The sequence below is a fragment of the Peromyscus californicus genome, unplaced genomic scaffold, assembly GCF_007827085.1.
Source record: "Peromyscus californicus insignis strain IS unplaced genomic scaffold, ASM782708v3 Scaffold_9__1_contigs__length_137607984, whole genome shotgun sequence".
NCBI classification, from domain to species: domain Eukaryota; kingdom Metazoa; phylum Chordata; class Mammalia; order Rodentia; family Cricetidae; genus Peromyscus; species Peromyscus californicus.
Window position 1 is genome coordinate 74,020,602 of NW_026294617.1, and position 60,948 is coordinate 74,081,549.

A 60,948-nucleotide genomic window follows, 5' to 3' on the forward strand; every position below is an offset into this window, starting at 1 on the left:
AACTTTGGTTCTCATGGTTGTGCAGCAAGTGCTCCTGACCGCTGAGCCATCTCTCTAGCCCCCTTTTTTTTTTGTTATTGAGACAGAATCTCATGGAGCCCAAGCAGGCCTCAAACTTACTATGTAGCTAAGAATGACTTTGAACTTCAGATCCTCTTGCCTCTATTTCCCAAGTGCTGGGATCACCGACATGTGCTACCATGCCAAGCTCACTTTATAATCTTAAGGACAAACTGTTTTTAACAAGTAATTTAAGTCTAACATTACTGCTTTAATTTTACGGCCAGGTAAATAGGTAAAAGATATGAAGTCAAGAGAGTCTGAGAGTGTGTATATGGCTATTAAAGAGGTCTCCTCATTTTATGTTAGGAGATAACAGACTATGTCGTGTCTAAGACCTCTCTTAATGACCAAAATTTCATTTCCGAAAGCTACAAATATGAAAAAAACACATTAATTTAGCAATTATTTCTTAAGCATCTTCTATGTAGCAGGCAGCATGGGAAAATGGGATGGACAACCAGATAAAATTTCTGCTATCATGGAGCTTATTATGGTGCTAGGTATTATTATTAAGCTAGGTATCAATCACAAAACCCATATAACTTTGTCAAATAAGTATCACTTGCCTGTAATCCCAGAACTCAGGAGGCAGAGGTGGGGGTGGTGGGGGACTATTGCAAATTTCAGCCAGCCAGGACCACACAGTGAAAACCGTGTTGGAAAACAGACCCCTTTAACCATGACCGGTGACTGAGAGGGAGGCGGTGCTGTGTGTAGGAGGGACATGGGACCTGCTCAGTAAGGCTGGGGACGATCTGCTTGATGAGGTAAACAAGTTTCAGGCAGAGGGAGGAATCCGTGCCAAGGCTGTGTGGCGGGAGGGGCCATCAGAATGTAAACGGACTGAAGGGTAGTGTAGCTAAGGTGCAGAGTGGCAGAGGGCCTCCAAAGTGACAGGAACTAGACCACGCCGGACTCTGCAGCCAACAAGGAAGGATTCTGTTTTTACCATCAGAACAATGAGAAGTCACCCAGGGATTTCAAGCCGGGCGACACAATCAGGTTTTCATTTGGGAAAGTACACACGATACAAGCATGATTAAAGGTTGGCAAACATGAACATGAGGCGAGAGGACATAAAGCCAGCCATGGTGGCAGACACGAGGCAGGAGAACTGCCACAAATTTGAAGCCAGCCTGGTTTTTAGCATGAGTTCCAGGTCAGCTAGGGCTCCACGGTGATCGCATTTCAAAACAAAAACAAAAAGAGAGAATTTTTAAAAATAAGACATAGAAATTTTTTTTTTTAACCAAAACCAAAACCTAGGGGGCCCGAGAGATGAGACAGCTCAATGGTTAGACATCTGCCACCAAGGCTGACAACCTGAGTCTGAGTTTGGGACTCACAGGGCCAGGAGAGAACTGACTCCTGCAAGTTGTTCTCTGACCCCCACATGCAGCCTGTGGCACAGGCCACCCTCCCCCACCCCCACTATATATTTTCAGTATAAAGAAGGCGAAGCCAGATTTGCAAGATGACGGACAGAAGCTGAGAAAGGGCTTATGAACGTTCAGTAACGTGAACAAATAAACAACAGGAATAAACACGCAGAGGAATGATAAAAAAAGGCCTCCTGGGCTCCAGTGCAGGACTAGACGTGAGCACAGGAACTTAAATATGTACAAAAGTCCTTTTCCTGCTAGGCCACTGGATTTAACTGTAGGAGTAAGACGGAGCCACTACAGCAATCACTGGACGACTTCTCTTTGCTTTTACGCTAAAGGCATATTCATTCCTAAGCACAGACGGGATTAAAATGATAAAGGTTCAAGATAAGGCAGAGCTGTATGAAAGAGGAACAGTGATGTTTAGTGCTAGGTATGAAGGTCAACCCAGCACTACAGTGACCCAGGTTCCCGGAGTTAGTGGCTTTGGGAATAGCTTTAATCCGAAAGATACCCTGAAGGAAAAACTGGCTGTCAGAGGGGTGACCCAAGGCACGGAAAGGAGAGGAAGGGAGGTCACAGCGCTGACAAAACAGGGTAATTATGATGCCACAAATGATGGCCACGCAAATTTATTTTGCCTTCTTAATGCTTTCAGATCAGTAATTCTGCATTTGCCTGTGGAGACGGCAGCTCAGTTTGTGTGGTACCTTTGTAGGTCGAAGAAAACAAATTGCTTTTAGGTGTTTCATGATCTCTCGATTTTGAGAATCAATTCGTTCGAAGAGGTATACTTCCTTCTGAAGAATCTCTGACTGTGTGTAGACCATACTCACTATACCAGTCTGTAAAGAAAAAGAATGAACTAAGATTACACTAGTCCTGACTAATAAAAACATGCATCAATAGCTTAGCCGTTTTTTTCTATTATCACTTGGCTAGGTAACTTAAATGTTAATACGCGGAATAATATTTGCTGAATATCCAAAACAGGTAGCGATGTGTGAAAGTAAAAAAAAACCTACTCTCTGAACATGAACAACTCAGAAACTTCTAAAGAGGGTTTTCTCCATTCATTTCAAGTTGTTTTTCTCCTTTAAGTTGTGGCCAACAAATAACCTGTCATTCCAGCTTGAGCCCCAACAACTAACTTTTAAAGACAGCGTTGACAGGGTCACCCTAAAGTCTTCCAAGTGTTCTTGGCAGACACTCTTTCAGGTTTAAGAAGTCTCTTGGCGCCGGTTAGAGCCGGTTAGACCGCACGCCCACTAGGAAAGCTTTATTCAACTTTTCCAGTGCCCGACAGAACCGACCATCGCCATGAATGAAATGCTAAGTCCTACCGTGGAACGGGACCAGCAATTCTAAGGGAGGGAGGGAGGGAGGGAGGGAGGGCTGCCTTCACAAACACTGAGCAAAAGCGAACTCACCGTCTCTTTATCCATGAGAAGCACCTTCATGCCGGGCCCGCTGTCCTCTATCATTTTGGAAATATACTGCTTCACTGCAAAAACCACGTTCATGGTGGCGAACTGACAGGTGCCCCACAGCCCTTCCCGCCCACTTCCCTGGCTGAATTAACCTCAGGCCTGCTGGCTGGGTCTCAGCTGCTTCCGGGCGGCCAAGTATTGGCTTCCGGGAGTCCGGGTAGCTCCGATCCTGGGAATTGTAGTTCCTCCGAGGAGTCGCGGAACCAGACTCGGCTGCTGCCTGCCGGCGCCATTCCCGACGCGCCTCGGAGGCGCGTGGAGAGGAAGGCAGTCTGACAGCTGTCTCGGCCACAGGAACCGTGGGACGTGGCTATGCTGTTTGCCGAGCAGCCTTTCTGGAGACCGGCGTGCATGTCATCGTGGCACTGGGCAGGCTGAGGCGGCGGGGTCGCAGGTTCGGGACCAGTCCGTACGGTAGCAAGTTTCCGGATAGCCCGGGCTGGTTTTTTTTTTTTTTTTTTTTTTTTTTTTTTTTTTTTTTTGGTTTTTCGAGACAGGGTTTCTCTGTGTAGCTTTGCGCCTTTTCCTGGAACTCACTTGGTAGCCCAGGCTGGCCTCGAACTCACAGAGATCCGCCTGGCTCTGCCTCCCGAGTGCTGGGATTAAAGGCGTGCGCCACCACCGCCCGGCCGGGGCTGGGTTTTAAAAGTATCCAAACAGACTTGAAGCTGCACCAGGGGACGGCATTTTGTATTTACTAGGCCGTGGACAAGATTCGTCTTCTCGCCTCCCAGTGGTCATTATTGAGGCAGTGACAGTGCCCCGAGTTAGAGCGGAGAGTGAGGCTGGAGTAGGTTTTCCGAAGAGAGAAGGGCGGCTGAAATTGATCACGTGTTTGTTGAATGAATGAACAAAGCGAACACCCTTTAGGGATGCTGGAGGTCTGTAGAGGCCTCAGATACCCCATGAGGGCGGGGAGCTTCCGCCCCCCACTCAGGACCGCCGGGACTGCGAGCCCACGGCGCCCGTGGCACGGGACATCGCTGGCTTGGAGGAGCGTCGAGTTTCCAGGGACCCTGAGATGGTCTGGGGGCAGTTATTCATTGAACCTGAGAACTAACCTGAGGATATTTAAAGGGAAACATTTTTATCTAAGAAGCAGTGAAAGATTAGCAATAAAATGATCTTATTTATTTACTTGTTTATTTATTATGTATACAGTGTTCTGCCTGCATGTACACCTGCAGGCCAGAAGAGGGCACCAGATCTCATTACAGATGGTTGTGAGCCACCCTGTGGTTGCTGGGAATTGAACTCGGGAACTGGGAAGAGAAGCCAGTGCTCTTAACCTCTGAGCCATCTATTTCTGCAGCATAGTAAAATGGATCTTAAAGAGTCAGCTTCCAAAGAGCTGCTGCAGATCACACAGGCCTGTCATTCTCAAAAGGGTGTTTTTTTGTTGCTCACCTTTAGGCTGGAGAATTGTAAAACCAAGAAGATAACTGCAACAAATCAGTGACTGTTAGTGCTTTAAACATTTCCACCAAAATACTGATGCATAAGAGAGGGAGACCCAGTAATCGAATGCAAGAGGCACAAAACAGAAGGAGGGACTGTTTAATTGAGGAAGGGAACCAGGGCGCTTTGGGAAGGGTGGGGTGAGAGATGGTGGGGCTGCAGGCAAGAAGCAGGGGACCGAAATAGAACTAGGTATACCTGGAGGTATATCTCTTTGAGTTCCAGACCAGCCTGGTCTACGGAGTGAGTTCCAGGACAACCAAGGCTACATAGAGAAAACTTGCCTGCAAAAACCAAAAAAAAACAAAATAAAACAAGCAAAAACAAAAACCCTGAGGTATAGCTGTAATAGTTATGAAAGTGCCATTATGAAACTCATCATTTATGCTAACTTAAAAATTAATTTAAAAAATCAACACGCTCGGCATCACTAAATATTAGTTCTTTTAACATATTGTAAGAAATACGCGGTTAGATAGAACAAAGGAAACTTAATCGGGTTATGCACATTATATGAAACTCCAAATCCTTTGAAGGACCAGAAGCCACCTCTAAAATTGTGAAAATGTGTTCCTTTAATTTCCAGCCAACAAATAAAGCTTCCTATTGAATATTTTACTATTTTTGAGACTTTTTTCTTCCTTTTTGTTTATTTTATTTTATTTTGGTTTTTCGAGACAAAGTTACTCTGTGTAGCCCTGGCTGTCCTGGAACTCACTTTGTAGACCAGGCTGGCTTTGATCTCTTGTATCTGCCTGCCTCTGCCTCCTGAGTGCTGGGATAAAAAGTGTGCACCACCACCACCCAGCTTTCTTCTTCCTTTTTGTTAAGATAAGGTTTTGTTATGTAACATAGGCTGACTTTGAACTTCGATTCTCCTGCCTCAGTCTCTCCTGTGCTGGAGTTATTGGTGTGCAACACGTGTTCAGATATGTTTAGAAAGAAGCTTTAAAGCTTTTTATTAAAACAAGACTGTTATATTAACTACACACAAATGAAATATAATGTTATATATAATTCTGTCTTATCAGTAAAAATATTTATATATTATAGAAAACATTGAAACAGCAAAGCAAATAAAATTTACCCACAAATCTAGCAAGTCTATCTGCAAAATCAGTCTCCTATGTCACTTGGATTGTTTTTCCTTACTGGACTGCGCTATAGGATGTCATAATTGTTTTCAACTTTCTACCTTTTTTTTTTTTTTTGGTTTTTTGAGGCAGGGTTTCTCTGTGTAGCTTTGAGCCTTTTCCTGGAACTCACTTGGTAGCCCAGGCTGGCCTCGAACTCACAGAGATCCGCCTGGCTCTGCCTCCCGAGTGCTGGGATCAAAGGCGTGCGCCACCACCGCCCGGCTTCAACTTTCTACCTTTTACAAAGAACAAGGAGTAGGAAAGTGATTATCTGTGAAATTAGTGCTTTTTCAGATTACAGCTAATTTGTAAGAGACGAGTTGACAGAATCCTTTTAGTTGTTTATGATCAGAGAGTTATGACTTTTTGAAGGAGAGGGGAAAATACCTACCTTGACAAAGTTGACTAATTCCATTCCCCATAAAATTCCATGGAGGCCAATGGCAGTGTTACTTTATACACTGAATGAAAACAAATGTAGCCATAAGCATTTTGAAGAAATTGTTACCTCTATAATGGGTGCTGTGATGGCCCTGACATTTAAGAGTGTCCTTCTTCCCTGAAGAAAACCACTGGAGTTATTTTAAATGTCTCTATAGTAAGGACTTCTGTATCCCTGTATTTCTAAAAATAAGACTGAAATGCTTTGTGACTCATCCAGGATAATCCCAGACTGATGTTACAGGCAAGAGAAAGCATATTTGGAAGGCAATATGAAGTGCCTTACTTTTTTTTTTATTGTGTAAGTAAACTTAACAATAAAGACATTACATTTAAAAATAAAATCATGACATTCTTCATATATGAGTGATTAAGTGAACTATAAAAATTTCAGAAATAGTTACTTGAGAAGTTTACTTTTGTGCCAGGCATAGTGGTGTATGCTTTTAGTCCCAGCCCTTGGAAGGCAGAGCAGGCAGTTCTGAGTTCAAAGCCAGCCTAGTCTACATAGTGAGTTCCAGGACAGCTGGACTGTTTTTTTTTTTTTGGGGGGGGGAGGAGTTTATTTATTTTCACTGGGTTCCAGAAACTGTTGCTTTAAGGATATAAAACAGGAAGTTAAAATGTGCTACTTATGTCTGCACATTTAATTTAGACTTGTGCATATGTGCATATGTTATATAAATAGTGATAATTATCAAAATAATTTCATGTACTTTAGCTGCTCCCCAAATGTGTACTATGTGGAAGTTTAAGAGCCTTTTTTTTTTTTTGGTTTTTCGAGACAGGGTTTCTCTGTGTAGCTTTGCGCCTTTCCTGGAACTCGCTTTGGAGACCAGGCTGGCCTCGAACTCACAGAGATCCGCCTGGCTCTGCCTCCCGAGTGCTGGGATTAAAGGCGTGCGCCACCACCGCCCGGCAAGAGCCTATTTTATGTTTAGCTAAACTCATGACTATTTTTTCCTCTTCAAGAACTCAAGGCTTCATTATAAAATAAAGGCCGGGAGGTAGTGGCACGCACCTTTATTCCCAGTACTCTGGAGGCACAGGCAGGTGGGTCTCTGTTCGAAGGTAGTCTGGCCTACAGAGAGAGTTCTAGGACAGCCAGGGCTATACAGAGAACCCTGCTTTGAAAAGCCAAAAACCAAACAAACAAAAAACAAAAAATCCTCACAAAGGATATGTAGGTTAGTTTCATATAATTACAATAACAATATGAAAGTTCTTAGTTACATTAAATTATTCTCGAATTGACCATCCTTGCTGCTTCCTGTAAATACATTTTCCTCAATCCCTGCATAAGAAGGAAAAAAAAAAAAAAGAAGGAAATAAAGATGAAATTCAGTGGAACTGAAGTTGCTTAGATCTCTGTATTAGTCAGGGTTCTGTAGAGCAACAGAACTTACAAAATAAATCTCCTGTGAGTGATTTTTGCTTAATTTTTTTTTTTTTGTTTTGGTTTTGGTTTTTCGAGACAGGGTTTCTCTGTGTAGCTTTGTGCCTTTTCCTGGAACTCACTTGGTAGCCCAGGCTGGCCTCGAACTCACAGAGATCCGCCTGGCTCTGCCTCCCGAGTGCTGGGATTAAAGGCGTGCACCAACACCGCCCGGCCGATTTTTGCTTAATTTGAAGTAGGTAGATCCACTTCTCATCCAGACCTTTGAGGTAGGAAAACACACCTCTGTTCTGGGCCACACTTGCTGGGACCCTGTGTAAGAATATGGAGGAAGTGAAGCTTTGGGTTCTAGTTAATTCCAGATGTAGTCAAGTTGACAGCCAAGAACAGCCATCACACCTTGCCAGCATATATATTTTTTTTAAATGAAGGCACAATTTAGGAAATTTTTGCTTTAAATGATCTCAAAACCTTGGTATCTGATTAAACAGACTAGATCAAGTCAAACAATCGTTAAAGTTATCACTGTTCATGATTCAATATTGAACTTCACGGCCACAAGCATGTAATAGCTTTGTTTTTGTTTTTTTTTAATTTTTATTTTATTTTATTTTTTTTTTTGAGAGAGAGAGAGAGGGTAGTCCTAGCTGTTCTGGAACTCACTCTGTAGACCAGGTTGACCTTGAATTCACAGAGATACCCCTGCCTCTGTCTCCCTAGTGCTGGGATTAAAGGCCTATGCCATAACCACCTGACTAAGAGTATTTAATACCTTTAAATAATTAGTTTAAAATTGTTTTCATGCCCAGGCTTGGTGATGCATTGTGGGAGCCCGTTCTCGGGTTCCTCGTGGCTTTACCCAGCAGGTCCGCATAGAGGATGATTAGGACCACCGGCCTGAGTGCAGGTGTCTGGGATGGTCTGCACTTGGCTGTGCTGGGGGAGGAGGTCTTTTGCTCCGCCCCTTGGCGTCTCTATAAAAACCCTGGGGCAGAGACAGTCAGGGCCCGTTGGAATAGGTTCCAGGCCCTCTCAAGGCTATCCTTTATTTTCTATCTGTTTATCTCTGCAAGATTCTCCGCAATAAATCCTTCTAATATTTCCTGCTGCTTGCACTCAAGAAAACTCTGGGGAACTGTGGGGGTGGTTGGGTAAACGCCCCACAGAATGGCGCTATGAACAGGGACTAAAGAAAAAAGAAAAAAAAGGGACTAAAGGAAAAAAAGGGGGAACTAAAAAAAGGGGTGACTAAAGACAAATGAACAGGGAGTAAAGACAAAGTAATGGGGACTAAAGATAAAGGAAAATAATAGTTTTATTACAGAGTTTTTGGCGAAAGTGCTGAGTCAGCCCTGCCAGTGGATAAGGCATGCTGGTGTTACGGAAAATATATATTTTTATATATATATTATTGCGAGGCAGGGGTTTTATCCTCGAGAGAAAAGGAAAGCGGATTGGAAGGATGTCTGATGCTGCAGCGGAAATTCTCTTTTGTCAAAATTTTCTATCTTCTATCCCTTTCTCAATTTCTATCTGAAAAATAAGTATAAGTCATAGGGTACTAATATAGTGTAGGAAAATCTTAGAAGTGTAAGATTGTGTAGGAAAAAATAAGTAAGGCAACTAGACGGAAAAACTCTTCAATTTTCTAACTTTGGGGGCTCTAAATGCAAACTGGGGGAAAAATCTTTGGGCTTTACGGGTAGTAAAAAAAGCTCTTTGAGCTTATGGGGAAGAAAAAGTTTCCTATGGAAGCTTTTGACCTGGGGACAGCTGAAATGCTAAGTCTAAGCAGCAGGAGAAAGTGTTTTCTCCCTGAGGCAAAAATGGGGGTGTAAGAAGTCAAAGTTTAAAGTTGGGAAGTTTTGGAGAAAGTTGGTCTTTCTCTCTGGGGGGGAGGGGGAATCTTTCTCTTAAACTATAAAGCTTTTCTTGGAAAACTTGGGGGGAAAAATCTCTCTAAAAAGCCTTAATCTTTCTCAAACTAAAAGCTCTCAAACTTAAAAACTAAAGCCTTTAACTTTCTCAAAAGGGCAAAAATTAGAATCACTTGAAGATATTAATATGGGGACCACCTGTGATTAGCTCTAAGGGAAAACAACAAAAAACCTCTCTAAATTCTGTCTTTCAAGCTTTAAAAATCCTCCCTGCAATGCAGGAGGCAGGGACAAGTTCCTAAAAAAAAAAAAAACAAAACAAAACCTCTTCCTAAGCCTGTCTCTTCAAGCTGGTAAAAGACAGTGGGTCAGAGTACCCTGAGGGAAACGCTTGGGAGAGTGTGGGTAAAGAGCTACAGAGCCCAAAAGGGCGGGAAACTTTACCTGAGAAAGGCAAAAAAGCCAAGCTTTTCAGTTACAACCGAGCTGAGGCATCAAGGGTTTTGTTTCTGAGTGAGCGCTGCAGAATGACAAGGTGCTTCTAATCGTCCTAATGCAAAGATCCCCTGAAGCAATACAAACTGTTAGCATTGTATCCTCGCTTCTGACCAAAAACCCAGAGGTGACTGGCCAGCATCTCTGAGTTGGAGTGCATTTCTGGGATACTAGGGTTCCTGCTGTTGTAAACTTCCTGGAGCACAGAGCTGAGGCAGGAAGGTGCAGGACCCAGGGGAAGATTGCTAATGAACAACCAAAGCTAAAGCCAGTGGGAACGGCACAGTTGTCTGCTTTCCTATAAGTCCCGGGTTGATAGGTCCACAGCTGCAAAAAGAAATCTGAGAAAAGCTTTCCTATCAGAGTAAGGACCTTTCTGGGAAAACGGTAAAGCTGAACTGTGTCTGAAGCAGTCGTGCTGCCGAGTCAGAACGCTGTCTGGGAAAGAGCCCAGCCAGGGCAGAACAGAACTATCCAGGAGTAAAGCTCTTTTCTGTCAGAGAAAGCACCTCTTTGAGAAAAGTTTTGTTTCAACTGACTCTGATGAGATGAGGGAGTGTAGCCCTAAGGGGTGATTGCCTCTGGTACAAGCTCTGTCCTTGAGCACCCAGACAAGCAAATGCAACCCACTGGGGGACTGGGTCAGGTGAAAGACCTGAGGGAAAAACACCTGTCCTAATGCAAGCTTAGATATAGCAAAAACCTCCCTTGCTAAGCTTGATTTATGAACACAAACTTCAGAACCCGAAAACAGAAACGGACAAAAAGCCCCTATCTTCAGGAGCAGGGAAAGCTGCCACTGTAGTGTCGGAAACTGTTTCTGGGATAGCGGGGATAAACTGAGACCAAACTGGGAACTGTCAGGGAGAAAGACTCTGAAGAAACAGAAGGGACATAATCCTCCCCAGAAAATATATGACCTGAAAAAGCTGCTAGAATTTGAGGCAGATTCGGGGAGAGAAAAAAGCCCCTACCTCCAAAGGTAGCTAGCAGAGGTACAGAGCCACAGACAGATACCTGAAGCTCTGCATCTGGGGGGGAAGGAACAAGCAAAATGAGAATAAAATCAGTGGGAGAAAATCTCTCTGAAGGAGCTATGGAAAAGCTGTTGTAAATGTTTTTCACTGGCTGGCTAAGACAAACACAAGCCCCAAGGAAAGTTGCTATCAGAAATGTCAGCCTCAATGCCCGCTAACGAGGCAGGTACAGTTTTGATTTGGGGGCCAGTGTCTGATGGAGAGACACCTGTTAAAGCCAGTTGAGGAGAGAATAGAAATCTCCCAATGTGCCATAGCTGAAAATGTAAACTGCTTGTTCAAATCTCCCGTTGCAAAAGCAAAAAACTTTGTTCAAACCTCCCGGGCAAGAATTTGTAAGCAAGTCTGGTAAAAGAGAACCAGTTGACTCTCGGACCCGAAAAGAACTAAGGGAAATGATATAAAGGACTGATATAAGGGACTGATATTATTATGGACTGATATATGGGAAATGCATTCTGGGAAAGGTAGTTTTTCCGCTAAAGATGGCGACATTGCCCTGAAACATTTTTGTCAGCTCGAAAATACGTTCATGGTAAACTTAAAATACAGCCTTTAAAAGAATAAGGAGGAGCCGGGCGGTGGTGGCGCACGCCTTTAATCCCAGCACTCGGGAGGCAGAGCCAGGCGGATCTCCGTGAGTTCGAGGCCAGCCTGGGCTACCAAGTGAGTCCCAGGAAAGGCGCAAAGCTACACAGAGAAACCCTGTCTCGAAAAACCAAAAAAAAAAAAAAAAAAAAAAAAAAAAAAAAAAAAAAAAAAAAAAAAGAATAAGGAGGAAAATCGTCTAAGAGTTTAAGTGTCAGTTCCAATGAAAAATTGAAAGGATACAGAACTAGGTGCTTCGCGGTTTTGGGCTCCTTTGGTAAAATGCCTTATTTACCCTAATAGCTGTGCAAAGTTTTACGGTGGTTCGATGACAAAAATCTACCTTTAAGAGCAAACAAGCCGCTTTAACATCCTTAAGAAAGCAAGAGAAAGCAGTTTATACACTGAATGTTGTCTTAGATATGAAGAAACTTATGTTGAAATTAAAAAAGTTCTTTGCCTTTTGAACAAACTGCCTGCAATGAGTAATTCCTTAATAAATCTAATAAGGATACAAGGATAACAGGCATTCAAAAAGAAATGACTGCTTTATAGATGGGAAACAAACTTCATAAAATCTAGCTGTCTTAAAAAAGTAGTTGCTTCACCTGAAAGTTCCTTATAAGAAATCAATGCTAAATATTACAGCTGCTAATATCAGGAGTTAAAGCTAATGAAGTGAAAATACTAAATACAGTTCGGAGCTGTGCCACTTGTGGCTTTACTAGCTCCTTTAGAAAAATACTTTATATCACTTAATAGCTGTGCAGTATTTGGCAAAGAGCTTTACAGCAACTAAATACATTAATTTCACCCTCAGCGTGAAGTGAAGTTTTTCGGTAGAACAAACCAAAAGTACTGCTGTAATACAAACGTTTGTCTGAATTGAAGTACTTTGGGGAGCTATTATGAATTTGGGTGAAGGGACAGCCTCGAGTTAAAAACTGTCTACCACTGACAGTGCATCTCCGCTGGTTCAGAACGGCTGAGAGAACTGGCAACTTTGGAGTGTGGCATCATCCTGGGAAGGTTACAGTCCCCCAGCAACAAGTATCACAATTCTATTACAACAACACTCACTAAATTCCAGTGTTTTATAACAAAGCTGACTATAAACTTCTAAACTTTAGAAATGATGTATGTACTTCCTGTCTAATTGAGAGAATCTTTCTAATAGAGATAGTGATAATTAAGAGTAAGAAGTAGAAAAAGATGAAAATAAGATGTGAGTTTGTAGAAATTATTCTGTCTTGTTAGGTCTGTGTTAAGAAATCTTTAGATGTTTGCGAAGTTAAATATATGTTAATGGTAGCCCTATATAATTTTGTAAAATAGATCTATAGAGTTCCTTTAAGAATATAAGCTTGCAAGAAATATCTAAGGTAGTCTTAAGACATGTAGTAATAAGCTTGTAAGAAGTAAAGATTCTAGTTGTAAATGTAAGTTTAAATAAGAAATATATAAGAAGTAATAAGAAATATATTTGCTAAAGTAGTTCTATAGTTTCCTTAAGGAGTATAAATAAGTAGATGTTAATGTTATGAGTTTGTAAAAACATGTAAATGTTGAATGTGAGTCTAAATGCTTTGCAAAAAATGTTATATGTGAGTTTGTAAAAAAAGTGTAAATGTTAAGTGTGAGTCTATGTTTAATGTATATGATGAAAAAACCTGAGATCTAGAAGTTAGTGTCCTAGGAGACTGCAAAGCAGGCAGTCTGAGTGGTTTTCAAAAGTTCCAGAAGCCGCTAAGAAGCTAAGAATGGCGGACACCAGAACCAGCACAAGGCATCCGCAGCTGAGATCTGTGGAAAATCGACGCAACACAGAAAAACCTGAGCTAACATCAAAAACGGTGCAGTTTAGAATACTACTGTGCCTAAAAAGGTCTCTGGCTTGAGAATAAGTTCAGAGATGTTTGTTTGAACAAAAATTGTTAACTGCAAAAAGTTTTTGTTGAAAAACGTCTCTTCATATTTTGAAGTGAAAGCCTAATACCAGAATTTATTTGTTTAAACTTTTTGAACTTAAAATGAGATAAAACTACAAAAAGATTTTGGTTATGGATTTCTTCATATTTGGAAGGCTCGTACCAGAATTTATCATTTGAATTTTGAGACTTAAGAAATGAAATGAACAGTAGAGATTTCATTGCAATGGGACAATTTTGAGTTTACTTATAGTAATGACCTAGGAACTGTTTTCTGGAATTGGGTTAAAAATGGAACTGTTTAAATGAAGAAATTATTATTTCTACCTAGAATCAAGATGCAGTTTTGTGTATGCATATATGCTTTATTAATTGGTGATTCATGAATTGTTTTGTGGAACTGTTTATGTAAAAATGAAATTACTTACAGAACTGGTTTTGTGTTACAAATGGAACTGTTTAAATGGAAAAGTTTGGGTTTTCTAACTAGGCTTGAGATTTTGCTTAAATTATAAAGAAAAGGGGAAGAGTTAATATTCCTTAGTCTAATTTCAAAAGTTGTTTGAGTGGATTAATGTCATGTTTTTGTTAGTAAGAAATGCAAATGGGGTATACAAGAGACTACTTTTAAAGTGTGTAAAAGTTTTATTAAGAAACTGCTTTTGGATGTTTTGCTAAAAGTTTTCAAAGTGTTCATGGTTAGATTAAAAATATTGCTTTTCAATATGGGTTTGTAGGAATTGTATGAGTTTGGGTTCTTCTAATTAGGTTTGAGATTTTGTTTAAAAAATTATAAAGGAAAGGAGGAGTTATGAGATTGAATTATGTTTGCAGAAACCTATTGATATTAATGCACCCTGGTTTTGTGGAGTTAAGGAAATATTTAAGTTTGATGTGAATACATTGAAGTTTTTTCTATGTTCTGTTAGCAAGAAAATTCAAATGATTGAGTTAAAGTTGTAAGACAGAGAAAATTGTTAACTATATTTAACACCACATATGCTAATTCAAATGGTTCTGTTAAGAGTTTGCTTTGAGTTGTAAGATTGAGAGAATTGTGACTATGTATAGCAATATTTATGTTAACCTGTTAATGGTAATGATGAAGCTAAGGGATTCTTTAAGTTTGTAGTCGCCTTAAGAGTTTTTGGCTTAGAAAGGGCTTGAGGCAGCTAAGACTGCTGTAGAAACCTTGGACCTAATTCAAAAGAGAAATGCCATCTATATCATCCTCTACTCCCATACTGGGAGGTGTAACAGCTTGGAGATTGCTGTAAGCCATTAATAGTTATTTTTTATATATTAAGAAAGGGGGACCTGTGGGAGCCCGTTCTCGGGTTCCTCGTGGCTTTACCCAGCAGGTCCGCATAGAGGATGATTAGACCACGGGCCTAAGTGCAGGTGTCTGAGATGGTCTGCACTTGGCTGTGCTGGGGGAGGAGGTCTTTTGCTCCACCCCTTGGCGTCTCTATAAAAACCCTGGGGCAGAGACAGTCAGGGCCCTTTGGAAAAGGTTCCAGGCCCTCTCGAGGCTATCCTTTATTTTTTATCTGTTATCTCCGTAAGATTCTCCGCAATAAATCCTTCTAATATTTCCTGCTGCTCACACTCAAGAAAACTCTGGGGAACTGTGGGGGTGGTTGGGTAAACGCCCCACAATGCATGTCTTTAATCCCAACTCTCAGGAATCAGAGGCAGGCAGATCTCTGTGCGTTCCAGACCAGTCAGGGCTACCTAGTGAGACCAGGTCTCAAAGAAAAAAAATTATTTGTATGAAGACTTCTGTTTACACATCACAATTGTTTCTGTGATTCCAGCTTTCTGGGTAGGTTGTTTTCTATACACCTGGTGGTAGTAGTAGTAGATTGGAATTGGCCTTATAGCATGAATCTTATGCAAGATTTTTTATTTTACTTATATGCTTGATTTTTAATTAATTTTATTGTACATTGATAGGTATCTCTTTAGATTGGGAAATTTTCTTCTATGACTTTGTTAAAAATAGTTTCTGTACCTTTGACCTGGGTTTCTTCTCTTTTCTGTTTCTTTTCTTTTTAATTAAATGTATCCATTGTACATCCCCACCGCAGTTTTCCCTACCTCCTCTCCTCCCATCCCCTCCCCTAAAATCCCCTTTGCCCCCCTCTCCACTCCTCTGTTTCTGTTCAGAAAGGGGCAGGCCTCCCACGGGCGTCAGCGAAGCACGGCATATCAAGTTGAGGCAGGACTGAGCTCCTCCCCTCGTATTAAGGCTTGGTAAAGCAACCCAGTAGGAGGAATAGGTTCCCCAAATCCCTATTTCAGATCTTTTAATTATCCCAAACTCATACTAACTATTGATTACAAATAAGTTTATCATTTATAAAATTTTGAGGCTACCAGAGAAGATGAGTTTCTGTATGGGAACCACCCTCAGCAAGAACCATTCTTGTTTACAGAAACCACATGCTACCTACTAAGAGACTCAGGTAACAGAAATTCAGTTAAATGAGATCTTTGTATTCCCAAGATGAAATGATCTAGTGGGTGACATTTTCATTTTAAACTGAGCTGGGTTTGTTATGAATACAAGTCCTGTTCTCCTCTACCTTATAACCAGTTCTCGACCATTGCACAAATGAGTAGTTTTCAAAGTATGTACTGTGGTCCATGGTACTTTGTAAGTTGCTCTAATTCAGAGTATAGAATGTGCTTTTGTTTACAAAAGATTCCTAACAGACACAGAAAGAAAAAAAAACCAGTTGTCTGGAGTAAGGAATATTTTCCTTCACCAAAATATCACAAGAGAAAATTCACTGAATATGAAATAAATTACCAATAAACATAAAAATGCTCAATAAATGTGAAAGATATTTGATAAGAAACCTGAAAAGACAAACTAAAGTCACAGTAGTTACACTATTCCTCTCTATCAAATTGGTAAAACTTAAAATGTCTGACAATACTAAGTGTTGGTGAAAATATAGGACAAGAATTCATATATTGCCAGAGCAAGAGAAAAAATTTAACTGGGTGGTAGTGGCACACGCCTTTAATCCCAGCACTTGGGAGGTAGAAGCAGGTGGATCTCTGTGAGCTCGAGGCCAGTCTGGTCTACAGAGTGAGTTCCAGGACAGGTTCCAAAGCTACACAGAGAAACCTTGTCTCAAAACAAACAAATGAACAAAAAAGATAAAATGCATTAGGTAAGTAGAGTGCACATGGCTATTCTGTATTGAATCTTTTTTGCCTGTGTTATTTCATAACAATTTTTTTCTCTGATTCTGGAAAGTCAGCCTCAGCTTTGGGCCGACTCAGCTGCTAGATAAAATGTGACATTCATCTCTTCAGTAAATACCTATCACGTATATTCCATGTCAGATGCTTCATCAATGTGCTGGGGTCATCATAACAGTGCCAACAGACAGAACGGCTAAAACAGCAGAATGCTGTTTTCTCCTAGTTCTGGAGCATGGACACCCAAGGCTGAGGTGTCCAGGGCTGACCTCTTCCGGGCTCTTGTCCTTGTGGTTGCGTATCTGCTCTCTGTGTTTTAATGCTCTCACTGAACACAGCCTATCGGGTTAGGGCCGCTCTGATGACTGCGCCTCGTTTAAAGACCCCAACTCCAAACACTACCTTCTAAGTACTGGGATTTCATTAGGAACACTGCATTAGGACTTCAATATATGAATTGGAAGGGAAAGAAGTCATCCCATGTAGCTTAGTTTTCCTGCCTGGCCCACAGTCAGGGCAAGTCTCTCTCACCTGCCAGTCCCACAGCCCCTCAGACCCGACCAAGTAAACCCAGAGACTTATATTGGTTACAAACTGTATGGCCATGGCAGGCTTCTTGCTAACTGTTCTTACAGCTTAAATTAATCCATTTCCATTAATCTATACCTTGCCACGTGGCTCGTGGCTTACTGGCATCTTCACATGCTGTTTGTCATCGTGGCGGCTGGCAGTGCCTCTCTGACTCAGCCTTCCACTTCCCAGCTTTATTCTCCTCCTTGTCCCGCCTACACTTCCTGCCTGGCCACTGGCCAATCAGGTTTTATTTATTGACTAATCAGCAACACATTTGCCATACAGAACATCCCACAGCAATCCCATACCAAATGTTGACTGTTGATTAACCCGTTCAGCCCTGGATGGTACCCAACAGTGTAAAAACAGCAGGAGGCGGCACCAAAAGTCCCTGAGACACGGCTGACAGAATATTTCATTTTCTAGACCTCAAATTTAAATAAGAATTCATGGGCACACTTCTATCCTTTGATTTTTGTTGTTGTTGAGACAGTTCTCTTTGTAGCCCTGGCTCTGCTGGAACTTGTTTTGTCTCCCAAGTGCTAAGATTAAAGGTGTGCACCACCATGCCCAGCTGATTTTTCTCCTCTTTGAAATGATCTTGTATTTCATGAAATATTTAAAATTTCTGAAAATCAAAAGACTGCTCTGTGGTGTGTGTGTGTGCTCACGCGCGCGCGCGTGTGCGTGCGCTTCACATGTCTGTTGGTGTACATGTGACTGCAGACCAGAGGTCAACCTTGAGTGACTTTCCTCAGGAGCTGTTAAACTTGTTTTTTGAGACAGTTCCTCTCAATGAGACCTGAGGCCCACTGGTTAGGTTAAACTGGCTGGCCCGTGAGCCCAGGGATCCACCTGTCTCTTCCTCCTTAGGGTCACTGTTTCTTTATTATTCTTTGACAGTTTCATACATGTTATATTGATCACATCTGCCCCCAATTGTCAGTATTCCTAAAGAATGTGTGGTGGCCATGGGTGTGGTTCAGCATCTGCCTGGCATGCCGAGGCTGTGGGTTCCAGCCCCAGCACTGAAAAAGTCTAGTTAAAACAAACAAAAACCTTTTATATTTACTTAAAACAACAACAACAACAATAAATTTGGTACCTCTTAGAAGAAGGCAAAAAAATAAGAAATATATTATTTATAAAAGGCTTTTCCTGGGTAGTCATTAATAGATAAGTGTAAAGGATTTTAGAGCGAGGGTGTAGCTCAGAGTTGGTGTTTGCCTAGCATGTGAAAGCTCTGTGTTCAAGCCCCTGCATTCATCAAAAAACCAAAAAATCTGCCTTAAATATCCTTTTCAATGAGTGTCTCTCTCAAGTTGATATTTAAATGACTGATGTGTCATTTAAATGTCACCAGTTTGGAGATGAATGTGGTACCCAGTACTGTAGTCCCTGTAAGTAAAACAGTGTGTTTTAATAGTTCCTCAAACAGTCCCGTACTCAAGAATCACCTGGGGATTGTATTAAAATACAAATCTCTGATTCAGTGGTTCTGCAAACTCTTGTGTTTTTTTACAGGCTCCCAGGGATTCTGGTCCCTGTGTTCCACGAACTACATTTTGGGTAGCAATAGACAGCCAAGATCATCAGGGTGAGAGAACTCTGTGGCAGTGAATGAGGTTTTGCTCTCTTCTTGACTAGTTCTAACACTACGGTTTGCTCCTACCCAAACCTTCCTCCTGACCCATTTCTGCTCCCAGCTGTTTTGTGGAATGAATGGGCAGATGGTGCTGCACAGGTCTGTGTGCAGGGCTTCTGTTCAGCTTGCTGCCTAAGTTAAGATAGTTAGTGCTAGCTGGGCGGTGGTGGCGTACGCCTTTAATCCCAGCACTCGGGAGGCAGAGCCAGGCGGATCTCTGTGAGTTCGAGGCCAGCCTGGACTACGGAGTGAGTTGCAGGAAAAGGCGCAAAGCTACACAGAGAAACCCTGTCTCGAAAAACCAAAAAAAAAAAAAAAAAAAGATAGTTAGTGCTTAGCTATACTGCTGTCTGGCTGCAGATCTCCTGCTTATTCAAACTTACGACCTTTGCATGGTTTGTGCACTCTTTTTTTTTTTTTTTGGTTTTTCGAGACAGGGTTTCTCTGTGTAGCTTTGCGCCTTTCCTGGTACTCACTTGGTAGCCCAGGCTGGCCTCGAACTCACAGAGATCCACCTGGCTCTGCCTCCCGAGTGCTGGGATTAAAGGCGTGCGCCACCACCGCCCGGCGGTTTGTGCACTCTTATAGCAAGGATTACTAAGTTCAATGTATACAGCAGTATGATAATGAAAAATGTTGTCTTCCTGGTATTAACTTGTAATATCAAGACACCAAGTTGGCAAGATGGCCCAGTGGGTAAAGACATTTGCCACCAAGCCTGACAACTGAGTTCCATCTCTGGGACCCAAAAGGTGGGAGGGGTGAACCAGCTCTTCACAAGTTATCCTCTTATCTACACACGAACCATGCACACAACACAGGCGCACACACAAGCACATACATGCACAGATGTACTACACACACAGGCATACACTTGCACGCATGTGCACACACAAGCATGCATATACACACACACTAAAAATAGTTTTAAAAGATGCAGAGTTTTTGAAATCATAACAAGAACTGTATTTCATAGTTAAAGACATATACTATTATAAAAGAAAAGATCCTTTGGGTCTTTTCTGCTGTGGGATGGTCTGTATGTCAAACGTGTTGCTCTGATTGGTCAATAAATAAAACACTGATTGGCCAGTAGCCAGGCAGGAAGTATAGGCGGGACTAACAGAGAGGAGACTTGAGAGAACAGGAAGGCGGAGGGAGACACTGCCAGCCGCTGCCATGACAGGCAGCATGTGAAGATGCCGGTAAGCCATGGGCCACGTGGCAAGGTATAGATTTATAGAAATGGATTAATTTAAGATGTAAGAACTAGATAGCGAGAAGCCTGAGCCATTAGGCCAAACAGTTTAAATAATATAAGCGTCTGTGTGTTTATTTTTTTTATTTTATTTTATTTTTTTTTCGAGACAGGGTTTCTCTGTGTAGCTTTGCGCCTCTCCTGGAACTCACTTGGTAGCCCAGGCTGGCCTCGAACTCACAGAGATCCGCCTGGCTCTGCCTCCTGAGTGCTGGGATTAAAGGCGTGCGCCACCACCGCCCGGCTGTGTGTTTATTTTATAAGTGGGCTATCAGACTGCCGGGACTTGGCGGACCCCGGAGAGAAAACTCTCCAGCTACACTTTTCATTCTGAAATATTTGTTTTTACTGCTCTAAACATGAAATTTCTGTACAATGTCATCATCCAATCTCATCCCAGAAGCACAGAGTGGATGGAGAAGACGTTTGATTCCTGGATGGTCACTGTCTGTCTCTTTGCCAGTGACACTGATCAACTTGTGAAACGCCCACTTTAGACTTTCTGAAAAGAGAGAAATTTGTAAAGCTTGAATTATAAATTTTATGAAATTATTACATGTTGCTCAAAATCTAAATTGTCTTATAATAAAAACCTGGAGCCAGCTTCTGGAGTAAATGCTGAAAGATCAGGGAAACAAAGGAATAAGCCACAGCCACTTCTTACCTCTAGGACTCCTCAGCCTGAAAAGGCCCTAGTTCCTGTCTCCTCACACCTTATATACCTTTCTCCGACCAACCATCACTTCTTTCTTAGTGCTGGAATTAATGGTGTATGTGCTTCCCAGGCAAAGGCATGAGATCTCAAGTGCTGGGATTAAAGGTGTGTGATTCCCAAGTACCGGGATTAAAGGTGTGAGCCACCACTGACTGGCTGTGTTTCTCTCCTAGACTGAGTCAATCTCATGTAGTCCAGGGTGGCTTTCAACTCACAGAGATTTAGACACATCTTTGCCTCTCAAAAGAGTGCTAGGATTAAAGATGTGTGCCACCACTGTCTGGCCTCTATGTTTAATCTAGTGGCTTGTTCTGTTCTCTGATCTTCAGTTTTTTAGGGTGCACAATATATCACCACAATTACATTTCAGCTTAATATTTTGGAATAATTTAAAATTTACAGGAAGTTGTAAAAATAGAGCTTTCTCTTACACCTTTTACCGAGCTTCCCCAAATTGATCATTTTACTGACATGCTGGTGTATAGTACCAAAACCAAAGCCAAGCAATTAACAATAAAATACCATTAACCAAATTGCAGACTATAATCAAATGGTAGCTAGTGGCTTCTTAGTTAACAGCCTTTTTTTAGTTCTGAATTCTACATTGCACCTAGCCATCTTGTCTTCCTAATTTTCCAATCTATGACAGTTCAATCTTTGATGACTGATATTTTTGAAGAGTACTGGTAAGTTGTTTTGTAAAAATCTCTCAATACAGGTTAAGCTACTACTTTATTGTGGTTAAATCGAGACTTACAATTCTGGTAGGATTATCACAGAGTGCAATACAGGGGAACACAGTGTCCATATAGCTTATTGCCTTCAGAAACTTCAATAACTTAGTGTCTGCTCCATAATTTTTCTCCTTGTAGTTCTCCACAAGTGAAGAACACTCACTGAGCTTATGACAATATACTGTTCTCATCACAGTTTCACTAGTTAGTTTTATCAGCAATTTTCAAGTCTTGCATGTAACACAAGACTCTAACTTTGTTTTTCCTGTTGGGGATAAGGTCTCGCTGTGTAGACCAGGCTGGCCCCTTAACTCTCATTCCTTTGGCTTCCGCTCCAGAGTTAGTGTTGGGTTATGGCGAGCACCCCCATACCCAGGTATTTTTCTCATTTCTTCATTTGTTTGTTGAAATTCTTCTGTAACGATGAGTTTTTCTTTCTTCAACATCTATTTGCTCATTTAATGTCAGTATAGCCTCCTGTGCACTCTGAAACACAGAGGTTAAAACCCTAGAATCAGCTGAGTATGGTGTTGCACTTGGAAGGAAGAGGCAGGAGCATCTCTGTGAGTTCCAGGCCAGCCTGTTCTACTTAGTGAGTTCCAGGTCAGCCAGAACAACATAGTGAGATGCTGTCTCAAAACAAACTAGCAAAAATGAAGACTCTAGAATCAGCCGACCTGGATGAAATCCGCTGTCTGCCGGCTGCGTGGATTCGTCCAGTCACAGTGTGTCTCGGTGCCTCAGGTTTCTCCTTTGTGAGTGGAGAAAATAATAGCTACCTTTGGTTAGTGGGAGAATTAGATAATACAATCATCAGCCAAGCTTTAATTAATTTTTCTTAGCAAATATTTTATGCCATGACCAGTTTTACTACTTACAAGCAAAACATGTTTGTTACATTATTAATAATTTTGTAAGATGAATTTAATAAAATTTGTAAGATGAATTCTTAATTTTTATTTTATGCACATGGGTGTTTTGCTTGCATGCATATCTTGTACCACTTTCATGCCTAGTGTCCATGGAAGCCAGAAGAGGGCGACAGATCCTCTGAGACTGGAGTTAGAGCAATGGTCGTGATTATGAGCCACCATGTGGGTGCTGGGAACCTGGGAAGAAAAGCCAGTGCTTTGAAGAGCTGAGCCAGCTCTCTAGTCCCTCGTAAGATGAATTTATTTTAAAATATCTTCCAATGTTAAGGACCTGAATAACAAGTTCTTTCCTTTTTAATATATTTTATTTATTCTTTGAGAATTTTATACATTGAATTTTTATTTCTTAAAACCTATCAAATTAGATTACTGCTGAGATCTCGTTTATGAATATAATTTTGTCCTTGAGCTGCTCATAGTATTAGATATGTAGATGACCATAAATGTGATTAAATTATTCTTAATGTCTTAGACAATGCATCACAAAAAAAATAGACAAGCCATATGACATATCAGAAAATTCATAGTCTTATAACTCCGTAAATCTCATTAGGTATAAAGGGTGTAGACTATATTATTTTTATGTTGATAATATTTCTTTAGGAATAAATCGTTAGTGACTTCATCAATCATTTGATAAAGATCAGTTTTTCTTTATGGGGGAGAATGTTTCATGTTATAAAAATAAGATGCAAAGTATTTTATTTACACTCTAAGCAAATGAAATGTCTTTACTGTAGGATATTATTATCCGATATTCCCCTCATAGAAATCATTGTCAACAGCCACCTTGGAATCTACAAAGATCTCACCCTTTGCAACCTTTTTGTGAGGTGGATGCAGGTCCTCTGAGGCTGGGAGGGCTTGACTTACCTTCCCTGAACTGCAAGAAAGCAGCAAACTGGGAGAAGCTGCTCCTTCAGTGGGTGATTTGGTATCTGTTTTTATTCTGTGTGTGCGTGTGCATTCCTTTTACACATTCTCTTTTAGACACTACATTATCATTTCTTTGAGGATAGAGAAGGTTTTTATCCATGCTTTTCTGTTAGAACTGTGTCTTGCCCTTAGAAGATAGCCAATAAATATTTGATGCTGGTGAAACTCATTACTGGACACACTGCTACAGTGGCATGTTAAATAAAGTGTAGTTTTACATGGGCAGGACAAACAAAGAGATCGACACAACTGTCTCAGTGGCTCATGCCAATGATTTTGTTGGATAATATGGGATAAATTCTGAGAAAAATGTGAAACTTCTCTCCAAATCCCCAGGTAAACAGCAGGGATGTTGATTTGATTGTTCCTAGGGTCTTGTATGTGTATTTTTTTTTTTCTGACCGTCCTCTGGCAGCGATTACAGACAGGACTCATTCCAGAAGCTGTTGAGAAAGAATTTCCGTGAGGGCTGGTGAGATGGCTCCTCTGCTAAGGGGCTTGCTGCCAAGGCTGACCGCCTGAGTTCGATCCCCCGGTCCTACCAGCTAGGAGAGACCCAATTCCTTAAGCTGACCTCTGACCTCCACGTGTGAACAATGGTACAAATACATTCACACCCACACCCCCAAGAGATAAAGTGTGTGTGTGTGTGTGTGTGTGTGTGTGTGTGTGTGTGTGTGTGTGTGTGTGTGTGTGAAAACAGCTCTCTTTAGCTTTGGATTTTGTGTGTGTGTGTGTGTGTGTGTGTGTGTGTGTGTGTGAAAACAGCTCTCTTTAGCTTTGGATTTTTTTTGTGTGTGTGTGTACAGACAGAGGGCGCCCTTGGACCACCAAGCAGATACTAACAAATGAGCTCTAAAACTGGGTGCTGTCCTGTGATCCGTGCTCACATGAATGAAGGAAAGGCATTGTTTTAGCCAGAATAGATTACATAAAACGTGTAGTATAATCTGTTTCTTGTTTCGCTCTTGCTCTCAGTGTTTACTATATTGTCCAGCCTGAACTTCAACTCCTGGGTTCAAGTGTCTTCTGGCCTCAGTCTCCTGAGGAGACGGGATTATGGCATGAACCGCTCTGCCCAGCACATCTGTTTGTAGCTTTGAATCCTGCTGCTTTTGTTTTGTTTTTTTACATGTATTGACGGCTATATATACCTTTTAGTTTCCTAAAGATTAGATAAAAATAATCTCTGTGAGATTCTATCTCATCTAGAAGCGTTCTGGTTGGGAAGGTCTGTTTGGTAGGTGAGGTCCCATCTGAGAGGCAGCAAGTGGGAGGCTGCCGGTATCGGTTCTGCTCTGGTGTCTGGTTGCAGCTGCAGCCAGAGCATCTCTCCGTGTGAAGCTGCGCTGCTTACTTCTTTGTTAACTTGACACAAACTAGAGTCACCTGGGAAGAGGGGGACTCTCAATTTAGAAAGTGTCTCCAACAGATTGGTTTACAGGCAAGTCTGTGGGGGCGTTTTCCTGATTGACGGTTGATGGAGGGGGACTCAGCCCACTGTGGGCGGGGCCGTCCCTGAGCAGGTGGTCCTGGGTGAAAGCAGAGCCAGCCAGTAAGCAACTTTTCCCTCCGTGGTCTCTGCATCAGTTCCTGCCTCCAAGTTCCTGCCTTGAGTTCCAGCTCTGACTTTCCTTCATGATGGACTGTGCGCTGTAAGATAAAATAAACCTTTTTCCTTTGGTCGTGGTGTTTATCACAGAAATCGAAAGCAAACAAGCAGAGACCTTCGTTAGGTGCTTTTCTAAGTACCTAGTGTGTCTGATTCTCAGTGACATAAGTGGTACTTTTGTTATCCCCTCTCCCCTTTTTGTTTTTCAGACAGGGCCTCTCTATGTAGCCCTGGCTGGCCTGGAACTTTTGATGTAGACCAAGCTGGCCTCGAACTTACAAAGATCTACCTGCCTCTGCCTCCTGACCGCTGGGGTTACAGGTGTGCCCCACTACCCCCAGATCCTCTTTGGTTTTTTAAACTTTTTGCTTATTTTTAATTGACAAAATTACATGTGTTTATTGCATACAGCATGTTGTTTTGAAAATATATAGTATTCCCTTTTTAAAAAGGAAAAAATAGGAGATGGCAGGAAATAAAATCAAAATATATTGTATGAAAATTTCAAAGAATTAATAAAAATTTTATATTAAAAATGAGAATAGATGTTTGGATCAGTTAAGATTACTTCTACTAAAGGATGAAACTGAATTTTATTCTTTTTGGTTTTTTCAAGACAGGGTTTCTCTGTGTAACAGCTCTAGCTGTCCTGGAACTCATTTTGTAGATAGGCTGGCCTTGAACTCACAGAGATCTGCCTACTTCTGCCTACGATTGCTGGGATTAAAGACATGTGCCCCCATGCCTGGCAAAACTGGATTTTAAACCAGAATCCTTAGGAATACCTGAGAAATTTTACTTCAAATGGCAGTTTCCTGTGTCCATTGGCACAAAATGCACAAATAGTGAATTTGAGTTTCTTTCTTCCCTTTTTTAAAAATTGCTTTTTCCAGACAGGGTTTCTCTGTGTAGCTTTGGAGCCTGTCCTGGAACTCGCTCTGTAGCTCAGGCTGGCCTCGAACTCACAGAGATCCGCCTGGTCTCTGCCTCCCGAGTGCTGGGATTAAAGACATGTACCACCACTGCCCAGCGAGTTTCTTTCCTTTTAACCTTTCGGTTATTGTTGAAAGTACAAAGCAATATTCAAGCTCACCATGCCTGAGTTTAGGAACGCTATTGGGAAATCAGACTTTTAATTCCCTGGCGATGTGAGCCTGGGCGCTGGGTGTAGACCGCCTCCGGCTCTGGTTGGGAGAACACTCACATTTATCATGGTAGAGTCAAAAGAATGCTGAGCTGGGAAGACGTGATCTGGTGGATGGTGCGTTCCACTGCCAATATCTGTACCAGCTTTGAGTAATTTATTTCAGTAGGCCTTTGCCATTGTTTATTTATTTGCTTTAAAGTGTGTGTGTGTGTGTGTGTGTGTGTGTGTGTGTGTGTGTGTGTGTGTGTGTTTGCTCATGCACTCATGGGTATGTGTGCCTGTGGATGTCAGAAGAAGCCAGAAGGCATTAGGTTTTCTTGAGCTTGAGTTACAAGGGTTTTTGAACTGCCCAAGGTGGGTGCTGGGAATCAAACCTACCCTCTGGAAGAGCACCCAGTGCTCTTAACCACTGAGTCATCGCTCTAGGCCCAACCTTTGCCTTTTAACTGAGAGAGAGAGAGAGAGAGAGAGAGAGAGAGAGAGAGAGAGAGAGAGAGAGAGAGAAGGAGAGAGAGAGAGAGAAAGAGAGAGAGACTGCTGATGTCTAAGCTCTTCAAGTTTTAGGGTTCTGTATGGACTCTTTTCCTGTCATGGTCACCGACTGTACACTGCTCTTCGGTTCTTGGAGCGGAGCATTGCTAAAGTTTAACAGTGTCATGCACCTGCTTTAGCACTGGTGAGAGCCTCAGGATGGTGCATGGGGTAGAGCTGCTGTCTTTGGTGTTTCTCAGGACATCTCTTTTGTCTGTCTGTGCATGGGTCCTGTGGACAGCTTGCTCCTGCCTTCTTTCATCTTGGTTAAAGCATTTCTTTAGGTGGAATATTTCCCTTCTCTTTTTAAAAAATATTTTTATTTTATGTGCATTGGTGTTTTGCCTGCATGTATGTCTATATGAGAATGTCAGATCTCCTGGAACTGGAGCTACAGATAGCTGTGAGCTGCCATGTAGGTGCTGGGAATTGAACCCAGGTCCTCTGGAAGAGCAGCCAGTGTTCTTAACCACTAAGCCATTTCTCCAGCCCCTTTACAAAGTATTTTTATTTTTTTTATGTGTATAAATATTTTGTTTGTGTGTATGTCTGTATAGTATGTGTGTGTCTGGTGACCAGAGAGGCCAGAAGAGGAGTGACAGATGCTTGTGAGCAACTACCATGTGGTTGCTGGGAATTGAACCCAGGTCCTCTGGAAGAGCAGCCAATACTCTTAACCACTGAGCCAGCTCTCCAACTCCTACTTTTCTTTAATTCCTGGTGGAATTCATCATCTCTTTTTAAGGCTTCATGTAACCCAGGTTGGCCTCAGACTCATGAGCTGAGGAGGATCTTGAACTCAGGATCTTCTGCCTCTACTTACTAAATCTAGGGCTATACGCATGTGCCACCTTGCCAGGTTTTTATGTGGTGCTGGGGACGGAACCTGGGGCCTTGTGCATGGTAGGCTAGCATTCTCCCAGCTGATTCCTAGCCCCAGGCTGAACATAGACTGCATCAATGTTGGACAGTGCATCTCTGCTGGAGGCATACGGGGATTGCTTCTGGAACTCAAGTTGGGGCAGCAAGACTTTAGAGAGTAAGGAAGTAAAGAGACTGACTTACTGATTCTTTTTTGTTGTTGTTCGTTTCGTTTGTTTGTTTTGTTGATGTTGTTGTTTTTTCAGGACAGGGTTTCTCTGTGTGGTTTTGGAGCCTGTCCTGGATCTCGCTCTGTAGCCCAGGCTGACCTCAAACTCACAGAGATCCCCCTGGCTCTGCCTCCCGAGTGCTGGGATTAAAGGCATGCGCCACTTACTAATTCTTACACGGATGTTTAATTAAATGCCACTACTTTTAATTGAATGAAGATGTGTAAATTGAGTGGGATTTTCTCTTTTTCTGTTAGGTTCTTCACGTGCTGGGTCACCTTGTGTTACTGTTGGCACGGACTAGATTTGTAGAGAACGCTCGTTTATTCAGTAAGCATTGTTGAATACTGGGGATGTGTGGGCAGCCATGGAAATACAACTGCGAACAGAATATAGACATGCCTAACCCCATACAGCTAAGTCTAAGAGGACAAGCAGACGATAAATAAGACACATAGTAATTATATGGTGATAAATTCTACAGAGGAAAGCGGATTAATGAAGGGAGGTGGAGAGAGTGTTGGATGTACACAGTTCTCAGGCATAAACAGGGTATTCAGCGCTGCCCAGGGCTATGCGGCTGCAGGCTGGAGCCTGAAGCAGGGAGATGGCCTGAGCCCAAGAATTCCAGACTGGCTGGTGGCAACATAAGGGGGCCCTGTCTTGAAAAAATTTAATGAATTAAGCAAATATTCACAAAATCATTCAAAGCTACATGGGCAAAACCCTGAAGGACGTGCAAGACATAGCCACATGGATTCCAGATGCAAGCTTGCTGTGGTTGGTGGCTGAAGCGTTGGCTCTGTGGTCAAGAGCTCTTGCTGCTCTTGAAGATGACCCAGGTTGTTCCCGGCACTGACACAGTGGCTCACAACCACCTGTGATGCCAGTTTCAGGGGGTCCCACACCCTCTTTCGACCTCAGCAGACAACGCATGCATGTGGTGCCTAGACACACATACAGGCGAAATAGGAATACACGTTAAAAAATAAAAATTAAAAAGCAAAGGGCTTTCTCGGTGATGAGAATAGCCACTGAAAAATCCCTGAGGTGGGTGGTATGTGCTGTTCGCAGGCTAGGAAAGCAGCCAGGCCAGCTGCAGCTGAATCGTCCAGAGCAGAAGAGAGGACACACAGACTGTGTGAGGCTGTGTTGTGAGCCTGTTCATGTTCAGAGAAAATGATACTCGGAGCTGTGAGGTCTGCTGTGGGATGTTCTGTATGTCAAATGTGTTGCTGATTAGTCAATAATTAAAACACTGATTGGCCATTGGCTAGGCAGGAAGTGTAGGCGGGACAAGGAGGAAAATAAAGCTGGGAAGTGGAAGGCTGAGTCAGAGAGACACTGCCAGCCGCCACGATGAGAAACAGCATGTGAAGATGCCGGTAAGCCACGAGCCATGTGGCAAGGTATAGATTTATAAAAATGGATTAATTTAAGCTGAAAGAACAGTTAGCAAGAAGCCTGCCATGGCCATACAGTTTGAAACCAATACAAGTCTCTGTGTTTACTTGGTCGGGTCTGACGGCTGTGGGACTGGCAGGTGAGAGAGATTTGCCCTGACTGTGGGCCAGGCAGGAAAACTCTACCTACAGAGGTCAGCTCAGCAGCTGGGCTGAGCAGGTCGTGTGGGAAAAGCAGCAGACTTTACAGTGGTCTGGGGAGAGATGGAAGGTGTCAGCAGGGCGTTTGGAGGCCCGAGTAGGCAGACGCAGGATGCTGTGACAGTTGACAGAAAGGCAAGTCGCCTGGGGGAGACCGCATTTCCCCTTCAGTGTTACTGTGAGCTATTAATAGATCACCCAGATGCCACCTGGCTGCAACTCTAAAAAGGCTGGTTTTCTAATCAATGATTTTTATCTTTTGAAATTAAAATATAATTACATCATTTCTTTCCTCCTTCCCTCCAAATCCTCCCATGTACCCTCCCTTGCTTTCTCTCAAATTCATGACCTCTTCCTTTCATTGTTGCCACACACACACACACACACATACACACACACACATACACACACACACACACATACACACATACACACACACACACACACACGCACGCGCACACGCACACACACATGCACACACGTGCGTGCGCGCACACACGCACACACTCACGCACACACACAATCCTAATTTATAAATACAATATGCTCAGTGCATATAATGTTACTTGCGTGTATGTTTTCAGGGCTGACCACTTGATATTGGATAGGACATTGGATAGGAAATAGGAAGCCTATTTCTCCTGCCTCTAGCATGCCTTAGCTGCCCGCAGTTCTTAGTCTAGAGAACACAACTCCTGCACCTAAGGCTCAGAGAACCTCGAACCGCAGAAGATGTGCCCACAAGATTGTAAGATCCGGAGGGACAGGGAGTAGGCTGTGAGATTGTGTCAGGGAAGCCACCTCCATGAAGTCTCTACAACATGCCTGCCTAAATAAGGCCTGAGCAAGGGGACGTCAATAGGCGGCTGAATTTTAATTGCTTTCTTTTCTAATCTATTCAGACCAATTGTTTACAGTGGGGTGGGGAGACTGAGGGGGTATGAAAACCAGAGCAATCCAACAGACCTGGACATCTGCCTTGGGAGTTTATTGTTTGTGAGGTAAGAATCCTAAGTGGCCCAGACTGGCCTTGAACTCCTGATCCTCCTGCTTTTGTCTTCCAAATGTTAGGATGACAGGCTTGTGCCACCATTTAAATTATTTTGAGGTTTTTAAAGAGTTTTGGAGGGGGCACTGAGATAGAATCTCACGATGTAGCCCAGACAGGCCTTGAATTCTCAGTCCTCTTTCCTCAACCTCCCAAGTGTTAGGATTATAGGCATGCTCATGAGGCCTAGCTTAAAATTTTAGTTTAAGGACAAATAAGTGTTATCTTTTTAAAAAATGGGGTTTGAAATCTGAACCCGGTAATTCTTGATTTTGTATTAATCAGCTTTTCATTTGTGTAACTAAAAGCCTGAGAGGATCAACTTAAAAAAGGGTTCTGTTGGCTCACAGTTCTGTAAGTTTCAGCCGAGGCTGTGAACATGTTAGCAATCCTCCTGCCTCTGTTCCTCCCCAGTGCTGGGATTACAGGCCTGCTTCAGTGGCTGGCTTAGCTCGGCTTCATATTTTAAACTCATTTTTCCCCCTCATGAAACGGGAAGAAGTACATGAACTATGTATAGAAGGATATATTGTGTCATTATAAGTCATTTTCCTTGTCCACGTGTCCTTGAACTTCAAATAAGCAATGGATGACGTTATTTTGTCATTGATACCTGATTTTGGTAAGACTTCTGTATTTTCAGCTCTTAGAGAGTAAGCCATTTAGGTACAGAGACATTCGCTAAAATAAACTTTAATAGCTCTTAAGCTCGGAAAAAAAATGAGTGATTTACTCAGACTCATTTTTGTATACATTTTGTTCAATCATGAATTATATCTGAATCCTTGACAATCCTATATTAATATTCATAACTGTCACTAAGCTCATGAATCTAAAATGAGAACATTTTAAGAGCGCCGAGGTGGAAGATAGTACCAAGTCCACCTAGCCTCATGCACGTGTCCCTTCTCAGCACATCTTCGAAGATCTGGGCAACGGCCATGATAGTGCCAATTTCAGTAATGAACAGGAAGCTTGTTCCGACTTGGAAGACCTAAAGTTGTTGGGAATTGATTTCTTACTGCAGCGCCAAAGTGAATCTCTAGTTGTTTCATCTTTTGACCACAGCCTTTAAGAGCTTTATAGACTAAGCTGGAAGAACGTTTTACAGAGTAGTTCACTCGTGCTCTGCCCACCAAGTCCAGCTTCTCAGCTTGTGTACGTGCTCACTAGGAACTGAACCCAGGAACACAAGCATAAAAAGCAAAGCTCTGGACTGGAGAGATGGCTCAGTGGTTAAAACACCGGCTGCTCTTACAGAGGACCTGGGTTTGATTCCCAGCACGGACATGGAGGCTCACAGCCATCCGTAACTCCAGTTCCAGGGGATCTGACGCCCTTTACTGGCCTCCACGGGTACTGGGTTCACATGCAGTGCATATACATTAAATACAGGCAAGACACTCATACACGCAAATAAAAATAAATCTTAAAAAAAACCCCACAAGTTTTATTATTGAGCTACACCTTTACCCTCAATACAGAATTCATTTTCTTTAAAATAAAAAAAATTACTTCTTTGAGAATTTTATAGAACGTATTTTGGTCATAATCATTCTCCCCCAGCTCCTCCCAAGGCCACCCCTTCCTTCTTACCCAACTTTGTGTCCCTTCTCTTTTGTTCCTCCCCCCTCCTTCTTCCTCCTCCTCTTCCTCTCCTTCTTTGTCTTCTTCCTCTTCTTCTCTCTCATTCATTCATTCATTCATTCATTCATTCATTCATTCAAGAAAACCATTAGTCCAATTTGTGCTGCCCGTATTGGATGCATGGTCATTAGAGACAGCGGAATGCTCGGCCCTAAATGGGACATATATGTCACACCCCCGGGTCCTCTCAAGGCTCAGGATCATTGTGGGAGAGGGGACAAACTAATCTAAGAGCCGGAGGTGGTGGATGACTAAGAAGGAAACGGTGACAGCAGGCACAAGCCCTAGGCATGCTCGAGCCAGGCCAATCCACCCAGGGTCTGTTACGGGAGTTCTGTGCCCTTCAGTGAGGTTGACTTGCTCTGAACCTAACTGAAGCTTATCAGTGCGTCATTTAGCTGAGTTGTTATTTCATGGTGCTATAATAGACTTATCTTGGGGGTGCTTGTTAAAAGTAGATATCCCTGACCCCTACATCTAGATGTTCTGGCATAACAGATTTCTAGAAGGCTCTCAGGAAACAGTATTTTTAACTCATACCACTGGTGGTGCCAATGCAAAGGTCACTCACTGGACCTCCCTTGGAGAACTATTGTTTCAAAATACCAGGATACCAGGCCTCTGAATGTCTTTTAAGGTGTTAACTGAGCAGGAAGGGCAAATGTGTAACATGGCCTTTACAAGGCAGAGCAGTGCGAAATGAGTATCCAGGGATCAGCAACTGGGGAGGAAATGACCATCAGCCCAGGGGATGGAGGCAGGCTTGAGAGTGTCTGCCTGAGAATGAGTGTGAGGGGTGTGTGGGCAACACAGTGCCACCAAGAGCCACGAGAATAGATGGAGCTCCTTAGGTCAAAGGGTGAGTGAAAATGAAAATCAAAGACAACTGGAGACACGCCAAAGCAGAGCCTTTAGCATATAGAAAGTGGTGTTTAAAACCGAAACGAGGGCCAGTTAGCTGGCTCTGCAGGTAAAGGTGCTTGCCACCACGCCTGAGCACCTGGGTCTGATGCCAGGACCCACCTGGTGGAAGAGGGCACTCACTCCTAAAAGTCGCCCTCTGCCCGACAAGCTTGCTGTGGCATGTCTGTACTCCTTCACCACACAATAAATAAGGGTAATAAAAAATAAATAAGCCGTGCGGCGGCGATGGCACACGCCTTCAATCCCAGCACTCAGGAGACAGAGCCAGGCAGATCTCTGTGAGTTCGAGGCCAGCCGGGTCTACAGAGTGAGTTCTAGGACAGGCACCAAAACTACACAGAGAAATCCTGTCTCGAAAAGTCAAAATAAATAGATAGATAGATGGATAGATGGATGGATGGATGGATGGATGGATGGATGGATGGATGGATGGATGGACGGACGGACAGATAGATGGATGGATGGATGGATGGATAGATAGATAGATGGATAGATAGATAGATGGATAGATAGATAGATAGATAAAATAAAAGAGTGAAACAAAAGCTGAGCAACTGGAGAAATGCACTTAGAAACTTGAAAGATTGAAAATCAATAAAGCAGAACAAAACAAACAGAGAAACCAAACAACAGACAAAAACAAAAGCCCACCGACATCCCTGAGAAAGGGGGGCAAGGCCTTAGAACCTGAGGACTTGGGGGAATGGGAGGAAGGTCCTGAGTTTGAGGCCAGCCTTGGTTACAAACCAGACCTAGTCTCAAAAAAACAAACAAACAAACAAACAAACAAACAAAAACCCACCAACAACAAAACAAACAAAGCTCCCACTTCCCAAACCCAGGAAGTGTGTGTGTGTCTGTGTCTGTGTGTGCATGTGCGTCTGTGTGTGCATGTGCATCTGTGTGTGCATGTGCGTCTGTGTGTGCATGTGTGTCTGTGTGTGCATGTGTGTCTGTGTGTGCATGTGTGTCTGTGTGTGCATGTGTGTATGCGTGTGCTTTACTACCGTACAGCAATGAACTTAAAATCAGGAATTTACAGAGAAGTACAGACCAGCTGAAAAAGTGGCAGGGAATGGAATGATCCAATAATTATCGAAGCAGCTGAAAAGATAGTACAAAATACTATTAAAATAAAAAATTACAACAATATGAATATAGATAACGATAGGGTGCTGTGCATCTAAAATTGATGGCGGGTCTGGGCGTGAAGCTCACAGGCAGTGAGTGCCTAACACCACAGGCTACAGGGTTCAATGTCAGTGTCTCCTGCTTCAGACACATAGTAATCTGTGGGGGGCTTTCTTAAGCCACACTGATTTTTCGAAAGGTTTTATTCCCCCCCCCCTCTCTCTCTGTGTGTGTGTGTGTGTGTGTGTGTGTGTGTGTGTGTGTGTGTGTAGATGGCGTGTGAGAGCAGGTGCTCACAGAGTTCAGAAGATGGTGTTGAGTCCCCTGGAGCTGGAGTTACAGATAACTGTGAGCCCCGAACCATGGTGCTTTGCAAGAACCAGGTCCTTTGTAAGAACAGTAAGTAACTGCTAAACTATCTCTCCAACCCCTATTTAAAAACTTTTTTTTTTTTTTTTGGTTTTTTGAGACAGGGTTTCTCTGTGCAGCTTTGCGCCTTTCCTGGAACTCGCTTTGGAGACCAGGCTGGCCTCGAACTCACAGAGATCTGCCTGGCTCTGCCTCCCGAGTGCTGGGATTAAAGGCGTGCGCCACCACCGCCCGGCTTATTTAAAAACTTTTTAAAGGCAGTATTTCATATAGCCCAGGCTGGCCTCAAACATATCCTATGTAGCTATGGATGACGTAGACTCTCTGAACCTCCTGCCTTTACCCCCCAAGTACTGGGATTGTAGGAGTATGCCATGATACATAGCGAAACTCTCACTGCTACTGTTACTGCTAACAATAACAATTAAAATTATTTATGAAAGTAAGGGAAGGAAGGGGTCCAAGGTCTCAGTAATTTTATGGAGTCATTATAGAAAACCTCTAAGAAGAAGATGAATTTCTCTGGTGTAGCACCATTAATAGAGTACTTGTATAAAACAGGTGTGGTGTCACCTGCAATCCTAGCACTTCGGAGGCAGAGGCAGGAGAGTTAGAAGTTCAAGGTTATATTTGGCTATATGATGTGTTAGAGACTAGCCTGGGCTACATGAGACTCAAAAAGGAAAACAAAAAAGATAAGTTCATTTGTTATGAATAGATGTCTATAGCATAGAAAGTAATTAAAGACTCGTATTTATTTACAGTTAAACTAACATTGAAAAGAAGGCAGACGCCAGTGTAGGAGGCCAGCTCCCACCTTTTAAAGGGTTCCTATGAGGAGGAGAGAGGGATAAGAAACTTTTAGATAGACAGATAGTGGAAAGGAGACAGACAGATACACAGGATAACTTTGGGAGGACCTGAATCAAAATCCACCGGCCCCTTCTGGCTCCTCAAAAGGGCTTTTTATAATAATGCCAAGGGGTGAGGCAAAAGACCTCCCCCTTACTAGATCAAAGCACACAGCACAACCAAGTGCAGACCCTTCCAAACACCTGGTAACCACACCCGTGGTCCAATCATTCCCCTATGCAGCCCTGTTGGGTAAAGCAAGCTCAGATCTCACTAGGAAACCTCTGTGGTGGTGGTGGTGGTGGTGGTGGCACACGCCTTTAATCCCAGCACTCGGGAGGCAGAGACAGATGGATCTCTATGAGTTCAAGGCCAGCCTGGTCTACAAAATGAGTTACAGGACAGGCAGGGCTGTTACACAGAGAAACCCTGTCTCGAAAAACCAAAACCAAACCAAACCAAACCAAACCAAGAAGGCAAACAAGTACAGCACAAAGAGGAAAAACAAGTCCACCTCAGTTATGAAGGTAAATGTTCTGCACTGAATAAAAGAAAAGTAGGCCAAAGCTTGTCTTTGGAACCACTGCCAGCTCCCTAACCCACCACTGCTATCGAGGAAGGTGCAGATGCTGGTACACACATGTTCGTTGAACTAACTTTAATTAGTTAAGCAGGGATAATCCCAGGAATGTAAGTGTGGTTGAAATTAGATGTAAGTGTGGTTGAAATTAGGGATTATGTTCACCATTCTGAGAAAAAGAGACACACATGCACAGAGAGAGAAAGAGAGAGAAAGAGAGAGAGGAGAGAGAGAGAGAGAGAGAGAGAGAGAGAGAGAGAGAGAGAGAGAGAGAGAGAGAGAACAGATTGGAAGGCAACCTAAAAAAGATGAAATTTAGCTTCTATCTCAATAAAAGCTATTGTAGCAGAATAAGGAGGATGTTTCCTCAATTTACTGAAGCCCATGTATTAAAAACTTTTCTTAAAAGCTGGCTGTGGTGTCGCACGCCTTTAATCCCAGCACTCAGGAGGCAGAAGCAGGAGGATCTCTGTGAGTTTGAGATCAACCTGGTCTACACAGGAACTTCCAGGACAGCCAGGGCTGCATAGTGGGATCCTTCAGTCTCAAAACGAAAACAACAGAACAAACAACAACAACAAAACAAACCAGACAAAAATACAGAAACAACAACGAAACCCTCCTTTAAATTTTGTTTTAACTGTGTGTGTGTGTGTGTGTGTGTGTGTGTGTGTGTGTGTGTGTGTGTGTGTGTGTGTACAGGTACCCCTAGAGGCCGGAAGAGGGCATTGGATCTGCAGGAGCTGGAGTTACAGGCAGTTGTGACCTACTTGAGGTGGGTGCTGGGAAGCAAATTCAGGTCCTCTGGAAGAATAACATGCACTCTTAACTTCTGAGTCAGCTCCCCAGCCCTATTTATTAAAAACGTAAACACCATATTTGATTTTAAAACATTAGAAGGCCCGGCCAAGCCAAGAGTGCCTGCTGTAACTCCTGCTGGCCAGCGGCACTGTGGAGGCCGGGAGAAGGCAGCAGCAGAGGCCATTTCCGTCAAAGGAAGAGAAGAGAGATATTACAACTGCCTGTCTGGATGGCGAGGACCGTCTCATTTTTTATAATTAGCAGATTTTTCTGCATTTTAATATTTTATGTCTTCTTAATTAAAAAAACAACCCAGGATGATGAGGCCTGAATCTGAATGGTGAGGTAGCCTCTGCTAAAATAGAGATTCATGGGGGCTGGAGAGATGGCTCACTAGTCAAGAGCTCTGGCTGCTCTTCTAGAGGACCTGGTTCAGTTCCTAGTGCCCACACAACAGCAAACAACCACGTATAATTCCAGTTCCAGGGGACCTGACAGCCTCCTCAGACCTCTCTGGGCACCAAGCAACCTGGTACGCATACACACTTGCAGACCAAACACTCATACACACCCTCCAAATAAATCAAAAGAAAAAGATGCCAACCTACAGGAGGCCCATGGAAACACGTGATGATGAGCACTCTTGGGATGAGGTGTCATATTGTCCTTATTTCGGTGGGGTCTCCATACTGCCCACCCCATATCCTGTATTCCCTCTCTGTCCCTCAGACTCATTCAGGCTGACCTCTCTCTCCTTATGCTCAGTTTATGTTTAAGTACTGGGAGGCTGTCAAGAGTGTAATTTATACAGAAAGCCGTTCAAATTAATTATGCAAAGAATTTTAGTGTTACAAAGTGCACTGACATTTTTTAAAAAGCCACTAATAATTATAAAATAAAAATTGCAATAGCCAAAGTGTGTTATTTTGGGTAAATCAAGGCCCACTAACATATTTATATTTTTGGCTTAATCTACTCGGACAACAACCCAAAAAGCAACTAAAAACTCGGGAACTTCCATTTTAGCGTTGGAAAAGAGATTTCTGGATTCTTCTGACAGAGCCCTATCTGCCAACAGCCAGAGAGGGATGAGCTGCTTCAAATGGGTTTGCAGAAATGACTTCCTTTTTTAAAGTAGCTCTGTCAGCTGGGAGCGACAGCGGAAAAAGGACAAGCTTGCTGAGTGAGGATGTGCTGGAGTTGGCCAGAGCGGCCGTCACAGCTCTGTAACTGGCGATCCTGCTGCAGCCAGAAAAGCCTAAGCGAGCGGAAAATCTATAGTACTGTCAGCTACCTCTGGCACAAAGTGCTTATGGGAGCGATTTTAAGTTCTGACTGCTGATAGGGTACTCACTGGTTTGGACCTTAGTAGAAGGCAATGGGCTCCTGGGTTCTGCCTTTGTTATTTCCGAGTTCCGTGTGAGCATTGTTGTAGAGACCTAATCTATGAACTGGTTACAGTTCTTCTTCATTATATCCACAGACTTGTCGGGGCCGAACTAGTCTATATGGAGGCCTCTTGAGAAACTCAGAGTGGTGAAGAAGGGACCGGAGGGAGGGCTCAGCAGTTAAAAATGTTAGCTGCTCTTGCAGAGGGCCCAGTCCGGTTCCAGCACCCACATGGCAGCTCACAGTCATGCAACTCCGGTTCCAGGGAATCAAACACGCTCTTCTGGGCTCCATGAGTACCAAGAACATATGTGATGTGCATACATACATGGAGGCAAAATGTTCATACTCATAAGGTTTTTTTAAAAAAATCTTGAAGAACCAAAACATTAAATAAAAGTGACAAACAAGCCGGGCGGTGGTGGCGCACGCCTTTAATCCCAGCACTCGGGAGGCAGAGCCAGGCGGATCTCTGTGAGTTCGAGGCCGGCCTGGGCTACCAAGTGAGTTCCAGGAAAGGCGCAAAGCTACACAGAGAAACCCTGTCTCGAAAAACAAAAACAAAAACAAACAAACAAAAAAAAGTGACAAACAAAAGAGAACTATTACAGGTATCTAGTACTGTGTTTTTAGATTTAAACTAGCCTGAGCTTGAATTTTGGCTTTTTTGCTTATTGTTATATATTTCACGCAATATTTTCTTCTTCTCCTTCCCTCCTCTCCTCCCCTCCCTCCATTCTCCACTCCCTCCCTCCTTCCCTCCCTCCCTCCTTCCCTCCCTCCATTCTTCCCTTCCTTTCTTCCTTTGATAGAGTCTCATTATTTTTCCTGAACCAGCCTCAAATTCACAATCATCATATCTGCCTCCTCAAGTGCTGGCATTACAGGTGTGCACTAGCATATCCAACTTTATACATGTTTCTTGAAGGCATCCGACCCTCTGTTTTTCCCAGTCTACTACTGACAGTAATGTTGATCTTATGAGGGTCACTGAAGGTGCAGTGAGCTGTGGATGATACCTACTGTTATAATTACAAAGGCAATTAGACTCACGCTAACTTTATTACATTAGCAATTAGACTCACGCTAACTAAAATACGTTAAATAAAATATAACGTATTTTAACGGCAGAGGTAGCAGAGACAAAAGCTATTCAGTATCTTACTCAAATTATTCACTATCAACAGTATCTTTGAGGCATGGAGACACTTTGGTAATCCTGGATGTCACTGAAGAACAGGCTTAAGATTCTGGGCTGGACTCCGTGATTAAGAGCACTAGCTGCTCTTGCAGAGGTCCTGGGTTCAATTTTGGGTACCCATATAGCAACTCAAAACCATCTGAAACTCCCGTTCCAGAGTATCTGATGCTCTCTTCTGGACTCCTTGGGCATCAGGCACATAGCATGTGGTGTACATACATACATGCAGGCAAAACATCCCCACATAAAGTAAAAAATTAAAAAGAGTGTTCTTCCATGCATAATAGTGAATTAGATCATTTAAATGTCTAATAATAGAGACTGGTTAAGAATAAGAGTTGGGGATGGTGGAGGTGGAATGCTGGTGGCCATGTCAGAGGAGCGGCAGGTGGCAATTGACTTCAGGGTGTCAGCCCACCAGGAGGAAACTCCCTGATGGATGAGTCTCGGATAGGCAGGGTCCCGAGACCACAGACCCCAGAATGTCTTTTGCTCCTGCTGTGCCTTCACATGTTTGCCGCTGCCATCTTTCTCTGGTCTCTGGCGTGGTGTGAATGGGTGTGGGAGATCCCTGCTGCCTGTGATGTAGTGTGTTTATCTCATGGAAATATCACATTCTACTGGGCATTTTTAGCTGTGGATTATTATGAAGATGATTTCTTCCTAAGCTGTACTGTCGCAATGATAATAATGTTAGTTTAAATAGAGTTTTGGTGATTAAAAATATAAACAAGTAAGTGTCACACAGCTAGAACACATGAGTTTCTATTGAGGAGCTGTGTAGACTGTGGCTTAGGTTAATGATGAAGAAAAACAATTTAGTCCTAGTTAGCTCAGCTAGCTTAAATTCTTTTAACCTGAATGTTGGGAGATGTGTTCAAAGTTTTTGGAGTGCATCATAGCTGAAACAAAGCTTTGAAAATAACTTAAAGTTAGACTAAGATGTTTTTGTCAAGTAGCTTTGAGGTGAAAAACCCAAGAAGACAATAAAAAGTTTTAGAAAGGCACAGAGTTGAGTGAGGAACTCGTTAAGGAACAAGAACAGAGCAGCCCAGTTATCATTGGCTGCTGTGCCTTTCTTCCTAGGATTGGTTGATGACCAAAGGCGATGATTAATTCCTTATACCCACTTCTGCCCTCAATCTCCTGATATAAGAAACTACTGATGAGTGGGTATGCACCCCAAAGATTTAAAGTAGAGCTGACTGATTCTTTTTCATATATAAAAGTGTAGGTTTGTGATTCCTTTAAGATTCCTTATAAGATTACCTTTCAAGATAAGTAATAAAGTAATTGGCCCTTTCTTTGTAACTGCAAAATGCAGCCTGCCAGTAAAAGACCTGACTGAAAAGACTGTCTTGTTTGCCTACACGGTTAATCTATAACAAGTTGCTTGGGTATGAATGTATGTGGGTTCTCGGGATAATTTGTTTTTCACCTGTAATATGTAAAATGTTTAGTCACATAAGGGATAGGGAAAACATGCTGTTTTTTTTTCTGTTCATTTTGTATTCATGGTAATCATTCACTTGAAAAACAGAATGTAATCATATTGTAATTTTTATAATGTCTGAAAGATTTTGCTGGGGTATGTAAGCTGTAAGGGAAAGGATAAAGATAGAGTTAGAGTTAAAATGGGCTAGCAGGAAAACAACAGGAATGAGAGAATTAGAAGAATAAAGATAGAGGAGAAGGAAATCATCAAAAATGAGAGAAGAAGGGGCTGGAGAGATGGCTCAGCGGTTAAGACACTGGCTGCTCTTCCAGAGGACCCGGGTTCAATTCCCAGCACACATGACAGCTCATAACTGTCTGTAACTCCAGTTCCAGGGGATCTGACACCTTCATAACCATTCACATAAAATAAATTAAAAAAATAAAAAAGAATGAGAGAAAGAAATCACCAGGAAAATAAAGAATAGAGATGCAAAAGAAGAATAAAGAAAAGATCTGAAGGAAACACACACTCAAGAGTGTGTGTGTGTGTGTGTGTGTGTGTGTGTGTGTGTGTGTGTGTTTCCCTAACCCCCTCAGATAAAAAGTCTAGTATGTACCAACTCTGTGGATTCCCTTCCAGGCCTGTGCTACTGGGCGCTGGTCCCCCAGGCAGTGATAGTGGAGAGCTGACGCAGCAATGAAATGCAGATATAATCGTTCAAAGGACCAGCATTTGGTTCCTGGCACCCACATTGGGTGGCTCACACATGCCAGTAACTCCAGTCCCAGAGGATCCAATGCCCTCTTCCGGCCTCTACCGGCTTTCATGCACACATACTCGCATGTAGACATACAGACATACATACAATTAAAAATAAAAAATAAATCTTAGAGAAAGAAGAAGGACTAGGGATGTACATTAGTAGTTGAGTGGTAGAGCGCTTGCCCAGTATGGTTAAGTCTCTGGGTTTGATTCCCAACAACCCATGAATACATGAGGGGAGGGGAGCAGAGAGGGGGAGAGAAAGAGAGGAAGTGGGGAGGGGACGGTCATGACAAAGGAATACACAATTACTAAAAATCCTGTTGGAGCATAGAGACCTCAAATGCCTTCAGATGACTGTCAAGTGCACTAAATGTGTGACAGCACTAGGGAGTGGGGAGGACTGGTCAACTGTCAAGTTTACACTCCGCTGGAGGGCTTTAAAATTGAAATCCTAAAAATGAATGTGCTGCCAAGAAAAGCTACAGTTAGAATTTTGCTTACAAGTATACTGTTGAAGATTAGAGTGTAGAAGGATACTTATGGTATTTTTTTTTTTTTTTTTGAGACAGGGTTTCTCTGTGTAGTTTTGGTGCCTGTCCTGGAACTCACTCTGTAGCCCAGGCTGGCCTCGAACTCACAGAGATCCGCCTGGCTCTGCCTCCCGAGAGCTGGGATTAAAGGCGTGCACCACCGCCACCTGGCCACTTGTGGTATATTTTTAATTGACAAAAGCAAGTAAGAAAAACATAACTAGGACCTATGACTCTTAGTCGGGGTGGAGCACTTGCCTAGGGTGCATGGGACCCTGGTCCATAGTCAGTGTCACATAAAGAAAAGAAAGTGTAGGCATAGAATTATTCCAGTATTTTTATTTTTTATTATTTGATGTGTGTGAGTGTTTTACCTGCATATATGTCTGTGCACTGTGTGTGTGCCTGGTGCCTGTGGAGGCCAGAAGAGGGTCTTAGATGCCCTGGAACTAAGTTACAGGCAGTCATGAGCCAGCATGTGGGTGTCGGGAATCAAAGCCGGGTCCTCTGGAAGAGCAAGAAGAGCAGCCGGTGCTCTTAACTGTTAAGCCATTTCTGTAACCCCCAAAAGAAAATAGACACAGAAATGGAAATGTATATGTGTATATATATATCTTATATATGTAGATAGCCAGCTAGCTAGATGATATAATAGGCATCTCTCTAGTACTGTTTGCAGTAAGTTTTTAAACTATGTTTATAGGTATAACCATTTTCTGCCTATTGATCAGTCCGTGTTAACTATTTGGAAGGCTATTTGTCAAAATAATAATAGAAAATATATAGTCCTTACCATAGTCAAGGGTTGCTTTAAGCCTGTATACTAACTAAATCTATATAGAACTAATGAGTATCATACTACCCTTGTTTCTCCAGTGGTGAGCTGAGACAGAGAGATTATTCCCTAAGGCCAAACAACTAAAAGGTGATGAGGTGGGACTCAGACGTAGACAGCAGGGACCCGCTCCGGACTGCTATGCTATGTTGAAATAAAGATGTTATGATTTACGACTTAGCTGGGTTTTTTTTTTTTTTTTTTTTTTTTTTTTTTTTGGTTTTTTCGAGACAGGGTTTCTCTGTGTAGCTTTGCGCCTTTCCTGGAACTCACTTGGTATCCCAGGCTGGCCTCGAACTCACAGAGATCCGCCTGGCTCTGCCTCCCGAGTGCTGGGTGTGTGTGCTTTTTATTTTTCTTGTGGATTCTGGTGCTTTACTTTTCTGTGCTAAGCATGCATCTTATAATCAGGAAAAGCACAATATTTTGTTTAAAAGAATCCACGATTATTGTCCACGCGTGTGCTGCTTTGGGGTCCTCTAATTGCTGTTCTCTGTTAATGAGAATTAGTTTGTGTGATTTGCTGGCTGAACGCTTAGGCCCCGAAGGAATGAAAAATAGGACAGGTGAGTTTTACAGAGGGAGAGGAAGACAGACAGGAGTAACCAGGCCTGCGGGCCCACGGAATTCAGTTGAGCTGGAATCAGAGAGCGTAAGTTAATGAGCGCAGTGTGGGGGCTGTCACTGAGAAAAGTCTGGTGCAGGCCTGCCCCATTCACTTAAAATACGGTGGCACATTGCTCTTTCCAGTCACTGGAAACTGTCTTTAATTTATTTCATAGCTATCCGTCGGATTTTCCCGGCCCAATGGAGCACACAACTATTAATAAGAGAGACAATAAATATATATAATAATCACTGATAGGGCTGGCGAGATGGCTTAGTGGTTAAGAGCACTGACTGCTCTTCCAAAGGACCCTGGTTCAATTCCCAGCACCCACATGGCAGCTCACAACTGTCTATAACTCCCATTCCTGAGACCCAACACCCATGGCAAAACACCAATGTACGTGAAATAAAAAATAAATAAATAAAAAAAAATCACCGATAAAAAGCTTTGAAAGGTTGAAGTAGGGAGAGCTCTGTTCATCTAATTGACGGAGGGGTGGGGTGGGAGGCGTGATGCATCAGAGTCTCACTATGTAGCCCTGGCTGCCCTGAAACTCTCAATGTGTACCAACGTGGCATCTAACTTGTGAAGGTGCGGCTGACGGCTGGGAGTCCAGGCATGGCCCCCACCCCCGCTTACCCTTTATTCTTAGATACTGAGAAGACCAAATGGTAAAGCAGACACAGCTCTACCTTCACACGGTTTATATTCTAAAAATCGAGACAGAGAAATCATTATGACTCAGTCCAGAAAAGGAAATTAACTGTCCAGCTCAGTTTATAACTGGATGAAGCCAGGATACACAAACTACACAAAATCGCACCCCAAAAGAATAAGACAGGCCAGTCTTTCTTGTGAATGCAAGCACAAAGTCTTAAATATTCCTAGCATGTAAAACCAGCAGTGCAGTTGAAGAACTGACCCATTGTGACCAACCAGGCTTCACTCTATGTAGAAATGTTTTAATATTAATCTGAGAGAGTCTACCAATAAAATTCACTAAATCCTTTATATAGCAGAGGCGGTAAGATACACGATCATCTTAATAGATCCATTAAAAAAGGTTTGAATCTGGCTGCGATGGACCGTACCTGTAATCCCAGAATGGAGGAGGGGAATGTGGGGGTCCCTGCATCATCACGGCAAACCACACGAGGCAAGAAGGAAACTCGGTTCAGCATGACTTCTTGAACTGGCTGGCGCTGGTTCAAGCTTCTGGAGTCTGACACCAGGTGGTTTATTTTAGATATACGGAAGTACAGTAGCAATGATCCCAACCCCATGTGCACAGTAAGCTTAAGGTATAACTATATCGAAACTCTTGCAAAGTGCATGTGACTTCTACCATGCAGACTGGTTCTATAGTTTAAGGGCCCAGGACCTGGTGTGGTCTCTGACAGAGAGAGTGTAGTGGTCAGCAGTCCATAAAGCACGTGTGACACCTCCCTAAGGATGGGCTCTATTGGCCGAGAAACAAAGATAAAGATAAAGGTCTCGGGAGGGAGAGCCTGGGGTAAACGTTCCGGGGGATTTGGGGGAGGTCTGGCCCTACAGATAGCAAAGGTCACCAGGTCATTAACACCACCCACTCCCAGCCTTCTGGGTGGCAAACAGGTGTACATCTCCTCCACTGAGGAGACAACCCGTGTGATTAACATCCTGGTTTCTCCAGTGCTTCTCTGTGTACACGCTTGTGGGCTGCAGGAGAAAGCGGGAGGTTCAGGATCAGGAGCTCAGGGTCAGTACCTACTACGTAACAATTGGAAGGCTTGAGCAACCCAAGACCCTGCCTCAAAAAACAAGCACAATGCTGGGTGTGGTGTCACCTGCCGTCGATCCCAACACTCGGGAGGCAATCTGACAACGTAAGTGTGCACACTGGAAACAAAAAATGTCTATTTGAAAATGACATAATGAGGAGCTGGAGAGATGGCTCCATGGTTAAGAGCACTGACTGCTCTTCCAGAGGACCCGAGTTCAATTCCCAGCACCCACACGGCAGCTCACACTGTAACTCCAAGATCTGACACCCTCACACAGACATACAGGCAAAACATCAATCCACATAAAATTATAAATAATAATAATAAAGAAAACAACATAATGATCTACATGAAAAGAAAACTGATGAGCAAAAATTAATCGAAGCCAATCAGAGTAGGCTGACATATCAAAAATTTGGAAATATTTTTCTTTAATATTCATACATGTACATAATATGTTTGGATCAAATCTGCTCCCCATTCCTGCCCCTTCAATTCTTCCCCATCTGCTACCACTTTTCCCGGCTACCTTCACTTTTTTCCTCTCTCCCTCTCTCCTCCTCTCTCAGTGTTACCTGTGTGTGCCTGAATGTGGGACCAAAATTGTTTATTATTACACTGTACTAATTGATTGATTGATTGATTGATTGATTGATTGATTGATTGTGTGTGTGTGTGTAGTCAAAGGGCAGCTTGCAGGAGTCAGTTCTCTTTTTCACCATATGGGTAGCGAGGATTGAACAAGGTCACCAGGTTTGACAGGATGTATGCTTACCCCTGAGCCATCTCACCTGCCCCAAAATGGTTTGCTATACAGCAAACACCGAGAGCATGAAACCACTCTTTGCTTTAGGTGACCCTCATGTCAACCAAACTGAAGAAGATTCAGAAACTTTGGGGCCATATAAGCTATGGCCAGGGCAGCATTGGCAACACTGGATGTATCCAGAAGGCTGGGTAATGCTGGTTGCATGCTCACCCACAGGATCAACTTCAACAAATATTACTAGGTAACGTTGGGAAAGTTGACCTGAAGCATTACCACTTAACTGCCAGCCTGGATAAACTGAGGACCACTGGTCAGTGAGCAGACACTGGTCAGTGCCCCCAAAGAGGAAGCTGATGCACCAACAGTGACTGTGGGGTCTGATGCTGAAAGATGAATGTGGAGAATGTGAGCATTAAGGCAGAAGCAGATATAGGAGACAGTTGCTGGTTATGGATCTTGGGATTTTAAGATTTCAGAGATGACGATGAGCAGAAAGAAAACCTAGGCTTTAGAGACCCCGGTGTGATTTCCCTGCAACATGGCCTGGGGTGAGTTACCTACATCTCTGATTGTTGTTTTCTTTGTACAAAGGGTGGGAGGCCAGGAGAAGCTACTGTGTGGCTTTATTCGTGTGAGGAACTGAAGCAGTAAAGACCACAAAGACAGAAAGAGAATGTACGAAGGCAGGAGAAGACGGCAGAGGCTCCTGGGGACTCCCAAATCCCTGGTGGTAGTCTTTCCTGAGATCTGTGTTTTGCCTTCTTTAATTCAGCTAAGACCACGCTCTGGGGGGTTATACAACTTGTGAAGGGTTAGGTTGAAAAGAAGAGCTGTGGAGGACACCAAGGGAAAGGGATCAACCAACCTTCCTTTCCTATGGCCTGAGGACACTCTGTTACAACACAGCTGGTAGCTGCTGGTATTTATTCCTGTTTAAATACTTACTTATATTCTTACATGTATGGATGGATGAGTGTCTGCATGTCTCTCTGTAAGCGCACCAACCGTGAGCCTGCAGTGCCCACAGAGGCCAGAAGAGGGCGCGGACCTCCTAGAACTGGAGTTACAGACCATTCTAAGAGGGAGCTGGGAACTCATTCCAGTCCTCCGGAAGAGCAACAAGTGCTCTTCACCACGGAGCCCCGCCTCCAGTCTCTATTCCTATGTGATTGTTTCTGTGAGGCTTTTGCTCTCAAACCTCTATATTCACGTTTATAATTCTTGTCACGTATCTTAAGCTCAGCTAAGAAACAATCAAGAATGATTTCTGTAGTCTTTGAGAACACGGAGGGCTGAGTCCAGAGTAACAGTGTTCACCCCTGCTTAGCATTCTTCGTCAAGCCATCTGCTCCCAGTCTTTATCACCTCATCCTAAGCCCTTTATCCTCTTTACTCTTCTTCCTATTTACGATAATGTCACCTCATAAGCCTGTGCACCCTTTATTCCCCAGAATGCAGAGGCCGTAAACAGGGTCACACTCCTGCCAGGAAAAACGGTTGCTGTGGTGTTTTGTTTTTTTTTGGGTTTTTTTGTTTGCTTGTTTTTTTCTGGCCTCAGAAAAAAATTTAAAATGGCTCTATTGGAGGAGACCTGGAGTTTGTAATATGTAATAAAGTCCAGATTCTCAGAAAAGTGAAGCAGGGACCTAGAATGCTCATTTCATTACCCGGTGCGGTAAGTCCTTGCAATCCAGCGAGAAATAACTGTCCAGCCAGCCTTAGCGTCCGTCACCACAGCTGGCATATCACATAGAAGGAGGAAATAGAAGAGTGCTCTGGTGAAGTAGTTAAATTCTGCCATCACTCACTAACATGTGTAAAAGGAAACAGGAAGTGTGGATGTCACTACACTTAAATCTTTTTAGTTGACAGTAATCGTATATATGTGTGGGGACGAGGTGGTATTTGTGCTCACTGTAGAAAGATCAAATCAAACTGATAACATGCATGTCACCTCACTTATTTACCACAGTTTTGTGGCAAGAATGTCCAACAGCCGTCCTTTCAGCAGTGAGGTACAGGAACAGCAAGCATGGCCACCGTTCTGTGCGCCTCTCGGAAACTCATCTGTCCTGTGTAATAGAAACTTTTGCCTTTTCACCCAGAGTTGCCACTCTTGTCTCGGTCTCTAGGGATTCAGCCTTTCCAGACCGCAGAGTGAGGTCGTACATTGTTATCTTTCTGTATCCCACTTATTTCACTTAGCCCAGTGTGAGGCAGCTTCATCCATGTTGTTACAAGTGACAGAATTCCCTTCTTTGAAAAGGCTGTATAGAAGTTTTATATAAAGGTAGGATCTGTATTATTAAAAATAATTATTAAAGAATTTTAAAGGCTGTATAGAACTCAACACAGCAGCACATACTGGGAATCCTAGCACTCAGGAATCTGTATAGAACTCAACACAGCAGCATATGCCGGGAATCCTAGCACTCAGGAATCCAAGGTAGGTCTGTGAGTTAGAGTTCACAATTAGCTATATCCTGAATTCTACCTCAAAACAAACAAACAAAAACAAGCATCAGTCTGGAGAGCTGCCTCAGTGATTAAGAGCACCTGCTGCCCGTGCAGAGGATCTGAGTTTGGTTCCCATATACCAACATGGTGGTAATCATCTGTAACTCCAGGTTCAGAGGATCTGATGCCCCCTTCTGGGCTCCAGGGGCACTGCCTGCACATTGTGTACAGACATACATACATATAGGCAAAACCACCCAAATGCATAAAAGAAAAATATATAAATCTTTGAAACAAATAACCTCCAAATTAAAACAAAACAAAAAGCAAACAAACAAAAATACCTAACCGCCCCCCAAAAGAAAAGGGTGCACAAGGCTGGAGTCAGTGGTGGAGCCTACCATCACAGGCTCTGGGTCAAACCCCAAGAACCAAAAATAGAGAAAGGTTATATAGTTTGTCATTATGTGTATAACTCATTTTTTTAATCTGTTCATACGTTGGAGGACATTTAAGTTGTTTCTATATCATGGCTTTGGGTACAGTGCTAAAATATTCATCTATTTGATATACTGATTTATTCTTTGGATATATGCACAATAGGATTGCTGATTATATGGTGATTCTAATTTTAGGTTTTTGAGAAAGCTCCATATTGTTTTCCAAAGTGGCCATACTAATTTACATCCTGCGGGCGGCATCCTCATCCCCATCGGTGCTGGCTGTCTTTCAGCCTTTTGATAACAGGACCAACCATTTGGCTTGGTCTAGGGACTAAATCTCCACACTTTCACCTTTGAGCGTTTGAAATGAGGACTTCTCGATTCTGCTTTCAGAAAACTTACCAGGTCAAAGGAATTTCTCTGTTTGTCTAGTACCCTGTCCTCCACTGCCAGTCATCATCCAATTGTGATAAACTTCTTGCCACAATGTTGGCAAACAACAGTGTCATCGTGGATGCTAATTCTGTTTGGTGCTGCTGGGCAGAGACGCTTTGGACTCAGGAATTCAAGGGCAGCCTGGGTAACACAATGAGACCCCCATCTCAAAAAGAGTAGGGAGAGTTCCCTTGAACTCTTCATTAATACTGTACTTTGAGACTTTTCTCTTTTCTCTCTCTTGGGTTCTTAAAAAAATATATATACTATTAGACATGAAGTAAGATGGAAGCGATGGATTTCTTTCTTTCTTTCTTTCCTTTTTTTTTTTTTTTTGCTGTTGTTGTTGTTTTTGTTTTGTTTTGTTTTTCGAGACAGGGTTTCTCCATGTAATTTTGGAGCCTGTCCTGGATCTTGCTCTGTAGCCCAGGCTGGCCTCGAACTCACAGAGATCCGCCTGGCTCTGCCTCCCGAGTGCTGGGATTAAAGGCGTGCCCACCACCGCCCCGCTACGGGTTTCTTTAGTTTAACGAAATAAGGATGAATAGAGAATGACTCCACGCTGCTTCGCCCAGAGGGTAACCCTGCTGCGTAGCCAGCAGTTTGCAGAACATTGTTTAGAGAGGGGCAGTGAGATGTCTTCATAGGCCTCTGCTGTCTTTTCCAGTGGGTTTCCAGGTGCCGGGTGGCTGGGCTACACACTCTGGAATCCATGAATTGTGTGATTTGAGTGTGTGGTCACTCTTGCATGTTCCCTCAACTAGATCGGAAGCTTCGGCCCCTGAGGCAAGAGACGGACAGTATTTGTCACAGGTGAAGACTGAGCAACTAACAACTCATTACTTCCATTATGAGTTCCAGATTTAGGCAGAGAGAGAGACAGACAGACAGAGACAGAGAGACAGACAAAGAGAGAAAGAGAGACAGAGACAGAGACAGAGACAGAGAGACAGACAGAGAGACAAACAGAAAGAGAGACAGAGACAGAGAGACAGAGAGGGACTCGAGACAGACAGAGAAACAGAGGGAACAGACAGAAACACAGAGATGCAGAGAGAGACACACACAGAGATAGAACAAATGAACAGACAGCCTAGATTTTTCTATTGAATGAAAGACTATTTGTGTTTCTAAATGACTGGGTTTGATATAGTATTTGGTGGCAAGAGAAAGTAACCTAACCTAGCCACTGTGTCTGTAACTACATGAATTTTAAATGTCTATCTTCCTCTCTCAAGGAAAGCTGCTGAAGCGGCCAGTCATCCGCACATGTAAATCTTTAATGGTGTCCATGAAAACTGCCGATCAGTGAGTTAAACACATCGTATCACAGAGCACAGGAGTTCTCCCAGCTCTGCGGCTGCGTCCTCAATGCCCGTCCTCAATGCCGTCTTTTCTCCCCGGATCTCAGCCGGGGCTACCATCCGTTTGCTCACTCATTACAGGAGCCCCGAGAGCCTGCCCGCTGCACACAGCAACACGGGTCTCTTTCACTGCACACCTGCTTTACACACGCACGGGACCGAAATTACTGAATTCCTCATCGGTGACATCGTTTCCTATTTGGGGCTCTGGATTTGACCCTACAACTTGATGAGATGACGGGGAACTTGCTTTTCTAGATTAATACTTAACCCCTGCCGTTCTTCCTCAGACAGAGCTTTACACTCACTGGCTTCATTCACCTGTCCAACTCAACTCTTCCCTGCTTTGAGGACCAAGTCCATGCCTTGCCTTCCTCTTTACCCCAGTAGGAAAAAGTCAGACATCTAAAGCCTTAACAATGTGGGATTTGACACAGCAAACAGATCATGTTCCTACAGAGAAGATATGACCCCCACAAGGTAAGAGCTGAGTCATTAAAAAACTTGGTTTTTATTTTTTTATTTTGAGACATAGGGAAAAATTTTGCTATAAAGTTAGCCCCCAACGACAGAAAAATCTTTTAAAACTATATCCCTTAAACACATTGTTTTTGGAGACTGGAGAGATGGTTCTGTCGGGAAGTATTTGCTATATAAACATGAAGACTGAATTCTGATCCCCAGCACTCTTGTAAAAACTGGGCGCTGTACACTCTAGTCAGTGCTGGGATGGTGGACACTGGGCGCTGTACACTCTAGTCCGTGTGCGGATGGTGGACACTGGGCGCTGTACACTCTAGTCTGTGCTCAGATGGTGGACACTGGGCGCTGTACACTCTAGTCTGTGCTCAGATGGTGGACACTGGGCGCTGTACACCGCTAGTCCGTGCTCGGATGGTGGACACTGGGCGCTGTACACTCTAGTCAGTGCTCGGATGGTGAACACTGGATGGTGCTTGGGGCTTGCTGCCCAGGGAGTCCAGCCATACCTGTGATCTCCCCACTCAGTGAGAGACGCTGTTTCAAAAAATAAGGTAAACAGGCCAGTGAGATGGCTCAGCAGGCCAAGATGCTTGCTGATAAGACTGATGACATGGCTTGATCCTGGAAACCCACATAGTGGAAGGAGATTGTCTCTGGTTTCCATGTATTGTGGCACGCGCATACACACACAACAAATAAATATAAAAGCAATGATGTGGAGCCAGGCACTGGTGGCACATGCTTTAATTTCAGCACTTGGGAGGCAGAGCCAGGTGGATCTCTGTGAGTTTGAGGCCAGCCTGGTCTATAGTGAGATCCAGGACAGGCTCCAAAACTATACAGAGAAACCTTGTCTCAAAAAAACAAAAAACAAAAAACAAAAAAAGTAAAAGAAAAAGAAAAGAAAAAAGAAATAATGTGGAGAGAAAGATACAACATAGACCTCTGGTGTCCACACATATGCACTCACGTGTGAACATGTAGACGACACACATACAAATACATACACACATACACACCCTTATATATATATGCACACATATATGCATTTTTTTCTTTAGTCTGGCTAATGTAAATTGTGGAGAGGGAGAGAGAGGCCAAGCAAAGCAGAGACAGGAAAGGTTGCCTCAGCACGGATCACAATGTACTAGAGAGCCCACTGGGGGAGGTGGGAGGGGTGGGGGGTGTGGCGGAGCAGCATAGGCTCCAAACCCTTGTTTGGGAACCATGAAGTCAGCAAGTGCCCACAGTTCTTTAGTGACACCAAACTTTTGGGGAAACATGATTTTATATATAGTTATGATAGGGGTCTACTTTAGGAAAAATTCAAGATAAATCAATAACTTTAAATAAATATTTAAGTTTTGGCAAGTTTTTAATAAATTGTAGGGTAACATTTTACTGTTAAATATGTAGTTATCTAACCCTACACACTTTTTTGTTTTAAATAAGTCTACTCCCAACTTTTGTGAGTCTCGGGACAAGAGGCCCATATATTACATATCTAAATATTTGAAAGTTATACACAAAGTTAACAAGTTTTGTTAGATAATGCATGTTCTGTCCTCTTGCTGTGACAAATATTTCTTCGTAACAATTTGTAAAATTGGATTCAAATGTAGAATTGTTGGACCTCCAGAATGTGGCAGTGTAGGCATGCCATCTTATCAGTGATGTGCTCATCCTTGGCAGCATGGGCCTAGGGACCAGGCTTGAAAGGGCTCTCCAAGCTGGCTTTGGTCTTTGGGTTGGGGTCTCCAGACTCCTGGGCACTTACAGGGTGGTCTTGGGCTTCCTCATCAGTGGGAAACTGTGTAGCCAGGAAAGGCTCAGAATGAGGCTTTTTCAAGTTTGGGGCTCAGGCCAGGGAGGACCTTCACATAGGGCCTTGGGGGAGGACTGGTTTGTCTCCTGGGCCTCACTCACCCTTCATTATCCTAAGTCTGCTACTAATCTGCCCTTAGCTTTGCCTGTCTTCTGTTTTCCCTCAGACCTTGGGAAGGCCACCCATTGTCCTGCTCAGATACTAGTTTTAATAAATAGGACACCGTGATCGTGTCTTCCATTATTTCTCTCTTTGGATCCAATTATTTCTACTAATTATGTGGAATCTTATTAGCAAGGTTTACTCACGGGAGGCCTGTCAGTGAGGCGTGTAGGAGGCAGTGAGTCTGGGAAGGGACAGGTGTTTTTCGTCAGTGAGAAAAAGGCTGTTCAAAGGGTTCACCCCAAATTCCACTCTGTGAACAGAGAGATGAAGACTTCGAGGAGCATTTATACTGGGAAGGAAGAAACATCACTTTGGATCACAGCTGGTGAGAAGCAGAAACCCCAAGACAGACCAGGCCTCTGGCAAGACATTGAAATGGGAAGTGAACGGCGACCCTGCCTCTAGGTGTTTGTTTCCTAGGCAATGGCGGGAAATGGACACCGCACCAGGGTCCCATCGTATTCCCAGGACAAGTGAGCAAAACAAAGAAATCCTCACTCCTCACCCAGGTGGAACCCATTCCTGTGAAGATACTCAATGCTTTGAGGTTCAAATGAAGTTGCCTTGAACCTGCTACCTTGCCTGAGACAGGACCGTCCGCATCTCTCCAGGGAGCCTGGCCTTGGGGATGAGCTGTGCACTTCCTCTGTCCCTGATCAACTTCCTGAGTGGATGACTTTTCCGTCGGTAATGTGCTGCGGTCCTCATCCGCACTCCGTTGAACTGAGATTCAACAGGGCTTTACGGATGTTTGTGCGCATGCGTCAGCTTTGCTCGGGTGGGTTTGGAGGTGACGGTGACGCCTCCTCACACTGCCACGGGTGGGTTTGGAGGTGATGGTGACACCTCCTCACACTGCCACTTTGCTTGGCCCGTTCTCTCTCCTTAAAGGCTCCTCATATTTCCATGTGGCTCCCGTTTTTTTTGTTTTTTTGTTTTTTTTAAATGTGCTTTGCTAAGAGAGTCAGGGATTATTTATTGTCTTGCTAGGTAATGAGAAGAACTGGTAGCGGCTTGCCGGTGGCCACCATTTTCTTCCAGTTCTGTTAGCTAAAGAGGTGGTGTGGAGAACCATTTTATTGTCTCTGTGGATCATGTCCTCTTCCTCGTGGGCCAGTATTGACGCTGCTTTTCTTTCTTTGTTCTACCACACTGTAGCCTGTGCTTGTCTCCCGTTCGAATCCCCTGTCTCAGCCTCCTGGAGATTTAGATGACAAGCCTGAGGCGCCGAGCCTGGCGGCTTTGGTTTTAAGTAACAATATCTTCTTTCCCAGTTACACAGTGATTCCAAGACAGTCTCCCAGTCCTCTGAATTCTTTTTATCCCCGAGATGGATAACGTCAATCATAAATAATTATAACAGAGATAAGGATATTATTGTTATTATTGGCAGGAGATAAATGTCCCTTCGAGGACAATTGAAGGCGTTTGAACAGAGGAATGATAGGGCCAGATCAGAGCTTCCATCTGGGCAGATGAGAAAAGACTATGGCAGAGCAAGAGACTCACTGTGGAAGAGGAAGGTCAGAGGAAGTGAGCCAAGACTGTGACAATGAGAATTCCGAGAAAGGACTTGAGGCAAGGGCTCAGGGCAGAGGCCCTGGAAACAGATTTACACGTTGAAAACAGAATGCTAACCCAAAGCAGGGAGGAACACAGCCGTGTGCAGGGCTACCTAATTGTAGATGCGCACATGTCCAGTGCTGGGGACCCTGCAGGAGTGGTAGGCCGAAGCAGAATCAACCTGCTGGGCTGTGCATCACTCAAGATTAACCACTGAATTCTCTTGCTAAGTATGGCCCGAGGGCATACAACAGGTACCAGTTATCCAAATAAAGAAAGGAAAAAGAGGCGCAGGATCAAATGGAGCGTCTCTCGGGGAGCAGGCAGGCAAGTCCAAGGGGTTGGGTGGGCAGCAAAGGCAGGACAGACGTCCGAAGTCAAAGGGTGCATTGTCCCGTACAATCCACGCTACGTGGCGGTCCATTCCCCCGTCCCCGACGGGATGGAGGACATATGTCAAGCAGAAAAGAATTTGGACTTCCAACTCCTGTTTGGTCACAGAAGCCCCGGGAGAGAGTGACTGAACCTTTGCCTGCTGTACACGTGGTGGACATGGGAAATGGCAGCGACATCCAAACATGCTGTATCAATTGCCTTTTGTTGAGTACTTATTGTTCACGTAGAGGGTCCAGACAAAGTGGTAAATAAGCCGATGCTTGATTCAGCATCATTTATTGGTAGTAAAAGGGGAGCTGCCATTCTCGTATGACCCGTGAGCCAGGAAGAGGAGGGGGACACTCCTTGGGGGCAGCGAGTCCACAGATGTAAGGCTGGCACTCCTAACTGGCACTCGGGACCTCCTTCTAGCAGTCCTCCTGCTCCTGATGGTAACTACTTTCTCATCAACTGTCCTGAGCTCTTACACGTCCCTGTGTCCTCCTATCTGTGGGGCCTTCTCTAGCTGTTGGTTTTATTCCATTAGTTTCTCCTGACCTCAGGACTTCATTTCTTAAACTGGGAATGGTACCTAAGTAATATTTTTTTTTTAAATTTTTCGAGACAGGGTTTCTCTGTGTAGCTTTGCGCCTTTCCTGGAACTCACTCAGTAGCCCAGGCTGGCCTCAAACTCACAGAGATCCACCTGCCTCTGCCTCCCAAGGGCTGGGACTAAAGGCATGTGCCACCACTGCCCGGCTTAAGTAATAATGTTTTTCATGTTCAGACCCTTATCTTTTTCTTTTTCTTCCAGCTAACAAGCAACTTCCATTTCTTACTTCTCTCTGAGTTTTGGTAATGATCTGCAGGCTTCTCCATAGACTATCAGCAGCTTGGGAATAGCCATGCCGCTTCAGTCCATCAATCTGGAAAGCCACCGCCAATAACACGTCCCGGAGGGAGTGTGGTGGATGCCAACTGGATAGAGCTCCCATGCAGAACATAAGCACGTATTTATAACTTGGGAAGGTGTTCTTAGTGTGCAGGAGTTTAGCATCGGCCATTGGTGACATTTAAAAGCAAAAAGGACCATTCATAGGGGCTCAAGCAGTAATCAGAGCTGGCTGTAGTCACCTGTCTGTACCCCTGAATGTGCCTGAGTTTGGCTTGCGGCCCAGTGCTGACCTAGTCAGGGGGCAGCCAGTCAGCCATCCCACTCGTGGGCCTGTCCTCATTGTCTTGGCTAATGTGTTAGCAGACTTAATTGTTTGTTTCCTCCAAGTCTGGGGGTGTGTCACCTGCCAGGTGGAGCTGGAGATGACCCACCGGGTTGGCATTCCAGTCGGGTAAGTTAGCAGTTACTCTCCTCACAGCCTAAGGAACTGGCTTCCCTCTCTACCAACCTGTTGGCCTCTTCTGGCCTTAAGAAGCCATTCTAATATCCTCAGGGGATTTGTCAGGCCCAGAGTAAGAATACACCCACCTTTGCCAAGGGCTCTTCAGTTAATGTCCTACCCCAGCTCACCCAGCACTGTGCTTGCAGTAATTGGCAGTAAGCCTTATTCGAAATAAAGTACCTCCAGTTCATCTTGGGCCCTCCAAGGGCAGAGATGCTCTTCTTAGGGATTCCCCTAATGCCTAATCCTAGGAAGTCTTTACAAGTACATAAAGGTAACCTAGTGCCACTCACGGGTTCACTGGCAAACTCTTCTTTTGGTACACTATTTATTCCGTTTTTAAAAGTCAATAAAGTAGTCAGCAATGAACAAACACTCAGGGAAATGAACAATTCAAGGCAACTGTCAAATTCCAATTGGTTGGTGAAGACATTTACAGTTTGGAGCTTTGCATGCAGCTCTTTAAAGGGAGTGATAAGAGTTTACGCCTTGAGCTCTACATAGAGAGAAGACACCCGGGTAGAGGAGGAAGTTGCTAGTTACAGTGTTGTGCTGAGCTCACATCAAGCTTCTCTTTCCCCAACTCCTTATTCAGTTAAATCACATTAGAGCAGGAAATCATCGGTGTGTAAGTACACCGTGGAAACTGGCCAGCACTGTCAACCACAGCTTTTTCCCCTCCCAAGAGCTAGTTGTTAATACTCACCAGCACACCGTGGGCAGCGAAGACAGAACACAGAGCTAGAGGTGGAAACTCATAAGTTGCTGTAGTCTGGAGCTAGAACCAGACTGAAGGTCAGGCTGTATAGGAGCTTGTAAAGGAGACTAAGGAATTTTGCATTTCTTTATAATACCAGGGAACTAATGCCATTTGATTAGTTGAGATGCTTTGGTTATAAGTCAAAGAACATTTAATTCAAATGCCTTAAACAATAAGTAAGATGTATTAGCTTACGCAACAAGAACTTGCAGTAGCCACACCAGTGTTGGTTAAATCAGTCATTTACCAAAGGTCCAGAGTCGTTTTATTGTTTTTCCTCTGCTGTCTTCTGGATATCAGCTAGTCTTCGAACCAGCACAACAGTTCAAAATCAACATTCAAAAAGCAGGAAAAAATACTTTATTCTTTCTTCCTGTCTCTTTGTAAGAACAAAGACATCCCCCCTACCCCAAAAAAGCCTCCAAGGGGTAATGGAATGTCATCATCATCAGTGTTTCACCAGTATCCCCCCCCCCCCCCCCACCTCCCTGAAGTGCAGAGCGGAACAGAGAAGGCTTGCTGTTGAATGTAACCAAGGCTCTATAAGCACAGAGGAAGGAGGTGGACATTGGTTAGGAGTCCTAGTTGGCTTTCTGTTGCCATGATAAATACCATGACCACACACAACTTGGAAAGAAAGACTTCATGTTAGCTTACAGGCTACAGCCTATCCTCAAGAGAAGTCGGGGCAGGGACTCCAGCAGGAACCTGGGGCAGGAACTGCAACACAGACTGGAGGACTGCTGCTTACTGACTTGCTCCCTGTTTCTGCTCAGCTACCTTCCTTATACACTCCAAGCCCGCCTGCACAGGGATGGCCTACCTAGCGTGGGTGAGGCCCTCCAAACAAACACACACAAAACATCCACTCCAAAGACAGGATCCGATGGAGACAAATCCTCATCTGAGGCTCCCTCTCCCCCAGGTGTATCAAGTTGACAACCAAGAAGAGCTATCTAGCCTAGACTGCTTTGGTAGAGAGAGGTCTTTGGAGTACCTTAGGAGGTATAATCTAGCAATGATATGTAAGCAGACAGAAGGTCCGGGAGTAAAGACGAACAATAATACTTGATGATGATGATGATGATCGACGACAACAGGGTCTTGCTTTGTAGTTCAGGCTGGCTTTGAACTTGAAATCCTTCTACCCTGGCCTCCTGAGTACTGGGAATTAGTCATGAACCACAATACCCGGCTCCTGTTAGACTTTAATGACGAGTTACTAAAGCCGTGGCTCTCAATGGCCAATCTGCTACCAAATTCAACTAATAGTGAATGAATGACTATCATAGGCCGAATATTGTTGTAGTAATTATACATAAAAATGGTGAGCTTACCTCATGGAGATTTAGAATCAAATGGTAAAGCGAATATCAGGCGACTCACAAATAAATATAGCGTTATAACCTGTTTGAGCACGATGAAGGAATCCTGGATTTTCTCTCCTTTCTTTTTTTCTTTTTAACAGTAACAAAATTCACCTACAGCAAATCTATACAACGTGACATACATGGGGCTGGAGCGACGGCTCAGCATTGAAGAGCACTGGCTGCTCTTCCAGAGGACCCGGGTTCGATTTCCAGCATCTATGGAGCTCACAACCATTTGTAACTCCACTTCTAGGGGATATAATGCCCTCTTCTAGCCCCCATGGGAAAACAGGCACACGGTGCACAGATCTATATGCAGGGAATATACCCATATATGTGAAATAATAACAATATTAAGAAAAAACACTCCAATGTGACATCCATGTGTAACAGCTACTATTAGTACGAACAGAATATCCCATCCTTTAGAAAATCCTTTTGTGTCTCTGTGTATTTAATTTTCTTCTCCTTTAATAGGGGGCCTTGGCTGATACTTACTATTGTGTATTTCTGCCTGTCCTGGAATTTTAGTTTCATCTAAATGACTTTTTTTATTCAACAAATTGTGTGTGTGTATGTGTGTGTGTGTGTGTGTGTGTGCACACACGCGCTCGCACGCGCGTGGGGGGGGGCGGCCTTCATATGCCCTCTCACAGTGCTGGGTATCAAACCCAGGGCCTTTGGATCCTAGACAAGGGTTCTACAATTGAGCAAACATCAACAGTCAAACATTTTGCAAGGGTTGGAGAGATGGACCAGTGGTTAACAATACTTGCAGGGGATCCAGGCTCAGTTCCCAGCTCACAGCCATCTGTAACTCCAGTTCCAGGGGGTCTGACATCCTCTTTCTGGCCTCCATGGGCACTGCACAAACTTGCTGTACATACATGCAGGCAAAATACTCAAATGCATACAATAAGATAAATCTAAAAAAAGATGATTTTGAGTTTAACCGATATTATTGTGCTTAAAGGTAGTTTATTTATATATTTTAAAAAATCTGTGGTAGACAGTATAGATGTCCATTTTTTTTATTATGGTCATTTGAAAGGTTTCCATTGGGTGCTATTAAGAATGAAGTTGAGCCGGGCAATGGTGGTGCACACCTTTAATCCCAGCACTTGGGAGGCAGAGGCAGGCGGATCTCTGTGAGTTCGAGGCCAGCCTGGGCTACAGAGTGAGTTCCAGGACAGCCAGGACTGTTACACAGAGAAACCTTGTCTCAAAAAACAAAAACAAACAAACAAAAAGTTGTTATGAACATTCATACATAAGCTTTTTGTAGACAAATATTTTCGTTTCTAGTAGGTAAATACCCAGGAGTAGAATTTCTGGGTCAGAGGGCAGAAATGGATTTAACTTAGAAAAAGCCCTGGATATATATATTTTTTTAAATATAGATTTGTTGTCTTCAGCCCCAAGAATTCTGAGTTAGCCTGACATTCCTAAGCACGTACAGTACATAGTTTTAAAAGCGCCCTAGAACCACTGGTCTAAATTATAGTCATGGTGGTAGAGAGGAAGTTATTTCAGTTTGGTTTTCTTTTCTACCACAAAAACATATAAATGCAAATAATTTCTCCTTTTTCTTCCTGGTTAGCTGCAAACAGCTTTCTCTGAATATTTCCCCTGCACCATACCTCAGCCAGATGCTGGGTCTCCTTTAAGGAGCTCTGGTGAAGTACAAGGTAAAGCACAGGGAGCTTCTAGAAGATTAGAATCACTAAGACGAGGAAACCAAACAGAAACAGTCGTTAGGGTGGAAAAGAACGCTGAACTGAGTAGCAGAGGAGGGCGTGGCCTTGTGGACACTGGTGGGGTTTTCCATCCTTTCCTTACTATTCTACCTAGGAGAAAAAAAAAAAAAAAGACTCAGCTGTCCTCAGGCTGCTGTGACTGTTCACTATCAGATGGCGGCGGCTTCTGAGCATCGGACACAGTGACAGCCAGAATGGCCGCACCCCACCCCACAGAGCAGAGGCTCCTAGCTTATGGGCAAAGAAGCTGACAGCCTGGGAACGGACAGGGAGTCACTTAATGGATCAGGGGCTGGCTGAGCTGGGACCAGAACCCAGGTGGCCTGGCTTCCAGCCCAGCTGACCACACTGCTACCCACACAGACAGAGCTGGCCAGAGACAAGTCGCCCATTGAGCAATTGCACAAACAACAATGGCTGATGGATGGTCAGAGTAAGAAACAGGCACGAAGCAACTGCGACCCCATCACTTCCCGATCCCTAAATTTTCAGGCAGGCCTACGATGTGCGGTCACTTACATGGCGTTGACCAGCCACTTGGCACAGCTTTTGAATCTGGACCCCTTTTTGTGGTCACTGCCAAAAGAAAAAAGTCTGCCTTGAACTCAAGGTGG

At 43.5% G+C, this 60,948-nt stretch overlaps 1 protein-coding gene and 1 long non-coding RNA gene across 2 annotated transcripts in view; one reads left to right on the forward strand and one right to left on the reverse strand.

The window, feature by feature from the left end:
• Window positions 1-3,366, reverse strand: part of Vps45 (vacuolar protein sorting 45 homolog) — a 60,898-nt gene extending 57,532 nt beyond the window's left edge. The window contains exons 1-2 of the mRNA XM_052730196.1: window positions 2,879-3,366; window positions 2,159-2,293 (exon numbers count right to left, since the gene is read on the reverse strand). Of these exons, the coding sequence (XP_052586156.1) occupies window positions 2,159-2,293; window positions 2,879-2,971 (228 nt within the window). The 5' untranslated portion in view covers window positions 2,972-3,366. The remainder of the gene's footprint in view (window positions 1-2,158; window positions 2,294-2,878) is intronic.
• A 30,940-nt stretch (window positions 3,367-34,306) lies between these two features.
• On the forward strand, window positions 34,307-59,012 carry LOC128106313 (uncharacterized). The gene is made up of 3 exons (XR_008216656.1): window positions 34,307-34,437; window positions 50,514-51,119; window positions 53,373-59,012. It is a non-coding gene; the product is annotated as an uncharacterized LOC128106313 (long non-coding RNA).
• The last annotated feature ends 1,936 nt before the right edge of the window (window positions 59,013-60,948 follow it).